Below are 72,089 nucleotides of genomic sequence, written 5' to 3'. Positions count from 1 at the left end.
CCAAGGCCCTGTATAGAATGGCGCCAGTTGAGATGGAGGAACTAGCGAAGCAATTGCAAGAGTTGTTAGAAAAAGGAGTAATCAGACCTAGTGTATCCCCGTGGGGTGCACCGGTATTATTTTTCAAGAAGAAGGATGGAAGCATGAGACTGTGCATCGACTATCAGGAGCTCAACAAGTTTACAATCAAGAACAAGTATCCGTTATCCAGAATTGATGATTTGTTTGACCAATTGAAGGGAGCCAAGTACTTCTCCAAGATCGACTTAAGATCGGGATATCATCAACTAAAGATTAAGCCAGAAGATATACCAAAGACAGCTTTCAAGATGAGGTATGGACATTATGAATTTTTAGTGATGTCTTTTGGATTGACCAATGCCCCGGTAGCGTTTATGGATCTGATGAACAGAATTTTTAGGGAATACTTGGACTAGTTTGTTATTGTGTTTATAGACGATATTTTGATTTATTCAAAGACAGGAGAGGATCATGCAGAACATTTAGGAACAGCTTTGGAGATTTTAAGGAAAAAGAAGTTATATGCTAAATTCTTGAAGTGTGAGTTTTGGTTACAGGAAGTTCAGTTCTTAGGACACATAGTCAGTAATGAAGGGATCAAAGTGGACCCAGCCAAGATTGAAGCAATTACAAATTGGGAAAGACCGAGAACACCAACAGAGGTAAGAAGTTTCTTGAGATTAGCAGGATATTATCGTCGATTCGTTCGAAATTTCTCAAGGATTGCATCACCATTGACAAAGCTTACACGGAAGAATGAAAAGTTTATATGGGACGATAAATGCGAAGAAAGTTTTCAGGAATTGAAGCAAAGATTAATCACGGCACTTGTTTTGTCACTTCCCGACGATCAAGGAGATTTTGTAATTTATAGCGATGCTTCTCATAAAGAACTCGAATGTGTTCTGATGCAGCACGATAAGGTGATTGCGTATGCGTCAAGGCAACTGAAACCACACGAACAGAAATATCATACTCATTATTTGGAGCTAGCAGCAATAGTTTTCGCTTTGAAAATTTGGAGACATTATCTATATGGAGAAAAATGCAAGATTTACACGGATTATAAAAGTTTGAAATACATATTCACACAGAAGGAGCTTAATATGAGACAGAGGAGATGGTTAGAATTGATCAACGATTACGACTGTACAATTAACTATCATCCCGGTAAAGCAAACGTCATAGCAGATGCGTTGAGTCGGAAGGAAAAGTTAAATGTGTTATCAGCACTCGAAGAAATATATAAGGAATTTCAGAAACTGGAATTGGAGATTAGAGTTTGCAAGCCTGATGAAGCAAAAGTGTATAGTATGACTTTCCAGCCGGAGTTGTTAGAGAAGATAAAGAAGTGTCAAGAAGAAGTAATACATCAGGACATAAATCGTTTGGTAGGTGAAGAATTGTGCACGCAAAATGACGATCAAGGTATTCTTAGGTTTTCTTCTAGAATTTGGATTCCATCAGTAACGGAGTTGAAGAATGAAATTTTACAGGTTGCTCATAGTTCAAGGTATTCAATCCATCCAGGGAGTACCAAAATGTACAGGGATTTAAAGGAAAATTATTGGTGGCCAGATATGAAGAGGGAAATTACGGAATGGGTTAGCATATGTTATACATATCAGAGAGTTAAAGCAGAGCATCAGAGACCAAGTGGATTGCTACAGCCATTGGAGATTCTAGAGTGGAAGTAGGAGCATATTGCCATGGATTTCATAGTTGGATTACCAAGGACAAAAGCTAATCATGATGCCATCTGGGTTATAGTGGATAGATTTACCAAGTCAGCTCATTTTCTGCTTATAAATAAAAGATTTTCACTCGACAAGTTAGTCCATATGTACTTGAAAGAAATCGTAGTTCGTTATGGAGTTCCTGTGTCTATCGTATCCGATCGAGATCCAAGATTTAATTCAAGATTTTGGAAGACTTTTCAAGAATGTTTGGGAACGAGACTGAATATGAGTACGGCTTACCATCCACAAACGGACGGCCAGAGTGAAAGAACGATCCAGACAATCGAAGACATGTTACGTGTTTGTGCTATTGATTTCAAAAGAGGTTGGGACGAGCATTTACCCCTCATAGAATTTGTTTACAACAACAGTTATCACACCAGTATTGGGATGCCACCCTATGAAGCTCTTTATGGACGCAAATGCAGATCTTCAGTATATTGGGACGAGGTTGGAGAACACAAAATACTTGGACCTGAATTGGTGCAGCAGGCAAAGGAAGTTGTTGAAGTTATCCAGAAGAGATTGATAGCAGCACAAGACCGTCAAAGGATATATGCAGATCAATCAAGGAAAGACATGGAATTCGAAGAAGGGAATTTGGTATTACTAAAAGCATCACCGTGGAAGGGATTAACGAGATTTGGAAAGAAAGGAAAGATGAGCCCAAGATATGTCAGACCTTTTGAGATTCTAAAACGCGTTGGCAAAGTAGCTTACGAGTTGGTGTTACCTCCGACATGGAGCACATTCACAATGTTTTCACGTATCGATGCTTAAGAAGTATAATCCAGACTCCAGGCATTTAATAGAATATGAGCCAATAGAGCTTCAGGCAGATTTATCATATGTAGAGAGTCCGATAGAAATTTTAGAGGAAAGAGAGAAAGTATTGAGAAATAAAGTGGTAAAGTTAGTAAGAGTATTCTGGAGAAACCCAAAGGTCGAAGAGTCAACCTGGGAGTTAGAAAGTGATATTAAAGAAAAGTACCCTCATTTGTTTTCTTAAGAGATTCTGAGGACAGAATCCTTTTAAGGGGGGAAGGATGTAATATCCGGGATATATCGTGTAATTATTTTTGCTAATAAATAATTATTATGTATGTTCAGTATTTATTCTATGAATTATTTGTTAAGTGTTAAATGTGTTTGGACGATTAAAAATAATATTAATTGAGTATTTTAATTTTTATATGTCCAAAATAAAATATAAATAATTGTCATATCTTCCTAATTATTTTTATGTTGATTTATGATTTTATAGGAAATATATGGATTTTATACAATCAGGAACCAACCGACGTCATCCGTTTTTACATTTCTATAACCCGAAACTCTTCCGAGAACTCCTTCCTAACCTAATTACAATATTTCGAGCATTTTCCATGTTTCGACTTTTTCGATCCGGCGTACGGTTTGTCCTGTGCGGGTCCCGGCGCAACATTTTTGATACATTATTCGTTTCAGGAAATCAATAAAACTCGTATTTTTGATAAACGGGATCTTTTTATTAAACTATCACAATTATCACCTCGTAATACGTGTAACCAGGCGCTGAGACCAAGACCGTAGTATAAATTGTACTGGTTTGGATAATTATCCCGAAAACCGGTACCGTTTGAATCAGTTTTTATAAATAAACGTACCATTTTGTATCTGAAATAATCCAACGGGATACTAATTTTCCGTAATTATAAATAGCTTTTACCGTATTTTATTCCGTATCAAAAATCATTTGCAGACAGTAATTATATAATTTTCCAGAGAAAATACTTATATTCATAAAGCTTTCTGAGAATCAAACAGCAATTTGAAGGTGTTAGTGATCTCTGTTTTCAAAGCTTGAGTAACCAAAACGAAGGTCTCGGAGTGTTCTATCAGTTTCTTCAAGTATCAGAACTGCAGAAATCAAGGTTTATTTTCTATATTTTTATTTATTTTTGAATTAATTTGATTAAAAATATGAATATTTGTTCGAATGATTGTTTGAATGATTTGATGATTGCATATTGTAGAGCTTGTTTTCCTGATGATTTTGATATATTATATGACTGATTTGGAGTTCAATAACATGTTCAAAATTGAGTTTGATTTTCGAATTTTGACATTAGGGTTTATAACCCGTATGAATCTTCTTAATTTAAATATAGGGCTTTTTAATCTAGGGGTTATTAGCTGTTGTATTATAGTGGGTTGTGTTCCTTATAAAATTTGCAATCGATTGGTATATAGCTCGTTAACAGAGGATGTCCGAATCGAAGGGAGTTGTGTTTTGAAGTTTACGTCGAGTTTGCCGGAAACCGGCGAACTTCTCGGCCAAATTCCGGCCAACTCAGGGATGGGTTGAGTGATTTGATGGCATGGTTATGTTCTTGGTATTGTGTAGATGTGATCTCGAGGTGTTGGTGAGGTGAGGACGCCAGAATCGTCTTCTCCGGCGAGACAGAACGTTTTCCGGCGACCTCCCTGCACAATTTCAGTTTAGTACCTTAACTTTTGGGAACGATACAGTTTGGTCCCTGAAGTTTATGGAAAATTGCAGAAATAGGATTCCTGTTTTAAAAATGTTTAAAAATCATATTTTCTATTTATTTTAATTATAAAAATTCATTTTTAATTTCTGAAAAATCCAAAAAAATTTATTTTAATTCCAAAAATTATTTTTAATTCAAAAATAAATCTGAATTAATTAGTTAATTAATTTTTAGTTAATATTTAATTGATTAATTGGTCAATTAATTCGAAAATTAATTGATTAATTGATTTAATTAATTATTATTTAATTTTAATTAATTATTTAATTAGATTTAATTATTTAAAAATGATTTAAAAATTCTGAAAAATAGTTTCGAGCTTTAAAATATTATTTAAATTGTTTTCAAGGCTCGATAATTATTATAAAATTGTTCTGAAGTTAGATTTGGCCAACCGAACCCTGTTTATTACTCTGAAATTGATCCAACGACCCGTTTTAATTCCGAAAAATATTTTAAAAATCATTTTAAATACCCGAAAGCCTGTTTACAACCCGAGACTCCTTTATAAATGATATGTCATTGATTATTTGACGTGTTATGTGCTATATGTGACTTGTCGGTTGACTGTCGGTCTATATGTTCGGTGTTTACTTATTTATAGCGTAACTTTCAATCCGTTAATCGGATTTGGGTAAAACGAAGAGTAGATAGAAGTATGTTTCGAATAGAATCGTATAAGTTGAGTATTGATAGATGCTTATGGTATGTGAGCAGAAGAGGCAAGGCGTAGGAAAGGGAAACAGATAGTCGAGGAGTAGACGGTTGTGATTGGAAGTTAGTGCAAGTTAGCAAGCTAGTACCAGGCAAGTGTTCTAAACTTTCTCGAGATATATTGTAGTTGATTGATAGTCCTGTTTTATATTGCAAGTGCTTTGAAGCACTGAACCCTAAACCCTGATTCCAGTTATTGATCTTGAGCCGTAAACCTTATTCTTTCTAAATCATTGATTATTGTATACTCAAATACAAACCATAAATGTACGATACTACTCCACAAATACATACAAGCTAAATACCAAACACTGAACCAAATTACTTACATATTCTAACCATTGTACCTTATGCTTTGAAAGATCAAATACTTGAAACCTTGAAATGTTGATTTCTTTGTTATCCAATTCTTTCATTACCTAACAGCCAAGCTTTGAAATTGCTATATTGATCCTTTGTGAAGGCTGAAACCATTTTATTATCGAACATCCAATGTTGTTTATGATTCTGTTTATTGCTTTATATTGTTTATTCTATTATTATGTTAGAATTGGATTGTTTTATAAAATTGTGGACCAGATTCGTGGTCAGACCATATAAATGGTCAAGTTAGGCCAATGTGTGTCTTGGATCCAGTAGTTAGAGCAGTGTTGTGTGCTTTGCTCGGGGTTAGTGCGTGACTGATCAGCAGCCTAACCTTGGTTTTTAAAATAAAAATATAATATCCAATTCTAAATCATAATCCATTGTTCACTTGATATCATAACCCTTTTCACTTGATGATCATTATTCTCAGTTTTATCATCGTGACTTGCTGAGCTAGTTAGCTCATTTGTGTGATGTTGTTTATGTTCTTTTCCAGTTAAGAAGGAACCAGTTGGTAGCGAGGATCCCCAGTCTAGCGCGAGAGCTATGGGTTCAGGTTGATCGAGTTAAGCTAGTAGGCATCTTTTGGAATAATTTAAGTTTGTAAAAGTTTGTAATAATGTTTAATACTCAGTTCTGAGTTTGAATAGTTGGGATTTGGATGGTTTGTAATATAAGTGTGTGTTTGGCTTGTGTGCATACTTTAACCTGTTGCGGTCTGTGGTAGTTGGTAAGTAGGGTCACTGCATATTATTATTATCTTTATTATTGTTATAAGCAGGTTATAAATAAGGTGTGTGTGTGTGTGCGTGGACCCCAAACTTCTGACCCGGGTTTGGAGGGTGCCACACTTCCACATCTCAAGACTCTAAAGAAGCATCAGAACCTGACACTGGCTCTTCAAGTTCTGATTCACCTTGTTCTGATGAGCCAAATTCTGATAATTCTGGAAGCTCTGATACTTCAAATCCTGAAGGATCCAAATCAAATTCTGAAGTCTCAAAGAGCATAACTACAGGGGGAGCATCAGAAAATGTTGATGGAGACAGCATGGATCATGGGGGAGGATCCAGTTCTAGAAGTCAACTTCATTCTACAAGGAAGTGGACCAAGTCACATACACCTGACTTAATTATTGGAGATCCTGAAGCAGGTGTCAGAACTAGAACTGCAACATTAAATAAATGTCTCTATCATTCTTTTCTATCTCAGACTGAACCAAAGAAAGTGGAAGAAGGTCTTCAAGATGCTAATTGGGTGCAAGAAATGCAGGAAGAGTTAAATGAATTTGAAAGAAATAAAGTCTGGACCCTAGTACCAAGACCAAAGAACATATCAGTTTTTTGCACAAAATGGGTGTTCAGAAACAAAACTGACAGTGATGGCATAATTACAAGGAATAAAGCAAGGCTGGTTGCTAAAGGCTACTCTCAACAGGAGGGTATTGATTATGATGAAACATTTGCACAGTTGCTAGATTATAAGCCATAAGAATCTTTTTGGCTTATGTTGCTCACAAAAAGTTTAAAGTCTTTCAAATGGATGTGAAAAGTGCCTTTCTTAATGGAGAATTGGAAGAAGAGGTTTATGTTGAACAACCTCCAGGCTTTGTAGATTCAAAATTTCCAAATCATGTCTACAGGCTTGACAAAGCACTTTATGGCCTTAAGCAAGCTCCAAGAGCATGGTATGAGACTTTAGCTCAATTCCTTCTGGAAAGTGGATTTCACAGAGGTACAATTGATAAAATACTATTCTACCTCAACCATGGAAAGGACTTACTTTTGGTACAGATATATGTTGATGATATCATATTTGGTTCTACAAATGCCAAACTCTGTGAGAGGTTTGCAAAGCTAATACAGTCAGGATATCAAATGAGTATGATGGGAGAACTCAGCTATTTTCTAAGACTTCCAGTCAAGCAAAATGAAGAAGGTACTTTTATCTATCAATCCAAGTACACCAGAAATTTACTGAAGAAGTTTGGAATGCAAGATAGTTCAACAACATCCACTCCCATGGCCACTGCAACCAAGTTAGATAAAGATACTGGTTCATCAGTAGATATTACTAACTACAGAGGTATGATTGGATCTTTACTCTATTTAACTGCAAGTAGACCTGATATCATGTATGCTACCTGTCTTTGTGCAAGATTTCAGGCTGATCCAAGAGAACCTCATTTAATAGCTGTGAAGAGAATTTTCAAGTACCTTAAGGGTACAGCTGATCTGGGATTGTGGTATCCTAGAAAATCAGATTTTAAGCTAATAGGTTACTCGAATGCAGATTTTGCAGGATGCAAAATAGACAGGAAAAGCACTAGTGGAAGCTGCCAATTTCTTGGAGGCAGATTGGTTTCTTGGTTTAGCAAGAAATAGAAGTCAATTTCTACATCAACTGCAGAAGCAGAATATATTGCTGCAGGAAGCTGTTGTGCACAAGTTCTTTGGATGAAGAATCAGTTACTAGATTATGGGTTAGAATTTTCTAAGATCCCTATTTACTGTGATAATTAAAGTGCTATTGCTATGACTAGGTAATCCAGTTCAACACTCAATGACAAAGCATATCAGCATTAGGTACCATTTCATAAGGGAACATGTGATGGAAGGTACAGTGGAATTGCATTTTTTTCCAACAGATCAAAAACTAGGAAATATCTTCACCAAACCACTATGTGAAGCTACTTTTACAAGACTGGTAAATGAACTTGGAATGGTTTCAGGTTCTTTCTCTGAATCTGCTTAGTTTTTGTTCTCATGCATCAGACTTTATGATCAGTGTTTACAGATTGTCTTATCTTCATGAAATCTGTTCTTTAATTGAAATACATTAAATGTTGATTTTTATATGATGTGGATCTTTAAACTCTGATAGTGTTTTGAATGTTATGTGACTATTCAATCCAATGAGGATAACCGTGCTAGATGCTGACCTAGTAGTCTTTAACTTACTAGAAATCCCATGTTTGAATTAGTTGTTTATGTGGTAACTCATTAACACAAGCAAATTCTGATTTTGAGCTTAGTCAAGTTTACTTTGTGTATCTTATTACTAAGTCACAAACTAGAATCTTGCTTCTTATCTGTTAAATTCTGATGTCAGTAAATCTTAAGAATGAACTAAATGCTGATAAGCCTCACTTATCGAAAGAAAAGAAAAGAAAAGAAAAGTCAGGTACTCCTTTGAGATCTAGAGTAAATATGTGGAAGGGAAGACCCAAGTGCATTGCTGGTATTAAGTAATATGCATTAGAAAAGCAAATAAATTTTCTTGGTGACTTTTCATATTCTCTGATTACTGGAGAAATACTATGACAACAACATAAATTATGATAAGCAGTTGTGACTCACTTACACTGAGAAGCCACTGTAAAAAGGAATTTTAAAAGATGCATAAAATGAGCACAAATAGTTGAGGTGGACTCTTGCATAAATTTGTTCTATAGTAGACTTCATGATTAATGACATATTTTAAGCACTTTTCTTAGTTATGCCTTATTTCTAAGATGTACTGAAGTTTATCATACTTTAATCTTTATCTGATATTTTGCTGAATGCACACACTTTCACTCCATATGAATGATGAAAATTACTGTGGTGATTAAGTTGTTTTTTACAAACAGTTAAGTGTCATTTGCATAAATTCTGAGGACAAATTCTGATGAAAGTTCTGATGATTAAACTCTGAAGAATAAAGTCAGTATTTGTATGAAGAATCACTGAAAAAGATATTCACTTTTTGAGTACAGAAGCCATATTCTGATGACTGTTAAAATCTGATATAAGTTTAAGTTTTGATATTAAATCCTGATGGAATCCTTGATGCTTACGTGGCATAATTCTTTGGCTTATTTGTGGTAAAAACTGAAACAGTCATATTTAAATAAGAATATATTTGGGTAAGATAAAAACAGTCATAATCATTATGGGTTAGTGATAAACGTGTTTGTCTTGAAAACCTGCATGTGCACAGTAATTATTGTTTATTTCTCGTGCTCATTAACTCTTGCTTTAACTTTTTACTGACTGTTATTATTACACATCGGTCTAAGGAGACGAGGCATCATTATTTTATACTCTTAATCGTTAAACAGTCCTCGCGTCCCTTGGTATTCCATTGGTTATTTAAACCGACTATTCATCCCAGCCAAATCATCTTCCATTTTTCACACAAACTCACTATCTCTTTTAATTCTCATCATTTTTCTTCTTCATAAATAAAAATGGTTCTTTTTAACTTGTTCATGAACTATGAAACCTTCAATATAGAGTTGAGTTGTGATGACTGGCAACAGGAGTGGCATGTCATCGTCATTCCTGAAGAGCTCTGGAACTCTGTTCCACAAGAGGTTCACAAAGACCTCTTGTTCTTTTCGATGGACTACCAGCTCCATCTTGATCGATTGGAGGAAGAAAAGAGAGAGGCTCTCCTTCAGCAAGAACGGATCATCCGTCTTGCAGTGCTCTTTGTCAGCAGCAGAAGGAACTAGTCGATAGGTTTTCTTAGACTAGGACTAAGGCTGTTGATGTTAACCATTTTAGACTAGGACCATCTTGTAATTTTTGCATGTAATCTATAAATTTCATGAAATGTACTCGTTTGATATATTAATGAAATTTCCTTTGATTGCAAGATTTGGTCTCTGTTTCTCTCATATTATGTGACTGTGAATGTTCTAATTGTAATTTATTAATCTTTACTTCATCTATTTGAACTTTATCCTTTGATGAATGTTTTGATTAAAATTATGGTCAATAATAAATTGTGATGATTTGAGAAACAGTTGAAGCACGGGTTCATGCATCAGAACCTGTGATAGTTGAAGATGAGAACTTTACTTCTCAGACAGAAACAGCAACTTAAAGTTCTGATACTTTGAAAAGAAAGAAATCTGTAAGTTTTGTTACTGTTGAAGCAACTCCTTCATTGGCAAGGAGATTGAAGAAAATGAAGGTTGGGAGGTATTTGGCTAAAGCTCCATCAGAAGATACTGAAGAAGCTGAGGAAGGGGATCAGGAATCTCTAATCTCACAAGAACCAATTATCATTGAAGCCCTTCCAGCTCAAGCTAAAGACACTGCTACTGATACAGTTGTAACCCCTCATGTCTCTCCTATTAAAGCTACAGATGATGCTAAAAAACAAACTGAAAATTCTGAGATAGATATTCACAATTTGAATATACCAAATGTTCTTTATCTGGAAGCTCCATCTACAGAAGCTCAACAATCTCCAACTCATTTTCCAATTTTAAATACTGAGATACCATCTACATCAACCACACCAGCTCTGGAGATAAATTCTGATGTTCAAAATTTAAATGAAGTTGTTCCAGAATCTCCAGTTGTTTCACACACTGTTGTGCTGTCAGAACATAATGAGTCTTCCTCAAGTTCTGAAGACAATATTTCTGTTGAGACTCCAGATCCCATTCTGGGAAAGGAAGAATTGGTCTATTCCTTGGGAGGATACTCACAGAGGTGTGGAGTGGACCAAGAAGTGGAATGACACTGATTTCATTCCAAGTTCTAACGTTTTGACAGAGCATATTGCTAAAGCTGATGAGTTGCTCATAAATGTTGATTTAAAGACACAACTCAAGATCACTGCTCTATCTACCAAACATCTTCAAGGTCTACATTCTTCTACTCATGAGAAGGTTGATATACTAAGGGAAAAAGCTGATAAGCTAGATCTACAGCTTAAGCTTGACAAGAATAGATATATCCGACCTACTCTTGAGAAAATTGAAGCCATTGAGAAGATTCAAGAGAAGCAACAGGCCTAAATTGATAAGGTCCTGGCTAACCAAGTTTCTCAGAAAGCTCAATTGGATGAAATCCAATCTTCAGTTAAACTTCTTCTTTCTCTCTTACTTCCCGATGATGCCAAAAAGGGGGAGAAGGTATTTAAGTCCAAATGCTCACCTACTCAAATACTGAAGAAGAAGGATGATAAAGGTAATGACCAGGGAAACTCTGATAAGAGTACAGGTCAAGGAAAAGTTCAAGGAAAATCTTCTACACAGAACAAGTCAAGTTCTGATGCTATGAATGCTAAAAGTCTGAAGTCAAGTTCTGATAAACATAGTATGATGTCAAGTTCTGATATTCTGATTCAGTCAGGATCTAAAGACTCTCAGAAGTTTTTATAAACTCTGAAGCTAAAGGGGAAGCAGACTATTGTTTATTACAAAAATCCTAAAATCCAGACACTTGATGAGGAGATAGCTAGAAGATTATTTTTGAAACAAAATCCAGGAATGGATTTGGAAACTATCAAGGAGGAAGAAGCTAGATTTGCAGCTGAAAAGACAAATCTTAAGTCTAAAGCTTCTGATGCAAAGAAACCTCCAAGGCCTAAGGAAAAAGGCATTGTGATCAGGGAAAAGTCAAATTCTGAGACTTCAAATTCCAAGACTAGATCACAAACTGAGATTGATCCTAAGTCAAAAGGAAAAGAAAAGGTTGGTGAACCTTTAAAGATTGAGAAAAAGATAAGTTCTTCTATTCCAGTCTATCAAACTATAATGCATGATGATGATTTGATAGAAGATGAAACTGTTCAAATTCTGAAGAGAAGAAAGATAATTGAAGAATCTAAAACAACCTCTGACAATGCTCAAGTTGTTCAGAATGAAGAACAGCAAGTTACAAAAGAAACAACAAATTCTGATCAAGTTAATTTGGAAAAGATGACAATTGCTAATAAGAAGAAGCTGTTATGGAAGAAAGCTACTCCAGTTGAACCAAAATCCAATCTTATGATGAATCAATTTACAACATTTGGGTTGAGATCCAAGCAACCTAGAGATAAAGCTGGATTAGGTTCTGATGAAGAAAAGATACAAATAGGAGTAGAAGTTACTCTAAGAGATTCTTTCATGTTGACAGACAAACCATATGAACAAATCAAATAAAAGCACCTTGACAAAGTGCTATCTGCTCAAATCGTGATAGATGCTCATGATAAGGAAAATCTAAAGGAGAAATTGATTTTATTTCTGAATGACAGATTAACTTACAGACTAGCTGATACTGATGTGCTAAAGAAGTCTGTCAGAGAACTTCAACATATTCACTATCTTCTGGAAGTAAAATCTGATGTTACAAGAAGATGGTCAGAATACATTTTGAAGGCTATAAGAGATCTATTTAGAATCTATGGTATAAAGAATTCTCAGTATATACCAATGATTACTGAAGATGATGGAAGAGAAATTCCTATGCTGAAGAATTCTGCTAAGGTGGAAGTCATTCAGAAAGGAAAATGCTTATGTTATAATAAAAACTCTTCACATCCTAGAGTTATCAGACTTGGTGATGGACTTGAAAGAACATCAATTCAAGCTCTCAAAACAGCCATTTATCAAATTGGTGATAGTAAAGATGAAACACTGATGTAGGTCAAAGCACAGTTAGTTGAATTTCTGAGGAAAGCTGAAGACAAGCTGGTAAAAGATTTTTTTAAGAATCATTATGGATTCAGAATGATCCATTGATACTGGTAAAGCTATAAGGGTTGTAAGTTGTAGTTAATAGTCTTATTAAACTCTCATTACATTTGAACTTAAATGTTTTTGACATCATCAAATCTATTAACTTGTATATTTTTGCACAATTTACAAGTTGGGGGAGATTGTTAGATATATTTGAGATGTCATGTCTAATATGTTTCATGTTTAGTTTTCAGATCTTAACAAACAGGAAATATCAGTACTTACTGGAAGTCAGAACTTAAGGATACCAGAACTTATATTATCAGAAGATAAATATCAGAAGATGGATATCAGAACTTAAGTACGAGAGGACTAACAGTTAAGGAAGGGAGCTGATTTACAGGAAAGAAGATCGAGACTAATACAAAGAGAAGAAATGCATGGAAAGAGTTAGAGGACTTAAAAAATTGTATAAGATATCTGATTGATATATTTTAGGAGACAGAATTATATTCCATATTAATTAGAAGTTATCTTGTAACTGTGTACTATATAAACACAGACATAGGTTTACACTATATGTGTTATCATTATCGAGAAGATCATACATTATAACCTAGCAGCTCTCATAATATTTGTTCATCACTGAGAGAGAACAGTTCCTTTGTGTTAGAGTTTATTATATCGAATATATTTGTTTACTGTTACTTGTGTTCAAAATCGATTTGATTGTATTCTACACTGTATTCAACCCCCTTCTACAGTGTTGTATGACCTAACAGGTTCATGTATAATTGTTATGCATGATTCGTAGGTAATTTTAAATGTAATATCTGGGATATTGCGTGTAATTATTTTTATCGATAAATGATTATTATATGATTATTATGTGATTTTTTGGTGAATTATTTGACGATTGGTGTTGTTATGTGGATGTTGATATATGGTAAAGTATAAGTATGTTAATTTTATTATGTCCAGAATAAAATACAGATAATTAAGGTATTTTTCTGGTAATTTTTATAGTATTATTGGATTTTATATTGATTTATGAATTTATTAATTATTTTCAGATTATAAAATTATTTTATAAAGCCGGGAATCGTCCAACTTCAACCGTTTTTACGTTTTTACAACCCGAAACTTTTCCGAAAATTCCTTCCTAACCTAATCTGGTAATTTCGAACATTTTCCGTGTTTTGACTTTTTCGATCCGGATTACGGTTTGACTCGTGCACGGCCCGGCGCAAGATTTTCGATACGATAATCATTTCGGTGAATCAACGAAACCCGTATTCTCAAAGGACGGGATAATATTACGTTATTTTCATATAAAGTATTTTATAAGAAGCCCGGTTTGGATAATTATCCAATACGGGTATCAAATCGGATCATTTTTGCAGTTGCTTAGCGGCTAAGTAACTAATTTATCGATCCGAAAGGATCCAACACGATCCAATATTCCATAAATATATATAGCCCTTTTATTATTTCATTTTATTCATATAATCATAATCAGTCAGTAAAATCCCGTAAAATACAGAGAAAATGTCGAATTCATGTTACGTTCTTGAGAATCAAACGCACGAACGAAGGCGTTATCGAACTCCGATTCGGGTGTGCAATATATCAAAACGAAGCTCTCGAAAATACCTTTCTGAATCAACCATCCATTTTTGTGCAGAAATCAAGGTATTTTTCTGATTTAATTATTTTAATTTGAATTATTTATGGATTAAATTAGGAATTTTTGTTCTTGATGTTTTTGATATGATTTGATGGCATAATCATGTAGATCTTTTCTTCCTGGTCATTTTGGTATATTATATGTCAAAAACCGAATTCAATAACATGCTCAAAATTGGGTTTGATTTTCGAAATTATAAATTAGGGTTTATGTTCTTGAATAATTTCAATTGAAATTTGGGTATTTATTTGTTTAGGGTTATGAGTTAAAATTGATGACACCGTGTTATAGATCGTTTAAAAACCCATCGATTGGTATATCTGAAGTTAACAAACAATTCACGGTTCGTCCTAATCGAATCTCGTCGGAAAACTCGGTGCTTGTTTGCTTCAACTAATTACGGGAAAATGTTTCTGGAAGTGAGGAGACTGTTTCTTGTGATTTTTGTTCGATTCTGATCCGTTTTGAGGCCGCCGGAAAAGCTCCATGGCGGCGGCCATGGAGTTCCGGCCGGCCAGGGCGGGGAATATGGTGGAAGGGGAAAATTACCCTTTCCACCCCAGCAGTTTTCTAAACTTCCAACTTTTGTACTCTGGTTTCCAAAATTTACGAAAACAGGATTTTTGTTTACTTTATTTTAAAAATAATATTTTCATTATTTTAAAAATCGGAAAAATGGAGTATTTATTTGTTTTAAATTCAGAAAATTATTTTAATTATTTATTTATTCAAAAATAAATCGAAATTATTTTATTAATTTTTTTAATTAGTTTTAATTATTTTAATTAATCAATTAATTTATAATTAATTGATTAATTAGTTTAATTAATTATTAATTAATTGTAGTTGATTTAATAATTAGATTTAATTATTTAAAATTGATTTAAAAATTCCAAAAAAGAGTTTCGAGCTTTAAAATATTATTTTAAATTATTTTAAAGGCTCAATAATTATTATAAAGTCATTTTAAAGTTAGATTCGAGTGTTCGAACCCTATTATTTAATTATAAAATGATTTGGAGTCCCATTTTAATTCCGAAAAATGTTCAAAAATTCGTGATAAATACCTGAAAAATCATTTTGACCCCGAATCTTCTTTGAAAAAATATTTTGATCGAATATCTTGTGTGCTATGTGCTACGTGCTATCTGATTGATGTGTTATATGCCCATGTGATTATTGTTTGACTATTTTAGTCATAACTTTCAATCCGTAAATCGGATTTGGGTGAAACGAAGGGTAGATAAAAGCTTATGACGTCTATCTGACGACTAGAATGATATGAGATTGAGTATTGATAGATATATGTGATGCCTAGCAGAGTAAGCAAGGCATAGAAATGAAGGCCAGTGATCAGTAAATAGAACTAAAGTGTAGAAAGAAAAGCAAGTGATTGATGAATAGAGGCAAGGCATAGAAAAAGAAGGAAAGTGATGGAAAAGTATAAATGTTATATGGGTACAAGTAAAGTTGGAAATCATTGGTGATAAGGCAAGTACTTCTGAACCTTCTTCCAAATATATTGCAAATATTTTTGAACTGTCTCATAACATGTCGCTATTATTCAAAATAACTCATGTTTTATATTGCAAGCGCTTTAAACTATTTAACATTGAACCCTGATTCTTATTGATCTTGAGCCATAAGCCTTATTCTTCATAAACCATTGATTGTTGAATTCCCAGATACGAGCCAGACACATACGATACTACTCCACAAATATATATCTACCACATACTGATTTCTGATATTGAATTGCTTGACATACCAACCTTTATTCCTTGTTTAACAGAAGACCAATCCTTGGAACCCTTGAACCCTTGGTCTTCTACTTTCTGATTCTTTCCTTAATTGAAAGCCCATCTTTTTGAATTCCTTTTTATACCTTCATAGTATTGTGAAACACTTTATGCTTCAAAATAAATGTTGTTTATGATTCAGCTTATTGAATTACATTGGTTATCTTATTGAATTGTTTTATAATTGGATGGTTTTATAAATGCGGACCAGATTCATGGTCGGACCAGATTCGTGGTCATAATAGGCCAATGTGTGCCTTGGATCCAGTATATAGAGCAAAGTTGGGAGCCTTGCTCGGGGTTAGTGTGTGACTGATCAGCAGCCTAACCTTGGTTTTTAAAATGAAAAGTGAATATCCAATTCTAATCATTGCTTATTCAGAAACATGATTCTTCTGAATCATTTCAATTGGTTCTTGTTTAACCTCAATTATTGCTATTATGACTTGCTGAGCTAGTTAGCTCACTCTTGCAAATCTTTTTATGTTTTCAACAGTTGAAAAGAAAATTATTGGTAACGAGGATTTCCAGTCCAGTATGCGAGCTAGGATTCCAGGTTAAGTTGGATCGAGCTAGCAGGAGCTTTATATTGTAGATAAGTTATGCAAGATTATAAGAATGATATCATTATCAGATATAAGTTGAACTAGTTGGGTTTTGGTACGATGTAATAAAAGATAAGGTTGTGGATTGTTTTCATACTTGAACCTGTTGCGATCTATGGTTGTCGTTTACTAGTTCCGTGTTATATGATTAGTTTTCATCACTATTGCATGCTAAGGTTAAGAACAATGACTTTACTAGTTCTGTGTTATATGATTAGTTTTCATCACTATTGCATGCTAAGGTTAAGAACAATGACTTTGAATGAAATATTTAATGAAGTTAGAATCTCATATTTGTCTCATATACTTAATTCAATCACTTTTATTCTTAGTTAATTGCATGTTAGTTTAATCTTAGTTATAAACATCTCAACTTGTTATTGTCTTAGCATTGAGTGATAGCCATACCATTGTTGCATAGGTGCATAATCTTAAGTTCACTAAAAAGAGTCTCTGTGGGTACGAATTTGATTTATATCTTATACTACTTGCGAACGCGTATACTTGCGTGTAATTTTAGCGCGTGTTTTCGCCCTAACAGGAACCAACTCCAGGATTATGGTCTGTTGATGTCAAATATTCCAATTATCTTGCGACAATACTAGTGCCACAACAATCTCCAACAACCCCGTTCAGCGCTCAAGAACAAAGCATATTGGTATCAGGTATCACTTTATCAGAGAGCATGTCACAAATAGCACTGTGAAATTATATTTTGTACCCATAAAGGATCAAATTGCAGACATCTCCACAAAACCACTTGATGAAAACACCTTCTCTAAGTTGGTTAGTGAACTTGGGATGTTAAACCTTTATAATTATTTAAATTAGAAGTGAGTAACTGCACTTTGCCTTGGATGAATTCACTTGTTATTTAATTTCAATATTTTAAGGATATGTGAATTTATTTGCCATTATTTATTTCTCGTAATTTAAATATGTGTGTGCTTGTATCTAATTGATAAATATTTCAGCACATTTGTATTGATAAATAGTTTGAAAATAGTTTAATCATAATTGGATAAATTATAAGTATAATAATCCAGCATAATTTTGGTATAAAAGATTGAGGTATTATTAATTCAATGATAAATATTTCAATTTTAATAATCAAAATCGTGATTTATTAATTTTAGTGAACTTTGAATCATTTAATATTTAAAGAGGTTCATTAAAATTAAATCAAAATTAGCAGCATAATTTTATTTCATCAAAAATATGATATTATCAAATTAATGATAATAATTGTATAATTGTGAATAAAAATTGTGAATTATCAATTTTAATGGATTTTAAATAAATTGAAATTTAAAAGAATTCATAAAATTGATATAACAGTATCACATTATTTATTTTGAAATTATTAGTTGTTTTTAATCAATAATTATTAAAAGCAGAATAAATTTTGTGGGAGGTATAATTTTTTTAAAATTTTTGTAGTATAGAGGGGTCGCAACTTAGAATTTCTCTAAGTTGTGACTGGAAGCTAGGTCTCCTACATTGACTTGAAAATTTTGGCATCGCAACTTAAAAAAATGGCTAAGTACTCCCTTGTAGTCGCAAGTTAGCTTCTCCAGGGGGTTGCAAAGGGACACACGCAGTTGCAAATTAGAATATATTCTATGTACAACTACAATTCCCTTCTAGTCGCAACTAAAAGCTCAAATTAGAATATATTTTTTTTGTTGCACTATGGTCGCCACTTACAAGGCACCACAGTAGTCACAAGTTAGACATTTAGCATATTTTTGTGCTGATTTATGTGAGTCACAAACACTACTCTGTTCATTCATAATATATACACACATCAGTTATAGTCGCAAGAAGAGAAAGAGAGACGAATTTTTAAATTGATTCTTACCCTACCGAAACTCTGCCAAATTTTATAAAAGTCATAGATTATTAAAGCCTAGGACTTGAACATTCGTTTGACAATAATATCTTTTGATATCATCAAGGATTAAACGAGATCAAAATATGTGGTTTCTTGGACTTAAGGCTTTGTTTGGTTCATTAATAATTGATTTTAATTGTTTATTCGAGTCATTTACTCTCTAGGGTTTATTACATATTTTTGTTTCTTTTTATTTGTGTATGTTGGATTTAATTTCTACTTTTAATTTAAGTGCACGATTAATGTGTTTTAAGATCAAAATTTTATTCTCATTTTTTAATTAAAATGGCGGATAATATTAAGATACTAAAAACAAATTATGTCTGGGTTATAGAACGTGATCCAGTTAAAATGGGTGATTTTGAAAAATAGATCCATTTTCTGAACAAGCACTCAATTGTGCACTATGCTTTAATTACTAATGTCAAGTTAAATATTGAGCTCCTCAGATACGTGCACACTACAGCTGAAGACACGTCAGATGATAATAACCTAGGTTTCTCTTTCTTGGTTGGTGATGGACAATTAGAATCGCAAGTAAACAAAGAAGCAAGGTAATTTAATTCCCTCTTATCGCCAGTAAACACTTGGTTAATTCTTTGAATTAGGAACAAATGATTTAGTTTTGTGGACAAGAACAATATTCTCGGGGAATTTTTTACTTATGTGCCAAGAACACAATAAATGGGTAGTATTCGGGAGTATATCCGCAATAGCGCTTTCCATGTCTTGATCATGATCAGTAATTATAGTCATTGGAGGCTTATTGCCCATACCTTCAAGCTAAGTACGAAGAATCTACTGAAACGTCGATGTATGTTCATCTCGCATTAGTGCAAACCCAAAAATCACTGATTGATAATGATGGTTCACTCCGGTAAATGGGACAAATGGCATTGCATATCTATTTGTCTGATAAGTAGTATCAAAAGCTACTAACATCCTCAAAATTTTGGTAGGCCACTAAACATCTCGGATCAATCCATACAAGACACTTCAAACGTTTCTCTTCATCAACTTTGGTCCTAATAAAACATTTAGAACCACTTTCTTCATTCAACCTATGTAACAAGTCCAACCCCGCTTGGGCATCACTAATATCAAACCTTTTCTTCCTCTCATCTCTTATTACATTGTTGAACATTGAAACCAACTTGCATTACCTCCATGAATATTACCAATGACATTCATCACTTGACAATTACGAACCCCCGAACCATAAAGAATTTTAATCAAATTACGGGCAGCGGTGTTGATATGTCTTTCGCGTTGTCCCAAATTCATCTTACTAGGGGAAACAAGACCGTGGTTGTGTACCAACTAAAGGCTAGTTATCTTCCAAAGGTGTTTTTTTGTAATATACATACATCCTCGCCTTGCACTCACTTTTAGGAAGAACCTCTCGACGCCGTTTATTTTTACTACTATCGGCGACCACTCTTTTCCCTGAAAGCCTACAAACATATAGACGACCATATATCTCATTTTCTTTATTACGATGGGTCGCTTGAATTTTAATGACAAGTCCATTTCTTAAAGCATAAGCCCAAAAAAAATGACCGGCCTCATCCAAAATTTGGAAAAAATGATTCATATATGGAACTCCATTGCCATCAACATTTTGATACATATTTGCATCCTCTACATTATCATCTTCATCCTCACCCTCAACATAATCATTTTCAAGCTCATTTTCACTTTCATCTTCCTCAACATCAACAAAATCTTCATCTAAATTAATAAATTCTTCATTTTTCTCAATATTATCTACAAACTCATCATCTTCAACATATTGAGGGTATCTAGGTTCTTCAGTAGTACTTAAATCATCAAGATGTAAAACACGACCAACACCCTTTTTTTCATTTTTACGTTTATGATGAAACATACGAGCAAATAAATTATCCGCCATGACAAATTAAAATTGAAGAGAAGGAATATAACTTGAATTGAGAAAGTTGCTTGAATTTCTTCAAAAATGAGCCTCAAAATCGCCTAAATGTTAAAGTTTTTGGAGAGAGTTCTTTGTGTGGTTTAGTAAGCACAAATGAGGGAGGAAAGGGGGACTGTTACAGATAAGGAAACAGTCACCAACCGCGAATATTGTCTGCAGTCCGTCCATACGGACCGCTGACATTGTCCGCGGTCCCTGTGCCTTGGTGTTTTAATCTCAGCCCTTCTCTGCTTGTTCCCACGGCCAGAAAAGCGTTTGTTGGTTTATTGGTATGTGGAAAACGGTTGGCACAGACCGCCCCCTTTAAAATATATGCACAAGTACAAAGAATCGTAAACAAAAAAAATCAATTTTGTCTCAAATATTTTAGTTCTGTTTCAAAAAAATATTATATCTTACGAGTTATATTTTATCAAACACATTATCAAACCTATAAATAACTTATACGTAAAATTAACCAAACACCTAAATAGTACCTCCGTCCCGTTGATTTCTCTACGTTTGCTTTTTGCACGCATTTCAATATTCAAATATCGTATAGTTGCATAATATTATTTTGAATTTTTTTTTCTGAATAAAAATTTAATGTTTAAATTTTATTCAGAAAACAAAAATTCAGAAAAATATTATGTAACTATATGATATTTGAACATTAAAATGCGTGCAAAAAGTAGACGTAGAGAAATTAACGGGAGAGAGTATCTTATAAATTACGTTCTTTGCACGACACTTTTTAATTTTAAATTATATTTTTAAAAAATCCCGATCATGCCCTTTTTATTTGGGACCATTCTTCCCTTGCCATTTAGGGCCAAACACCGGTAGGCTATAGCCGGTGAAATGAAACGTTTACCTGGAATCCTGGACCTCATATCTCCGTCCATCTCCGCCGTTCGGCTAATCCACACCACTTCTCCACCAGAACCAGAACTCATCACCGCTATATGTGGGTCCCTCAGAAAAGGCTCAAACTTTCCCACTCTAACAAAAAAATTCACCAATTTAAACCTCAACAATAACACCCAAATCATCCCAAAAATATTACTCCAACTCAAACAACCTCATGATGCCAATTGGGCTCTAAAGTTTTTCCACTGGACTGCCCATGATTTTGAAATTCACCATAGCCCATTTGATTATTGTATCACAATTCACATTTTAACCCATGCAAAGCTTGTTAAAGATGCTCAAGCATTGCTTGAATCAGTTTTGATCAAAACTAGTTCAGGTACTTTGATTCTTGATTTGTTGTTTGATAGTTATGAGATTAGTGAATCAACCCCTTTTGTGTTTGATTTGTTTGTGCAATGTTGTGCTAAGTTGAAAATGATTAATGATGCTATTAGTGCTTGTGAATTGTTGGATAAAAAAGGGTTTAATTTGAGTGTGATTAGTTATAATTGTTTGATTAATGTGGTGTTGAAATCGGAGAATGCGGGTTTGGTTTGGAAGGTTTATGTGGGGATGATTAGGAGGAGGGTTTGTCCGAATGAGTTTACGATGAGGGTTATGGTTAGTGGGCTGTGTAAGGAAGGGAGGTTGGGTGAGTTTTTGGATGTTGTGGAGAGGATTCGTGGGAAAAAATGTTCGGCTGGTGTGGTTGTTAATACTTGTTTGGTTTACGGGATGATTGATGAGGGGAGGGTTGAAGAGGGGTTGGGGATTTTGAAGTGGTTGTTGCAGAGGAATTTGATTCTTGATAGTGTTTCGTATGGTTTGGTTGTTTTTGCGAGAGTTAAGATTGGGGATATGGCGTCTGCGTTGAAGGTGTATGAAGAGATGATTAGAAGGGGTTTTAGTGAGAATTCATTTGTGCATACATTGTTTGTAGGGAAGTATTGTGAGGAGGGAAAGGTTGATGAAGCGATTGAGTTGTTTGGTGAAATGGAATATTTGGGATTGAAACCGTATGTTGAGACTTTTAATCATCTTATTTTGGGATGTGCTCGAGCTGGTCTGTTAGAAGACAGCTTGAGATTTTGTGAGAGTATGATAGAGGCTGGTTTGGTTTCCAGTTGCGTAGCTTTTAATGAGTTGGTTAAACAGATGTGTGATAATGGATTCACGAAGCGGGCTGATGACATTTTAACTTCTCTTTTGGATACAGGATTTGTACCTAATGAGCAGACATACTCTTGTCTCATTGCAGGCTATCAAAAAGAAGGGAACCTTCAAGGAGTTCTTAAGCTTTACTATGAAATGGAATACAAGTCACTCTCTCCAAGTACGTCGGTGTTTGCTTTGGTAATTGAAGCACTGTGCCATTGTGGAGATTTGAAAGAAGCCGAGAAATTTTTGAAGACAATGAAAGATAAATCGTTGGTTCCATGTTCACACATATATGAGAATATAATTAATGCCCATATTGAGAAGGGTAACAAATTAAGAGGTGACCAACTTTATCAGGAAATGCTTAATAGTGGACATAGGGCTAGTGTTGAAACTCATTTACATGATGTAGCAAAAAGTTAGAGGTTTGGCGATTTTCCAAAAGGCAAAAGATTGGACATTTCTGATGATGAATATAGACATTTGGTGGTTGACATTTTTTTATGAGAATGTAAAATCACTTGCTTCCAAGGATTTAAATCAAATTGGACCTCGTTATCTTGGAGTTGTGAGGCTGAGACCAATGAGACCTCAGATGTTTCGGTTGACATGGAAAAATCTTCACTTGAGATGTGGAGACTTGGGAGCCTTCACTTCATTTAATCAACATGGCTTCTTTCAGGTAATCAAATAAGTAGAATTACCTATCGTTGCTGCACTGTCTCAGTTTTTGATACAATACACAGATTGACTTGTTAATTCTGATGCCAATAACAGTAATTCTATCCTGCAGGCATCCTAGGTAATTGAGAAAACGAAGATAGTGACAGGCATATCTCAAGTTTGTCAACAGCATTTAAGTTTCTTCCAAGGAGAAATACCGTGAGCTAAACACGGATCTTGGTCAAGAGGGACCGTATTTGTGATTTCTTAAAATTGGCACTTGCAGGGATAGTATTATAATCTTTTAAATTTTTCATTCCCATGTTTGTTTTGTAAAAAGTTAGTGAAGAATTATTTAAGGATTATAATCCTTTAAATTATAATATCCTATGTTTGTTTTGTTGGAGTAGAGTATAGGACTATAATCTCCTCTAATGCTTGGTGGGAAGAGTTATTGTTTTATCACCTCCTAAATACCTCATTCCTAAATACCTCATTGTATGTGAAACAAATATAAGATTGAAAAATTTTAAGAACTATATTTCAATCCCAAGTACTATCCCTCAAAACAAACATATGATAAAATTTTAAAGGATTATATTCCAGGGCGGTGGCTCTAAATGTCACATGGAGGTTAAAAATAGACATAAATGTCACTTCAAAACGGTATATCGTGTACCGTTTATGCAAAACACCTAAAACGGAACTTCGTGTAACGTTTTAACATTTTAAATTTTTTTTATGCGCAAAACGGTAGATAAAGTAACGGTTTGGTACAAAACGCTATATGATGTACCGTTTTGAGCCAAAACGCTACTTCAACCACCGTTTTGCACAATTAAAGTACCAAAACGGCACACTATGTACCGTTTTGCATTAAAAATACAAAACGTAAGACGAAGTACCGTTACGAAATGACATTTTGGGCCATTATTTTCAAAAGTGACATTTTGAACCATTTAACACTCAGAAATGACATTTTAGTCGATTGTTCTATATTTCAATCATACACTTAATCCTTCCAAACAAACTTAGGATAGAAAACAAACATGGCCTAAAGGTTTTTATTTTCGATTACAAATGGCCTCCCGGGACAACGTGTTTACAATGTTAATGGCCTAGTTCTCCTTTGATGTTCAAAGTGACCTTAGTTTTTTTCCGAAGGCTTGGCATGTTGGTGATCTTGCAGTTTTTGCAGGGTTAAGTTGCTGGTACGAGGGTCCTGTCCAATTTGGGGGTTTATAAGTGAAAAGTGGAACCCAAAATACCATCCAGACATGCATATTAACTAATTTGGGGGTTTATCCACTTCTTTTTTTGAAAAACACGAGGGCATGCACGTACAAGGTATACGTGTTGAACATCTCTGCTGATTATTTTTTCGCCCCTTACATTTATGAATAAATATATCTTCCTTTCTCAATCTATGTGTTCTTTTACAAGCCGCTCTCGTATGTTAATATGACTAGGAAGGCCCTTACTCCATCACCAGTCCCCCAATACCAACCATAACACTAAAGCATCTGTCATACTTAAAAACATCCAGCTCTATAGGTCCAACGTTTTTCACTACAAAGCAAAGAATCAAATATTCTACATTCCAAAGGTAACATCAGCATTCATGCCTACATATCTACAGAAAAGCAAAAAAATTATAATGGTGGTATAACCCCAACTAAGTCCTCCTTATATAAAACAAGCCACTTTGACAGCCCAACAAACATATGATCAGCAAATGTCTGCAGGAAAACTCTTATCATTAACACATGACAAATCTATAAGGTATCTGCAACCACTTCATTCCATATACCGTGTTACTAGACCCCTTCCTTTACAACATTATACCCTGTGGGCTTTTAACCTAGAACTTTAAATCCTTTCACAAATGTTCCACCTTCCTCTGCACAAAACTGGCAAGAACACAAGAATCCTTCTGTTAGGCCCGGCGAACATCACTAGCAACCACAGTTGTTGATCTGAGGAATGTTAGCCGGTTCTTGGTAAGAGTTAATTTCTCTTCTGCTTCTGATGCTTTTTCTCTAATACCATCAATAATTTCCCCAGGAGCTTTCGCTATGAACTGTAAAGAGTGATTAAAAAACGTCAAATGACATTTAGCAAAAAATTAAAGAAGCAAAAAATGACAAATCTCTTACGGACAGGTTTCGTTAAAAAATTGTAAGGTGATAAGTGGCGGTGTTTACTTGACAAGGGTACAGAACTTACTATATATAATAATTAAAGAATTTAAATAGGGTTGGTGTGCCACCATACTTCTAGTCTCTAGATATCTTAATTATGTCTTCTTAATTCTTATCGTCTATCTATCTTTTTATTTTATATAAATAATCTTACATATCTTGATTCAAGAGGTGAAAGCTGCAAAGGATTCTAACTGTTAAACGTAAGATAAAAAAATAATTTGACACGTGACAAATTCAAGTCCAACGTTAGTTATGGAGGAAGCATGAAGAAAATGATTGATTTTAAGAGGAAGAAATCGGTAAGAGGGATGAGCGCAGAGATTTGTATCACTTCACAAAAATCCAAAACAAATGTGACGAGAAGTGGCCGAGATTGTCTAATTGCCAAAGCATAGCTTCATATAGATAAGTCAGCTAAAGTCTGTCTTCTGTTCATCATGACACATAGATGGGCAAACAGATAATATATATACTTGAGAACTTGGAAAACAGAAGCCAGTAGTAAATTCATGAGATTCTTGATGCAATACATACTTCAGGAGAACTTAAGCGTGCCACAAGCCCATCATACTCTTTTTGCATTTTATTTATGCGCTTCGAAAGACGCTGAACTTCTGCAGTGATATCTACCATATCAGCAAGAGGAAGATATGCCTCCAGCCCCTCCCCAGCAACAAGATGGACAGACTGATTTGCATCATCTGAATCATTACCAACGTATCAGAAGCATTAACAATCTACCATCATTTAGCAACAAAAAAACAATTTAAACATGATATACTACTGGGTTACATCAAGTCTGGAAGACTTGATGAAAGGTACTTAGATCATACAAAAAAGTAGATGTACATATGACATACTTGGAGGAGAGTCAGAAAAGTGAATGCTTTGCAAATCTAGTCTGGAGAGAAGGGCTAGAACTTCCTTTTCTTTCTGCCCAATAAATAGTATATACAAGTGTCAAACAAAGAATATAATAGAAAAGAATCAGTTTACAACAAAAAATCATGCTATCTAAAACCTCCTTCTCTTTCTACCCAATAAAGTATATACAGGTATCAAACAGAGAATATGAATTACAAAAAAAAAACAATTTACAACAAAAAACCATGCTTACAAGTGCTAAAATATAATTTCCTACCAGGGTATATATCACAAGTATAAACACAACACAAGTTAACTGTACAAAGGCAATAAGAAGCATAATGAAAAGATATAAATACAGGGAGAAAGTGGGAACCATATTGGGACTGCTCAAATATTTGCTATTACAACATTAGAATCATCACACAAAGCTGCATGCACTACCTATTAACTTTGGCATAAACATATTTTTCTAGATCACACATTTCATAGGTAGAAGATGTATCATATGGCTTTCTTACAGATAATAAATGCATGCATAAACTGAGGATCATCCTCATATACATACCTGCCTTATTACCTAGGAATGCAGGGGTGTTCACCATTTTAACACACTGTCCTTGTTTCACAACGTTAGCTACAACAAATCGCCAAATTTATTTTTTACGATTCCCAAGTTCAAAGCAAAACTTTATTTCTGCAATTGACCCATGGCTTGCCTTATTACATCGTCACTACAGACGTCGTGAGGGCTTGCCTTATTACCCAGGCATCCAGGGGTGTTTACCATTAACACCATGCCCTTGTTTCACAATGATAGCTACAACGAATCCCCTAATTCATTTTTTCCGATTCCCAAGTTCAAACCACAACTTTATTTCTGCAAAGGACCTATGGCTAAATGACTAACGCTCTGTTGCTTGTGAGGATCCTTTTTAAGTTTGAATTTGTTTATTTGGAATTAGAAAGGAATACTAATCCGAAGGAAATTGAGGAACGGAATGATGAAAAAGGTAGTAGATGCCAGTTTGAGAGAATAAAGATGGATGAAATTTGTTTGGAATTTGAAGCAGGAGTATGAAATAAGAATGACCCACAGGAAATGTGGAAGGATTTAATCATTAGCATAATTTGTAGATTGAACATTATGCTTGAATATCCATATAATACCCTTCAATTGATTGTTGATCTTATTTTAATCCATGTTTCCATTTAACCAAACATAAGGGCAAATATTGCAATGTTATCATTTACCCCGCCTTGCAGAATGAGAAAGGAGAGCCAAGTGTATACCGGAGCATCATACCCTAAGAAGTTCCGAGACCGAAATTGTACACATTGACCTAAGAGTTCAATACCAGGTTCCATGGAAGTTTGCACATTATGAGACACACATATGCACATGTATATCAGTGCAGATATAATATTTGGTATCTGAAGTACATGAAGCAACCATCGGCATTACATCTTTACATTCGTTCACAAGAGAAGTTCAAAGCACTTGAAGTGTACTGTATATCGTATGTACTAATCCTCAAGCAATACATATGATATTACATTGACATCTTGTAGGAATTAGCAGCGGAAAAAATTATAATACTTACAGATATATACTGAGTGACTTCAGAGTTTGCAACTATGGATGCAGATATGCGCTTTGCTGGTTCAACAGAGTATTCGGCTCGAGCATTTCTAATTGCTCTTGTCTGTGTCACATAAAATAATAAGTTAGTGGTCATTTAGCTTCCATAAAGGTGAAGACCAGTTAAGACAAAGTTGTAGATGTGTTGAAGGGACCCAGGCGAACTTACCAATGCTTGGAAGTTTTCAAATCTTTTAATGGAATTGGTATGCCTTGGAAGTGAAGTCAGTGGCCAGTTTGAAATTATAAGAGCTTCCGTCCGATTGGGTAGAGCCTATGCAAAGTTATTTCATACACAGTTAAACCTGGGGTTATATTATATATTGCTTGTTCACTTACAAAATACACAATGTATTTTTAAACCGAAAAACTTCATAAAGTTCTCCAGGTAACAAAGCTATCAATATATATAATGGATCTACTGTATACGTCAATGCATAAAGCTCCAAGCAGGATGTCAAAAATATTCCATTTGACAATCTGCTGATATGTCCACGGTCTAAATGATAAAAATATTCATATTTAGGAAGTTGGAACAGAATCAGATGTTCCAAAATTTATAATTACCCGACTAAGTTGCTAGGCTTCTTTCCCAATATTACTTTTAACTAGTGGAAAAAGAATTATCCGGAAAAATCTCTAAATCTTCAAAAGACGTGCACAGAAAACATATACATTGTATGTTGGAATGGTAATAACTGTCAAACCTTAAAGAGTAAAAGCCAATATAAAGTATAATCTTATATATGTTACAACTGATTTTCCCTCAGAAAGTAAAAAAAACTCCACAATCTTTGCCTCCTTCAGGGTGATTGTAGTGAATGATCTGTTTTAGGAATAAGGTTCATGATCTACATGTGGTAAATTTGTTACAGAACTTAAGTAACTCGAGCTAAATTCCGCACATGCCCTGGACTCTGGAGTGTCTACACTAAATAAATTCAAACCCACAGGCTGATTGGTTGAATGCAATTCACCAAGTCCTGACACTTTATTAAGCTGTAAATCGATGTAATTATGGCACATTTTCTTGTAACTCTTACAGACAAGATGTAATTGATTCTTAGTCTATTGATAAGTCATAATATTGGTGCATAAATACGGTTAGCTTTTGCAAAAACGTGTTGACATAAACATAAGTGAATCAGAAACGAACATACTTCTACTATGCATTGCCGGCAGAATTGCCTACTAAACCAAATAAAGCAATTGTTATATTAAATCAACCCGAGACAACAATTTTTTTACAATGTTTTAATTCAGTTTAACTAAACAATTGATTAAATTAAAGCTATTATTTACAAAATGCCAGTTTTATGGAGAAATCCAGAATTCCTGCCGACGATATTTAGCTTAAGTTACAAACTAGGAGTCTCTATACTGTAGAAATGACATAAACACTCTTTAAACGGAATTTGTACCTGCCACAACTCTTCAGTAACATACGGCATGAACGGGTGTAGCAATTTCAATATGTTCTCAAAAACATATAAGAGAACTGCCTGTGCTACAGAAGACACTGCCCCACCATCAGAATTGTATAAGCGAGCTTTACTTGATTCAATATACCTAAACAAAAACCAGGACAGCACTTAGCCAGCCTAATACAACAGATACATGCTCAAAGCTGATGGAAAGAGGAAGTGGCATATAGGAGAATCTTTAAAGATGTTACTTATTAGTTTATATAATAATGTATGGAGGTAAATTAGAGTATTTATATGCGGGGCTAGTTGTATATTAGGTATGCAGGTTTCTATAGAAAGCCTAACTGTTTTGTGCCTTAATCAAATTACATTATCAAGGTAATCCTATACAGGTCATGTAACCCCTACAGATTATTTTAGATTTGAGCTCTTAAATATTACAAATAATTGAAGTGAGTCCTCTTTGTTTATGGGCTGTGATCCATAGTTTTTCTCCCTTCCACACAGCTGGGAAACCCCAAGGATAGTGATTCTTCCACGGTTAGAACAATAAAACCTAAATCTTAATTAAAACCAAATCTCAAAACCTAAACCTCCACACTCAAATACAAGGAAAGAGATACCAATCTTGGCTATAAATATATAATTTTAAATTATTATTATTATTATTGTACAATTAATATTAAAATTGATGCAGATTCATGTATTACAAATAAATATGGCAACTAAACTAGATATCTTGGCTATAAAAATTTGATCATAATATAGGAAGAGATACCAATCAGCAAAGTCACTCCAAAAGAAATCATAGATTTCCCTTCCAACATCTCCAAAGAAGAACTTGTCATAACTTGCGGTAACCATGTCAACAAGTATATGAAGTTTAGAGACCTAAACAATTTGACCGACTTTATTAATAAATTATATGAGGATGAGAAAGAGTAACTCGCACAAGGCATATAGAAAGAATTAGCTTACCACCCAACACTCTGGCAAGGGTAGACTAAGCAAGCATTCATCATTATTAAACTGAGAAGAAACAAGACAGCTTTTAGTATACATATAGTGAGACAATATGCACCATGTACAATGTTTATGAACTCAACAGTCAAGAGGTTCGATATACAGTGACCAAGACAAGAAGTTAGTTTAGAGCTGTCTTTCTTAAAATTCGAGATATTAGATACTGGAGGAATGAATTTGAGGTTAGTAAAAACAGTAATATGTGTGATTTTATAGGAACATACATTCCATTGTGTATTTGTATATGCCCTCTTAAACAAACTTCAGCATATGTCACATCCTTCGAGTTTGGGTCAAGTTACCAACTCTTCAAAGACCACTGGTGTTGGGAGACGGGCTTCACTAGGTCATAAATCTTTATCACTCCCATTCACTCTGAAGCCTGTCTTTTGGGATTAAAGAGTGGATTACTAGGAACCAATATTTTGAGGTAATACTCAAACCTTATTGCCCAACTTGATTTTGAAAGACTGAAGAAAAAACAGTTCAAACTCGAGACGTCTCCGAACTATTACCATTTTAGATGACCAACTCTCTCGAAACCTTAAGGCTTCGGGAGATGGTAGCTTTAACATGTTGCAATCATATCATGAATGTTATTCTCTCAACTAGATTTATTATGACAAGGCAGAATTACAAGGCAACTAGGTATTAGAAGAGAAATGACATCATTATTTTCAAGGCAACTAGGTCCACATATACAATTATTTATTGACATATGATGCAGCAGACATATAAGATGGTAAGTCATTGAACATCAAATTGAGATCCACCAGATTAAGTAAAGGAACAAACCTCATAGGCCATGATAGTTGTTAGAGCAGATGTATCACTTGGTTTAGGCAAATTTTGCAGTACAAACTTGCCTGCATTCCACAATTTATTTGTGAATGCTTTATTGGAGGTCAATCTCTCAGTTGACAAATTAAGATCCTGCATAACAAGGAAATTGACCAATTATTGTAGGACATGCAAAATACACACAAAACACATGCAAGACAAATGCTGGACTAAGATAAAGAGCATTTGAGAGGATAACAATTAATTACATGAAAATGTAGCATCAAATGGTGATGATTTAGGGCACTATTTCAAGTTATCAACCATCTTGTGTTTAAAATAACAAACCTGACCAGCAGTTCCTAAAGCAAGTGTGAACCTCAGCGCGTCTGTGCCAAATTCTTGCATTGTACCAATGGGGTCCACAACATTGCCCAATGTTTTGGACATTTTTCTCCCCTAAAACAATCACCAACATGTGTTTAATAAGTCCTTAGCATTAAGGACATTCTTTAAAACCAGAAGATGACAGACATAGCATGATCCATTAAGAGACCTTAATTATAAGAACGATACGACAAACAAGGTACTCCACTGAACACTTGCATATACTAGCATAAACCCATGCGATGCACAAATAGTTTTTAAAATTATTTATCTTCACATTATTCATTTTTTATGTATAATCTTTTTAGTAGTAGGAAAAGAAATTACTAAAAATTATAAAATATAATATACTATATGTTTCTGTTTAAACTATGGCCCTTTCCTTGTATCTTGAAAATGGATAATATCGAGTCTAACTATAATATGTGACTGCCAGGACTTGAACTTTATAATTCTGAAAATAGTTCAAAAAATAAATAATATAGATATTTAATTTATAATACGCTGTTGAGTGGATTCAAACCCTGAATTTTTAGAAGTAGATATTTAATTATAATTTGTACCCTGAATTTCTGGGAGTAGCCTAGATATTAAAAATAAAAATATTCTCTTAGTATTACATCTAATGTCTCGTATTTATTTATTTTATTTTAAGATCTAGAGGTTATTATTGAAAAAAGTCCCCAAATGTCATTATTTTAAGACAAATGGCCCTCAATGTCACTCCCTAAAAAATAGCCCCAAATGTCACTCCAAAACGACACTCGTGTAACGCTTTTTTAAAGGCTGAAAACACAACACGTGCTCCGTTTTGCTGCTTTTTAGTTTTTCAAAAAGTCAAAACGCATTTTGAAACAATGTTTTAAGGATTCAAAACGTTAAATCTACTTCCGTTTTGCATTTTTTTATAATTTTTTTAAGCAAAAATGTTAAATAATGTTGTGTTTTCAAGCTTAAAACGATACTATAAGGGGTGGTTTGTTCGTATGTTATACATATATATAAATATTTTAATATTTTTAAACCTCAAATTGAGAATTGGTGAACCCAAAAATATTAAAAAGTGGACCCTAATTTAACAATTTTTAATATTTTAGGGTTCAACAATCTCCCATTTTAGTTTTAGAAACATGTTCAAAAAATAAATAAATAACACAACGATTTAGGGTTTAGTATTTAGGTCTAGGACCCTAGAGCCTGAACCCTAATTTAATCGCCCTAAACCCTACGAACCAAACTCTAATTATTAACGGTTATTAATATTTGAGGAATCAACAATCCCCTATTTGGGTTTTAAATATTTAAATATTTATATATATGAATAAAATACGAACAAAACATCCCTTAGAATAACGTTTCAAGCTTGGAAACATTACATTATCCAGTATTTTGGGTAAAAAAATAAAAGAGAAAAAACATGCAAAACGCTAATCAAAGTAGCGTTACTCCAATAACCTAAGTTGGAGTTGCGTTTTGCATTATAAAAAAAACGTGAAACACAACCGCGTTTTTGATTAATTAGAAAAACTAAAGACGAGACTCTGTTTTTGGGTGACATTTCGGGCCAACTTTTCACAAAGTGACATTGAGGGTCATTCTCCCCCAAATAGTGACATTTGGGGCCAACACCCTTGTTAACAAACAACCAACCGACAACCAACAATTAGAGGGTGTTTTGTTTATAAAAGTATAATATACATATAGACAAAAGTTCAGTGTAGATCACTTAATTGTTAGACCTGTTAGACCTGTTAGACCATTGCAGTATATAGTGCAGAAATATATAATTCTAAATTCTAAAATATTATTGAAAATTGCAGTACGATGGATCCGAAAATTGTAGTAAAATGAACTTGATTTCCAAAACAATTCATTTCACCCTGCAAAATTCTCGGGAGAAAAGATTGTAGAACTCCGGAGAAGAAATTGTAGGTGACCGGATGTATAATACTTAAAATATTATATAGACACACATACACTACACTACAGTTCGTCATTTGAATTTCCAATAATAACTTTTGAATGAAAATATCCATTTGATCCAAGAAAAGATTCTGAAATAAAAAATAATTTCCTTTTCATATTAAAAGACCCCAGTACTGCTTGTTTACCCTTAAAGACGGCCAATAGATGTTCAGTTTACAATACTAGCAACCCAAATTTAGTTTTAGCGAAGGGAAGGCCAACATTTACCAGACAAACTAACAGAAATCCACTAACATCATTAAAGTTAACTACATTGAATAATACTTGGCAACAACATGATTAGAAATAGCAACTTCATTATTAATATGGTCCAGTAGAGATATTAAGGTATGTCATAAGCACACCTATATATATATATATATATTTTACAGCTTTAAAATTAATAACAAAATCACATTCAAATCTATTAAATAGAGTAGCAATCAAATGCAAATTTAATTTATGTTGAGTCAAAACACACACATAAATATTATGCGCTACAGTTGTATAAACAGCATTCTTACGATTGATGACTGATAAATTACTACTTCCTCTATCCAAATTTTAATGTCCTTTTTTCTTGTTGGTATGTCTGAGCATTGATACCTCTTTCTATATTTTATAGTAGTGTCCTCAATATTTTCCAATGATGGACTCTAAAAGGCAGGACTAATATAAATAATAATTTATTTATTGAAATTTGATATCAGTATATATATCCCCCTTTTGTTCTTCATAAAGAACATATAATGAGTTAAAATGTTCATTTATAAGAAAAGTAATGTACTGGGTACACAATTTTAAAATAAGCTTGCAATATATATATATAGGGGAATGATCAAATAGAAACTAAAAATAAAATAAAAACCAGAAACTAATCTAAACCATTAGATCAATCTAATCTAATGGTCCCCCCTAAAAGTATCACACCCAACTAATCTGCATCATCCCACACACAATTTCAGCTTTTTCCCTTCGTTTTTAATTTGATTTTTCCCATCAAACGATATTTTTTTTTAAATTCGACTTCACTATAATTTTCTCCATCTCTCAACGATCGATTTGCATACCATATGTATTATGTTTCGAAGTAATTTTAAAAAAAAAATATTTGATTTCTAATTTCTATTCCAATATTGATTTCTATTAGAGTAGCCTATATATATATACATATAAAGTTCAATATAGGACAGAGAGAGTACAAACTTAATAAATTTTGGAGATCAGCATCAACCTATAAGTTGGATTTCTCAGGGTCACGCACACGTTAGAATTTTATTATTAATTTTCAGTATACTTGCAAATTCATGAAAAGAAAGAAACATGCATTTAATTATATTAAGAATATACGAGCCTCATCATCATCCTTCTTATCTGGTTTGGTTGTTAAAAAATTCGTTGCACCTCTCCAACATCATATGAAATAATGTTTAACAAGACAATAATCATCTTGGGCGAAGTAATCATGAATGACGTATTTTATTAGGCAGAAATAATCAAGTTTCATGTTACTCGGTTACTCTAGTACTCAAAATTTCTACGTTTTACTTTGGTATTCAACATTTATACTTACTTGAGAATCCCTAATAAGTCCATGAAGATAGATATTTGAAAATGGAATCGTCCCTGTTAACTCAATTCCCATCATTACCATGCGAGCCACCCAAAAGAATAATATGTCGTGCCTGATTAAACATTATAGATGAAAATGTAACAGAGTTGACATATTAACTTACAATATACCAGACTGAATAAAAGGGCTGATAGAATAATAAGCTCTTCTCATTTCTTAAGCAACACTTCTATGACACTTCAGGTGACAAAAGTCTCGAACAAATTAATTAAAAGAATTATATTACAGGCAAAGGCATGGATTGCATTGCACATCTAAGAATGTAATGGAACAAGACACTATCAACTAAAAATCATGGGTATGCATATATCATAGAACATAATCCCTTTATCATAAAGCGGTCAAATAACTAGTTTTTGAGGTAAAATTTAGTTGGGTTGAACCTAAAAATAATATGCACCATGGAGCAGGACTTGTTCATAATCCCAAGCAGATTCATAGACCCAATTAAAGGCCAGTTAAGGACTTGTAAAAAGAACTGGAACCAATTTAATGATCTAAAACACAGAAAACTTAATCTAGAAGATTGAGAAAAAGATTAAAAAAAAAAGATAAAAAGATTGGAAGAACACCATAAAATTCTATAACAAAAAGTTGTTACGAACTAAACACTGACAAGCACGAGGGACTTTTCTCTACATACCAATGAATACATAATTACATAAAGAACTTGATTTTTGAGACAAGCTTCTGCTTACTGTGATCTTTGATCAAGTAATTTCTTAAAAACCCACTATTTAATAGACATGAATAGAGCAGCACAATAAATATATATTTACAAAGATGAAGTTTCTAAATATATTCTGTCTAAAAGAAGTTGATGTAGACTTAACTAGTGATTTATTAAGTTGTAAGTTCATTTTGAAGCTTCAGTATTCACACGGTGACACACACACAACCCCCAATTATTCAAGAAAAAACAAGGCATTAAGTGAAATCATATACCCTGTTTCAAGCATTGATGTTGGGTAAAACCGTTTGAAATCCTCAGCTGAAATGTCAGGCCATCCCAAAGTACTAAATGGCCAAAGAGAACTGCAAAGGGCCCAAACATGCAACTAGTCAACAATTTTATATGTAAGTGCAAATTGTGTCCACAGAGCACGATTCATATTTTCTTCCTGTAAGTACTCAAAACATTAATTAAAAATAACATTTTTTTATGATTCACAACTAGACAAGAATCTTTTCCTGTAAACTTTCACCGGGACATATGCAATTAAAACAATCTACAATTGGATATAATTCTGCTAACAAGTAAAAAGTTCTGCTCCATCCTAAATCGACAGTAGTGAAGTATCAGTTTGTAAACTTGAGCAAAGTCATTAATTATTCACACACTAATCCTATTTAGACATATGAGATGGATTTTCTTCAATAAGATAAGTAATTTTTGAATAAAAGCATGTCATGCAATAACTACTAGGTATGTTCAACTTGCATAACTAATAAAGGAAATTTGAACAAGTCCTCTCGAATAATCTTGTGCTAATTTCGACTCGCATGACACTTGAAAGTTGAAAGCTATATTTATCTTTGTAACAATTAATTGACAATCATTATGTATGTGAGTAAAACGCCATCTTGAATTTGGTAACAATCTAATACTTTAGTAACAATTCATATTTGTCAAGTGTTTGAAGACATTAATTTGTCAGATATGTCCATGATTAAGCTACAACCCAAGTACATAATGTAAGTGAGTTGTGTATATTGTACAACAAACCTCGAAAACCAAGTGTCAAGGACATCTGGGTCCTGATATATTTCAACATTTTTCCCATACTTCTCACGAGCTTTAATAATAGCTTCATCTGAACTCCTAGCAACTATATATTCTTCTTCACAATCTTTACCCACAATATACCAAACCGGTATACGATGTCCCCACCACAGCTGCCGACTTATACACCAATCCTTGATATTTGTAAGCCATTGATTATAAATCTGATTTCAGCAAACAGAACACCTGTAAGCTAGAATACAAGTCCAACATGTGCATATGTTACTACCTATGAAGAATGGAAAGCTTATCGGCTGACGCCGCCACTCAAGGGACACAACATTAGACATGTCCTGGTATGATATTATTCTACTGCACGTTCAAGAAAACCATCTTATATATATAAATACGTATCCTCAAAACACAAATACATAATTGTTTGGTAAAATAGACAACAAGGCATGGAGGTTCAATTAGGAAAGCTTGTAAAAGGAAATAAAGCAAGGCATAAACATTACACAAAGCTAAAAATTAGTTAAAAAAAGGTAGAAAGTGAAGGTTATTATGACCAGAAACTCATGTTTCCTTCCAATTTCAGTATGGACTTCTATGGGTGTACTTCGTATGGACTTCTATGCGATTAATCAACTACTTATAATATATAGTAGTTCTACAATAAAAGATGATCTTTCCGAATCTAAAGGGTTGAAATATGATTTAAAAAGTATGGGATTTTAGAAAAAAAAAATATTTATGATAACTCGATCAGGCTAAGATAAAAGATGAACTTTGTAAAACAATTTAGTTAGTATACACCTGGATTAGACATGTACTATTTATTATTCATTTCAAATTATAACTTTTTTCATAGACATTAATACAAAGGCTCGTGCATGCATAAAAGTATACTTGTCAAAATAATTTATTGCACGAATCTATACATATCGAAATAAAATTTTAAGTATAAATGTGGTAGAGAATAAAATTTCGATATTATCTTATATTTGTAGTAATTTTGTACCATTGCATATTGTTTTTATGAATCAAATCCTTTTTTTGAGGTTTCATAAAATTAGAATATATATCTTTGCAATAAAAACAAAATTTAAATTTCTAAAAGTTTTAGTTCAATTTAAATAGCGTGCAATGAAATTTATCAAGTTGAATAATTGAGTATATAATATATAATTAATCATTTTAACATAATTGTTTGTGTACAACTTGGATGCATGTAAACTCTTGTCATTTTAGCGTGTATTAACAATATATTTGCAAAATATAAATTTACCATGTTGCTAAAACTATAACTTGAGACATCACAAAATCTCTTAATTTTATGCCTTTATATTGTCTTGCACCTTCTTTTTCCATAAATACATGTATGTTCATATTTGCATAACTTTATTCATACATGCATACACTTTTTTCAAGTGTTTATTTTTAGTGTATTGTTTACTACACAATATCTGAGATTTTATTTTAAAAAATCAGGCAAATCAAAACGTTTTTTTATATACAATTAATGACTGCTTTGTAACTCAACTTTATATTTTTTTTATCCAAACTCACTTACATTCATGAATAATCTAAAATTTTATCTTAAAGTTTTATATTTTGTTCCAGTAATATAAAATCGCAAAGAGTTTATGAACTATAAAGTGTGTTCAATCGATCAATTTTTTTTTCTAATTATATGCTATGCATCATCCCATTTTAAAAAAATTCACAACTTGTTGACTTAGATCATAACCTTATCAAATTAGTCTTCTATATGATTTGTATCAAAATTTTAATATTTCATTTCGATGCAACCCTATGTATAGGGTTGTACTCAAATGAGAACTTAAAATAAGAACCGTGAGAACCAGTGATTTCTCTAGTTCAAACTGGTGACTTTTTGAAAAGTTGAAATTTCGAATTCGGTAAATTGGTGATTTGGTGCAAATCAGAAGTTTTTAAATTTGTAATATCACCAATTTTAACTACAAAAATCATTGGTTCTCACGGTTCCATTGTAAGGTCTCATTTGAGCAGTAGAAGAAAATAGATATTTACAAAAAAAAAATTGAATTTTGGGTAATTAAACCAACTGTATGTTAAATACTGAAGGTCTGCAGCAGATTTTGGACAACTACATGAGAATTAAATTGCGGGAATCTTGTCAATTGCGCGAGTTACACATGACATACCTTCTCAAATCTATCAGGCATGATGTTTAGTTCACCTTTTTCAACTGCCTTGAGGGCTTTCTCAGCCAAGGGCTCCATGGTTATAAACCATTGCTTGCTTACCAAAGGCTCAATTATCTGATTTAAAATTTACAAATAATTAGGCATCATATCGACGAGCCTCAAGCTAAATATAAAAGATAAATTATCAGTATAAAAACATACCTCTCCGCCACGTTGGGATCTAGGAACTCGTAAAGTATAAGGCTTTTTTTCAACTGCTAAGTCTATCTCCTCCAGATCTTTCCACAGTTTTTCCCTCACTTCAAACCGATCAAGACCACTAATAATGTAGTGCAGGTTCCACAAAATGGTTATCAATTGAACAGCACGTTAGTTCCCACTACTATGCTATACAATCTATATATATATATAAAGCACGAAACTTTTAAGACATTGTATTACCTGTACAACCCAGCAACATCATTCAGTGTCCCATCCTTGTTCATTACATTGAGTATTGGCAGACCAAGTTTTCGAGCAAGAAGGTAGTCGTTGTGATCATGGCCAGGGCTTATCTTTAATACTCCAGTTCCAAATTCTTTATCAACATACTGCCACATCACAAATACCCAGTGTTTGGATCATGTCAATTAGACTTGTAAATAAATGCGGTAATGTCTCAAAAGATGATCAATTACACAATCCATTTAGGACATTAGAATCAGATATAAAATGCAGTGTTCATACAAAAAAGTTAAGCCAAAGCTTCTGCTACATAAGACCAGGCTTGAGTTCTTCTTAAGGTGTCAAATTTATTATAAAGGCTGACAAATAGAACATATATGTTTGAGTTTTACATCTATTAACAAAATCAACGTGGAGTTTGTTTATGAGGCCACCAAGACATCAAGCCTATTCCAATTACAAACTGAATTAGATGCTCGTTTCCTACTGTACCCCTCACCAATTTACATTTAAACTTGAACCTTTTTAATTTATATAGTAGAAAACAAACTAATGGAGGACCCTATATAGCAAAAGTGCACAATTGTGTACAAAATTTGGAAGATATTGTTAATAGAAACCAAGGGAGGAATGTATATGCCAAGCTGACATCACTTAACAAAGAACACAGAGCCTTGTGAGGAATCCGAATGCCAGTTTTGATGCAAACGGCCTTCATCTTCAAAATTAACGAACCCTATTTTCAAGGCCAGCAAGTAATGATAACAAAGATTATAGGACTATAAATTTCCAATTTCAAGGATCACCTAAAATTGCCAAACTTGTAGTTCTTTATCTCATTTTGATTATAGCGGAAAAGAAATCCCTCAAATAAATCAAATCTGCACATATATTTATCACTTATTTAATTGTTGGACCAATGTACTTTTTTCATTAAAAACATGTGTAAAAAATTGGCATGTGGATCATTACCTTGTCAGAGATGATAGGTACATGACGGCCATATGTCTGTGGAACAATAGCATTCATTCCTACGTATTTGGAATAGCGTTCATCCTGTATGAAAAAACAGTATTAGATTCATTATTTATGAAACTGTTGTAAGTGGTTTCCAACAGCCTGTAATTTAGCTTTAAATGTTATGCAACATGTAGCAAGTACATTGTTATTTGGCAACTTGGCAGTTTTGAAATAATAAAAGTTCTCTTATCTTTTCTCCTTCCAAAATTTGACTCTTTCCCTCTAGTTAGAAGTATTCCAGTGACATCTGCAATGTGGATCAGACTGAATTGGAAATGGGAAATTATGAACATACACGTTATTGGCCAGTAATCACCTTATTATTTCTTTTCTACTGCTTTTAATTTCTAAATGTTCAGTACCGAACCATCTTCTTTGCTTCCTTGGTTCCTTAATTATCACTTTTCAGATTCCTCTTCCAAAGTGTCAATTATTTTTTTCTTCACTGCGGACTATGTGATTGCTTGTGTGTCTATTTCTCTTCCCAAATAATACTAGGGGCAGTGGTCACTGAAAATTATCAGAAAGAGCGTTCTCCATATCTAATTTATATGTAGCCCGCAGTTTGTTATGATTATTAAAGAAGTACATGGTTGGAATCTCATAATACTATTGTGAATAATGTATTTTATTAATTGAAATTTCGAAACTGTACATCCAAACGCACTACTTAAAATGAACACCTTATCCTGATGATCCTCATGTACGCTATAGATGGCAAAACAAACCAAATCTCAAAACCATAATATTTTTTCTAGAATACCCTGAAGCCTTTAAACTATGAAGATTGAGGATAGTTAGGCAGTAAAGAAAATTCTAATTTCTTGCTCTAGACGCTAGTATGCTACAGAATATACATGAAAAAGTAAATCATTTTCAGTTATCAATCCTTGGATTAAGAGGGTATTATCTGTTACAGACATAAATCCTAGAAATTTTGATTTTATTAAGACATATCTCTTCCTTTAGCTTATACTTCTCTTTCAGAATATATAAGATTTAAAATTCAATCTTTTTCTCATAGAGTAAAAAAATAGGTGGTCCATCCCTAAGATGCAAGTCTAAATACAATCAAATTTACCTCAGGATTCACTGCCAGAGCAGTATCACCAAATAAAGTCTCTGGCCGCGTTGTTGCAATTGTCAGATAATCGCTCCTAGAGATATCCAGATATAAAAGTTACTCAAAATTTCAGTATAGACTATGGCCATTCAATAAATCCAAAAAAATGCCACTCAAAAAAGGGAAACAATCTAACTTTTCAAGCATTCAACAGAAGCATGGTTTTTAGTTTTAAGTTCTAATTCTAACAAAGCTCTAAATTTATCTTGATCGTACATATATATATAGGCCATTGCTAAATATATTTGTAAATATTTTCAATTACAAAATACTACCAGCTCCAAAAATCCTACCAAATTTACCATAAAAATTTTGTGCTTTGGTATATAATACTGTTACCAGTATGATGATCTTAATCAGTTCAGACCTGATCCTTTTTCAACCCCTCCAAATCCCTTGGAAAACCACCCCTTTATTTCTGAAGTCTTCTCAAACAAGGTTTTGCAGTTCAAAACCTTCCTTAAACCCCAACCCATTCACACTCTATTTGTTGAAAAGGGAGGAGTAGAAATACTGTGACCATTAAGTGTCCCTCTACTAGCAATAAAAAGAAATACATAAATGAGTACATATATCACTGGCTGGGGAAATTTTTAAGAGCTCTTATTATTACTCCCTTTTTTTTGAGAAAAACTCTTATTATTACTTTAACCACAAAATCGAGATAGACACCAAAAATGGTTTGGCTTTTAACTCATTTTACTCCTTTTATAAGCATAAAAATTAAAACATGACTGTTAAGTACCTTGAACCTCCAGCAACACGGTACTTGATATAATACAGAAAGCCTGGTTCTTCTGAATATTCAACTTCCTATGACATTATAAAATGTGAAGACGAAGTAAAACAAAAGAGTAATATTATATGTACATTAAAAAAAGGGGAGCCATATAGGCACTAAACCACTTTGTGCAGATTACCAAATCAGATACAGCAGTCTGCAAGTTAGGAGACCAATTGACCATGTAGGAGCCTGCAAAAAACATTGAATGCCTCAAATTCTATCAAAAATGTATAGCCAGCTCATAATTAATTTTTTTTTTCTTTTGTTCCCTCACCGAAACATAAAATTCTGTGAAATTTGGACGATGTATGAAGTGAACATATAGCTCTAAATCTTGTATATCACAAAAAGTACTAACAGAGAGCTGGTGACAGTATCTCGAGTCTGAAACAGTTATGACCTTTTCCTAGAGGGCATTGGAATTTGAAACTCAATTTGCACATCCAACAAATGACATAGATATTACTGATATGATTTCTTAACTTTGGGCTAAGTGTTGAAATATTATGGTTATGTTGAGAGGATAAATGTTTTTAAATGGAAACCTGAATACCATCAAAATTAAGTTTTAAGTACCTCCACATGTTATTAAAAAGCCAATTCAAACTTTAAACCATAGGAGTAGAAGAACTAACTAAAGAACACTAATAATGAGCAATTGTTCCATCATTGTTTACACAAACAATGCAAGCTTACAGGTGTTCAGTTGAAGTGCTATAAAGTTCCCAAAGACTTGCGATAAACACCAGTCTAGGTGACCTTTTGTATTATAAAGATTAAGACCTATTTGGTCAAAGAAAATATTATAACAGTGCAAGAAGTTTACAAAATCTGAAAGTTACTATATAGTATTAGCATTTCGTTTCCAATCCCCTCCAAGTTTTTAATCCATATTGCACTTTTAGCTCATTACAAGGTGGTATAATAGGCAAAAACTTCGGTTTATTGTCTGATACATATACATACTGCTATAAAAATAATATATTGTGTGGTCTATGGTACATGTATTGTAATATCAAGTAAGGATGCAAGGAAATCATCCTTAAACTAAAATTAGGTATATGTAGTTACAGAATTTCATATTGCCCGCACTAAATTAATACTTCTATTTGAGATGTATACTACATAGACAGACAGACTACATGCTGCTAGGCTCGGTTACCTCCCAACCCTAGGTACACCTACAGCTATATGGAACTTAAAATTGTGTAATATGCTACTTCAGTAGGGAAAAGGTTGAACGAGTAAAGGCTGATAGGGAGAAAGAATTAAAATCCATGAGTGAGTAGTATCATTTCTTCTTCTCGCATATTACTTGTGGAAAAAGACCCCACTTAAGTTTAGAAGATAAATTTAAGTAGTCTGTGTGGTCCATCCATCTACAGTTCTTGACTCTACATTGAAAAAGCCATGGCTAAAGCCACTTAGACAAAAAATACCAGTTCCTTTTGCAAAAAAAAACAAGGATAGCAGTACCAAATAACATTTTAATGTGGGAAAATAAAAAATGGGAAAATATTACTCTTCAATGTACACAGTTCCATCTGGATAACTCATTTTCCATATAAACTAGGCACGCGTAGTCATTAAAGCCTCCCATATATCAAATTACAACTTTAAATTTTTAAAAGGTACATCATTCTTTCCAAGCACGTCTCAAAGTACCAAAATGTTACAACTAATGTGTTCTTCCAAATCATTATGTATTTGCTAGGTCAGCAGAACTCATGAAGACTGTTCCTGTTCTCCACAAATCCCTTCCCTCTTATTCTAATGAATTCCTCTCATAGTTGCAGACAAAAAGCCAAGTGTCTTTCATGCATACTTAATTAATAGGCAATGACCCCATTACTTGCTAATTTGAACAATACTGAATATTATAAGAATTTTTATTCTTTAGTATGTATAATATCAAAGTAAAAAACAATACAAGTAACAGAAAGCTACTAACAATAATTACGCAAAAGTAAAAAAGGTTTTGACCTTGATAGATAAGATCTTTCTCGTGCATCCTAACAAAAGCCTCATTTACAGCTCCTGTGACAATTAAGCTCACCAACTCAAACTATATAACAAAGCCAAAAAAACAAACAAATCTGACCGGAAAAAGATCAGAAACAAAAAACCCTGAAAAGGAAGATATATATATATATATATATATATATATAGCGGTAGCACTTTAACTCTTATAGAAAAGCAGCCTGATACACGACAACAACCGCCTACATAATGCTGATTTAAACTTTACTGTATTGAAATCTATCTTACGGCTTAGCTGCTCGTCAAGAGTGAAACGTTCTCTAGTCCAATCACAAGAAGCACCGAGTCTCTTTATTTGATTTGTGATAGTTCCACCATAACTGTAAAAATTACAAGGATTTAATAAGTATCACAAAAGGAAAATCCAGACGATATACACTGACCTACTATCTTGAACCTACGACCAGAAAATCTTAGCAGCGCTAGTCCAAGGATTTCATTGACAAATCGTGAGCATAATATATGTATTGCAAAAACACATTTTATTATAGCTTTTGTTTCTGCTCTGGTCAGTGCACAAGTTCTAAGAGTAAAGGGTGGTAATGATAGCCAATTATACCACTTGTTGATAAGTATACATGTTACTGAACCAAACTATAAGCCATTTTGTCAAAAAAAAAGTAAGTAATATTTAGCAGTCCCTTGATGTAAACTGTAGTCTCCACACTCTATACTAATGTGGCTGTTTCCCTTTCTTTATCACATCGTGTTTGGCTCTCACAATCAATCATGGCCTTCTAAAGTCTTTAAGATATGCAAATATATGATGATCCGCAAACTATAAATGAGGATTTTGAACTTTTGTAAACATAGAAAATAGTCAGATTTTGAACTTTTGTAAACATAGAAAATAGTCATTAACAGAATATGAGGCAAGAACTTAAGCTCTATAATAAAAAAATATAATTGAAAAATAAAAGGAAAAAAAGAATGTCGGAAACAATATGTATGTATCGAAGTATCTTCTGGTAATTAGACACGGAATGTATACATAAAAGAAATAAATGCCCCGTCATATATTGGAAAACTTGATCGGAACTAGATAAAAAGTGCTATACTTCTCCTTCCACTCCCAAACTCGCTTTGTGAACTCGTCTCTGCCCAGATCAGCTCTTTTTATTCCTTCAGAAGCCAACATTCTTTCCACAACCAACTGAAACAATGTTTTCAATCTAGTGAAGAAGATATTGAGGCGAGCACTAATAGTGGAAAAAATTGGCGATGCTAATAGAACAATAAAATCACCTCAGTAAACATAAACATAACCTATCATATTGCGGAGTATCTGCATCGATGTATAGAATCAAACCTGAGTTGCAATGCCAGCATGATCAGTTCCGGGAAGCCAAAGTGTAGGCTTGCCCTTCATGCGATGGTATCTAACCATGATATCCTGCAACAAAACAACAACCAACATCACAGGAGAAAGTGATATCCTTTTGACCTTATCAGATTTAAAAAAGAAAAAGAATCTAATGGAGAACAATAATGATGCCATAGATAGAGCATCATAGAAAATCATCAGACAGGGATGTCCCAAGTAAAGCATGGCTCTAAAAGGTTCAACAAGCGACAAAAAAAACAGAATGATAGGTCATAACGTAAGTGAGAATGATTAGCTCCTCTAAAACCATAATAAAGCCATTAAATTGACCATATATTATAATACTTTCCCTCACTCTATGAGTGGACAAACAAACAGCAGAGAGAGACATACAATATAACGAGAAATAACTGAAATTGTTGGAGGTAGGAGAGTTCGAACCAGAGATCTCACCGAAAACATAGCTCTGATACAAAATTATGATCAGATCTCTAACACCAAAGGTAACATTAAAAGACATCAAATGGATCATTTATTACATATTATTTCGAGAAAATTAACACATGAATGGTAAACAAGAAAGTGCGAATTGGACCTAAAATATAAAACCTTGGATGTAAAAGCCTGAAGTGATTCCTGAGATGAGAATATTAACATGCAACTTCAAAGTTAGATAAGCAATAAACACTTCCTGAATTTTTAGAGAAACAATAATACTAAAGAAAATTTTCTTTGGAAAAATTGCCGAGGAAGTATATGTTTAATCAACCTAAGTGCAATTAGTGCAACCACATTAAGACAAGACACAAATTCATATATACACCGCAAGTAAAATAGGAAAGTCAATAACATGCAAGCAAAATCCACTTCAGACAGAGCTATATAAACCACTTCTCTAACCTCTAGAGTCACAAACATGGCATGCCCCATGTGCAATGAACCAGTAACATTAGGTGGTGGCATTGGGACAACAAAAGGATCACTTCCTCTGTCAAAGTTTGGCTTAAAATAACCTTGAGATTCCCACCTAAAATCCGGCAAAATATTACCATCATGAAATTAGTATAACGACATGCACTATTCAAGCACAAATGATTTCTCATCATCACATGTTACCAATATAAGAATTGAACTTTGACAAAATTTCACATTGGGAGGCACCACTAAAATATAGCAAGTCAAGCACGTCTGAAAGTTAAGAAGCCAACAAAACAATAGAATGTAATGAAACTACAATAAGGACGGTGGCAAAATATGGGTGCGGATCATATGGGAGGAAAATCTTCTCATGTAGGTTATGGGTCAAGTTAGAAGTCAATTAGCATGTACAGGTGTGTCTATAATTTTTTAACAAAAATAGAATGCAAGGTTAGAATACTAGATATTAACAATTATTAAATATTAGTGGCTGCAACATAAGTGTCTCTTAAATGCTTGTTATCCGCTATATTAGTGGCTAATATTTAGCTCCTGCGTCTCTTGTTATTGGAATGTTGGTTTCGTTGTCTATAACTCTATTTAGTTATATACTCGAGGTCAGGGGATTTTTCAAAAACAACCTCCTTCATTAGGAGTAGTGGAAGGTCTATCATCTATGTACATCTTATTTTATCTCTCCGGACAGCAAAATGCACGGAATATGTTTAGTTTGGTATCTGCACTACAACAATGCACCGGTCTTTAGATATGAAGGAATAAATTTACAAAGGTTCACCCTTAGGCCTTGAGGGTTCACCTTCCCCAAATAAATTATTGACCAATGTAACCATATACACTTAAACCTCTGTAAATGGATAGTCTCGGAACCAGAATTTTTTTTTAGGAGATTATTTACTTTATCAAGGTCAAAAAATACATTATCACAATTATGTCGGATTGAAGAATATTACTCCCTCCATCCCAAATTAGTGGTCATGCTTGACTTTTGCACGTAATTTAAGGTGTCTTGACCGCATATCTCCGTTAATTATATTTCAAATTTTCTTTTTATGAATAAAAATTTAAGATTCAAATTTTTATTCACAAAAGAAAAATTAAAAAATAATTAACGGAGAAATGCGGTCAAGGCACCTTAAAATACGCGTAAAAGTCAAACATGACCACTAATTTGGGATGTAGGGAGTATCATTTTGATGAGGTTATTCCCGCATCGAACATTCATCTAATTACACTTTAAAAAAAGTACACAATATTGAGAATTGAACTTGCAGGCCACTTATGGGGATAAAAGGCAAATCCAACAATGTGCCCTCCATATAATATAACATATATGTGGAAAATCAAAAATTAGTACCATAACCTACTCACATTTCCTACTCACATTTGTCACTTTGTACAATTGAAGGGTATTGAAGTTGCAAGCACAATACAAATGCAACTTAAAATTGTCTGGAAACGCGTATAGCACTTTCATTCACTACAAAATTAGGAATTACAATGTGCGGCTGAATACATTACCAATTGTATATCCGTTCTTCGTTAGTGAAGTCGAACGACTTAGCAACTTCAGGAGAAGTAAATACATCGCTTCTATTAGAAGCAGAAGCTGCAATTTCAAGTTCAATGATGACAAAAACTCAAATGTTAGTCGTGAATAGAAACTACTTGACAAGTTGCTAATAGCTTGAATTCCTAAAATTCTAAATAGAAAAGCTATTCCAAAACATGTATCAATAATTAAAAAACATTTACATGTGCGTGTCTATGAGAGAAAGAGACCGAAATGAGAGAGGGAGAGGGGGGAGAGAGAGACCGAGAGGGAGAGGGGGGGGGAGGGAAGGTGAGAGAGCGAGAGACTGAAATGAGGGAGAGAGAGACAGAGAGACCGAAATGAGAGGGGGAGTGGGGAAGAGAGAGGGGAGAGAGGGAGGGGAGAGATGGGGAGAGAGAGAGAGAGAGAGAGATTGCCTGTGAAAAACCTTGGGGAGAGTGTTAGAGTACGCCTACGTTGAGAGAAGAGGAGAGGATTGAGTCTAAAGAGAGATGAAGAAGAAGAAGATAAAAGGGAGGGGTTTGACAACGCCATGAAATTGGCGCTGTTAACTGAAAACTTAAATTGGAGGACGGAGCCTCTGATATATATACACACACACCTATGATATACTTACAACTTGTGGATAAGACGGTGCGGGGTGCACCATGGCTTGCTCAAGTACACGAGGACTGGGCGCGACCTTGTTGGCTTAACCCGAGCATTAATTTTCCTTTTAGTAATTTTTCTTTTTTTTTCCCTAATTTGGCTTATACATTTTACAATTGAATATATGTCCTAACGACAAAATATAAGTCCTTAATCATTAGAGTTATTTTATCGCTGCTAATTTTTCTTTTACTAATTACTAGTGTTAAAAACTTTTTTTAAATAAATAGTGCAACATACAGTAAAACCTCTATAAATTAATATAGTTGGGACCGGAGAATTCTATTAATTTAGAGAGGTATTAATTAATCGATAAATTAATAATTATTAATTTATAGAGAATTTTCGGTAGCAAACAAAATTAACTTTTGATTAAATTTTTATTCACATAAATTTAAATAAAATGAATTGTACAATTTATATTTTATACTTAATTCAATTAATTCAATGTATATGAATTTAGAAAGTCAATGTAATGTACAATATATTAGATTCAAAGTCCATGTAGTGTATAAGTTAAATTCATTGTATTTTACATAGAAAATATTCAATGTATATTAGGAAAATTCAAAGTACATGAATTAATTTAATTCATTGTATTTTACATAGAAAGTATTCAATGTATGTGTAGTCATAAAATATATTATATATACTGTATATACTAGATTGGGGGGAAAATTATACAAAAAAACAATGGCTTCTCATCTAAAAGGTGTCACAAAATCAACAATGACGGATAAAGCAAGAAAAGCATTATGTGAGTATAGAAGAGATTGCAAACACCATCCTTGAAAATAGTGTTGAAGATGATCTTGAAGACGATACAACACCGTTGGAGCCGGTTACACGTAAAGAAGCACTCAATGCATCAAAAATGTTTAATAACTTTTTGATGCAACATGAAAGCACCACACCCGAGCTTTTGGATGCAATAAGGAAGATTAGGGATGAGTTTCATGTTGATTTAAATTATATGAAAAAGCAAACTACAATTGAATCATATTTTACAAAGATGTAATAGCTATATTTTTATAAATATAAGGGAATTATTAATTTATAATTTTATTGGCACCATATTTTTATACAGGGTTTTCAAAAAAATTATTATCTTATCGAAATTGATCATTTTTTGAACTGGTCCAAGTCGGGACCGGACAAAATTATTAATTTAGAGAGATTATTAATTAATCGAGTATTAATTTACAGAGGTTTCACTGTACACCAATGATTAATTAACTACCATAAAAACACTGGTAAGCATAAATCATCTCTTCTTTTACGAAATCTTACCTATTTTCATGAGTACTGATTATGGAATTTGATCTTTCCGAGACTTGATTCGTCTCTAATCTATCTGGTTCGAATGGCTAATAAGATAGGAATAGAGAGCTAAAGAGAACAAAACTTCTTATGTTCCTATAATAACACACTTAAATTTCGTAAATAATTCTAATAAGACTTTACTTGGTACACCTTGGTCTCGTTTGGTAGCATGTAATCCAGCTCTGTAACCAGAGTTCCCGGGAATATAGGTAAATTACGGTGTTTGGTTCCTTATTGATAAAGAAACTCATACTTAGGGTGAGCAATTGGTCAGAATCGAACCGAACCGGAACCGAAAAAATCGAGAACCGAAATATGAATATTTTAAGAACCGAACTGGACCCGTTTATATGTAAGAACCGAACCGAAACCGAACCGTAAATTTTGATTCCCGAAACAAACGAATTTATATTTTATTTCATATATATTTACTTTTTATATTATTTTATATTCTAACTTTTTAAATTTTGATTAGTTTTTATTATTTATTGAGGGTAATTTAGTAAAAGAAGATTGTTATTAGTGGTGAATCATTTTGAATTTAATTACTTTCTAATATTTATGAAAAAAATATTTATAAAAATATTCAAAATTCCATAACTATTTAAAGAAACGAGTAATACAATAAAAATCTTAGTTTTCTTAAAATTTATTAAAGTATTATAAATAAGAAAACATAATACGTAATATATATAGATATATTTATATATATTTTTGTATTTATTCATTTATATGCGGTTCGGTTCAGTTCTTACGGTTCTAGTATGTTAAGAACCGAATTGAACCAAGAACCGAAATTTCTAGAAAAACAAAAACCGAACCGGACCCGTATTAGTTAAGAATCGAACCGGAACTGCAATTTTTGATCGGTTCGGTTCGGTTCTCGATTACGAACCGGGAAATGCTCCCTCCTACTCATACTTCCTAGATATCATGAGTTACTGCAAAACAGGGAACCTGAACGTGGTTTTTTGAAGTTATGTAGTGGTTATTTATTTTATTTGTATTTATTATTATTGTTCTGTTTTGATTAATATTTTTAAGTTCTATTTTCAAAATATAATATATATGTGTGTGTATAATATTATAATATTTTTTATCGATATTCAAATTATTTGGTAATTAGTTATTTGTGTTTAAAATTTATAATAAATATTTTTCCTCAACAATAATTTTAAATATTATACTCTCAATATTCTATGTACCGTTTTTAAATTAGTTATTAATTAATATATTTAAATTAGTTTTATATTAATATGATCTCTTGTCTCCAATATTTATAATTAATATTTTCGTTATATTTATAATATTTTTAACTAATTTTATTATTCTTATTAAATTAGTTTATAATAGATAATTTATAATAATTTTATATACTTTTAGTTTTAACATCTACTAGATAGGTTTAAATAATGTCTTTATCTATATACAAAAGTAATATTGTTAAAAATATGATAAAAGATTTTGAAAAAATAATTATATAACCTGAAATTGGAAGTTACATAGTGATCAACCAAACACATGTTTTTAGTAAACCTTGGATATCAACCTAGTTCCAAGGAAATGTAACTTCGTGTGTAGCCTTAAAACCTGGCAAACAAACGAGGCTCTTATTTATCTCGTACATCACATTTTATTTTGTACCACTTTATTATTTATTAGTTTGTAATATTAACTTAAAGTTAAATATTATGGATTTTTTTCAAAAATGCCATATTTTTAAAAAATATTTCAAAAACTCTCATTTTAAAAAAAAAATCAAGATTATATTTTTTTAATTTTAATTTTCAAAAATATGGCTTATAACCTCTACAACATTTACGTAATTTTTTTTATTCTTTTCAAAGTTAATTTTCAAGTTGTAGAGGTTGCAAATTTGAAATGCAACAAATAAAACCTTGAAATCAATATTTTCATAATTGAAAATTAATTTGTATAATAGGTTGGAGAGGTTTTAAACCATATTTTTTAAAATGAAATTTAAAAATTGTATTTTTGGAAATAACTTTAAATATATTAGTATTTTTTGTAAATTAAGTTTAAAAACATAGTATTTTGGATAATTTTCATATTATTAGTGTTAATTTATAAATTATTACTATTGAAAATAATCTAATGTTTAATCCACCAAAGTCCAACTATCCACAAATAAAACTCTGTTTGAAATTGTAACTTAACATCATTGTATTGTGAAAAGTATAAAGGTGGAAAAAATATTTGTCAGTTAATTATGATCGCCAATTTTAACGAATCATGGACACGTCGATAAAAATAAAAGTTTTTGATACATTTAAAAATACAAGTCATCAATAAACGTGTAACAAAAATTGTTAAATTTTTCGAATTGAGCCATGGTGAGTTGTAGACTCAGTATATCCGTTGTGAGTTTCAATATTATAAATATAGTATCAGAATTTGTCGAGTCAAAAGTGCATAAAAACTTCCCAGTGCCGTGTGTGTATTTGTGAAATTGACAAATGAGTATTTGTAATATCTCACGTCGATAAAAATAAAAATATTTAAGACAGCTGCTAGGTTATGACATACATTTGATACATTCGGTCGTGGGATTGAAAGCTATAATTAGTCATTAAAGTTCACTTATCTCCGACCTGCAAGCTTTTTTTAGCGGTCCGACCTACGACCTTAGTATGTTATAGCTTATAATATATACCTTAGTATATCCATGTCATCTTGGCTCAATTGATCTTCATTTTCAGCTACCAGCCCTTTACCCTTGTTTTCACAGACCTTTGATGTAGACTCAACAGCTTCTACCTTCATCGCTTTCTCCTTCTCTAACTCAGCAACCAGAGCTATGGACCCTCCTTTCTTTTTTCCTTTCTCCATCCTCTCATCTTACTCTATTTCAAGCTCATAGGTTTTCAGGATGTCATACAGTCTCTCCAAGGTGAACTCCTTGTAATCCTGTGAATTTCTCAATGAGATTGTCATTAGCTTCCACTCATTTGGAAGAGATCTAAGGAACTTGAGGTTAGAGTCTTTTGTTTGATAGACTCTTCCATGCAACTTCAGAGCATTTAGTAGCTTTTGAAATCTACTAAATATATCAGTGAGAGGCTCACTTTCTTCACAGTGGAAATGCTCATATTACTGAATCAGTAGCTGCATCTTGTTCTCCCTTACCTGCTCAGTACCATCACAACTAATCTGGATTGTGTCCCAAACCTCTTTGGTTGTTTTACAGTTAATGATGTTATCAAACATATCACCATCAACTCTATTGAACAATATATTCATGGCCTTCTTATCCTTCCTGACTTGTTCAATATCAAGATCTGACAATTCATGCCTAGGTTTTGGAACAGATGGCCCATTTCCAGTTGCAGCTATCATTGGTACATGAGGACCTCTCTCTATGCAGTCCACATAGGCCTCATCTTGGGAAAGAAGATGTAGGTGCATCTTCACCTTCCAGTGGTGATAATTGTCTTTGTCCATAAATGGAATCTTCACTCCAACATCCTTTTTGTTGATCTTGTTATTTGTTGTGATCTTTATACTCTTTGTTCTTCAAGAGCTTACTCCGATACCAATTGTTATTCCCTAACAATACAACAAGAATTACAGAAGGGGAGTTGAATGTAATTCTGGCTACTTTTTCAAATTTATAAATATAATAGTGTTTGATTAGCAATGGTGCGGAATAAATGAGTGATAGAAATCAAAACACTAAGTAATAAAAATACAAGCTTTTAAAATTTTTTGGTGGATTTGAAAGTACCCACCAGATATATATATATATATATATATATATATCAAATGAGAACCCTGTGAAGCTTTGAATAGCTCACAGCTGTTTTACAAGTTTGAACAAACAAAACTACATAGAAATGCTTACTGAATACAGCTTGATATGTTTCTCTGAAAATAAGCTTTTTTAGTTAATTGCTTAACTTGCTACACTTGTTATATATTACCATATTTACATGATAATAAGACAAGATAATAAAATAAAACATATCCAGTCTAACTCCATGTTGTTTCACTACTCTATTCCAGCATCTTTGAATATCCTCACAATTGCATGGAAATGGTAATATTTTTTTGTTCTCAAATTCCTGCTTAACAGGCTGCCACATTCCTTTTGCAAACACACAACGCATGTGACTGTGTTATCATTGTCAACAGCTATTTGAATTTGATCATCTGTTGGGACTATGTTTGTCATCCGTCAGGAGCTTTATTGATCATCCGTCAGGAGTCTTGTAGATCATCAGTCCGGAGTCTATCTGCCACTTGACTCTATTTCACTTATACATAATTACAAGACACCTCATATTAATAATTAATCAACCTATACTGCATTTCAATCTAGTAGTCAATATGACTTACAGAACCCTAAGCAATCTACTTGACAAATACATGTTGTTTGCAGAAATGTGCTACAGTACTTATTTGTTACATAAGCTACTCACCTGATGGATGTCAATTTGTCATCTATCGGGACTATAAAGTTCATCCGTCAGGACTATATTAGATCATCCGTCGAGTGCTACAAAATTCACTAAGTTAGATCTACTAAGGTGTTTTATTTAACTTATCATCAAGTTCACAACATATTCCTAACAATCTCCCCCAATTTATGTCTACTGGAATTGTAGCCATAAATTAAGAGAAACTTGATGATAACAAAACACCCTAAAAATACAGATTAAAAAGTAGTAGATAAAACAGATAAGTGCTACAAAATTTATTGAAAATTGAACAAAGCAAAGTGTACAAAGAGTTCTCACAATTATTATCAAGGTGTTCCTCTAGTTTGAGCAGATAATTCTATTTCCTTGATTGTCTGAATTTCTTCCCAAGCTTCATGTTGTTTTCCTCTATTTGATTCTGGAGTTGTCTGTGGAATTCAAGTTCATCAGCTTCAGATAGATCCAACATTTCTTGCATTTCTAATTGAGTCTCATTGCTAGAGATACTCAATTGGTCATCCGGTCTGAAAAATCTTATAACTCCCTTATCATCCATGAATTCTATCAGCCAATAAGGCCTCAAATACACTCTCTTCCCTATGAAGGAATTGATAGAGTTTTTGGAAGTGCATCTTTGGCTTTATTACTCCTTAGCTCTTCAATCTTATTTAGAACCAATCTCCTTGCAGTCACATTAAATCCAAAGTTCTTTTTGAAAGATGTGTAGATCTTTATTAGTACAGAACAGCTTTCTTCTAGAATCCTGTGAAGAGGCCATGTGGTTTCTTTCCCTGCCTTGTACTTAAACACCAATCTTTCAGGAAGATGTCTGTGAGCATCAATTCCTCTTACTTCTACCAGTTCATCCAAGTAGAGGTTTAAATCTGAAAACTCCTTTATATCACAGATATATAAAAGATCTTCCTTGCTGACTGTAGATTTAGATTTGGTTAAGGTCTTGGTTCTGAGAGTTACAGGCTTGCTTTTCTTGGTTGCACTTATCTTTGTTTTCTTTGGCTTGTTGAGGATAGGTAAATTTAGTTCAGGAATTGGCAAACTATCCCAGTCCATTGGCTCATCCTTTGGAATTATAGGCTCACCATGAAATTCTTAGTTGGATCCGCCTTAAATTCTTCATGTACCACTGAGGGCTTGGATGTCTAAGTTGAAGTTGTAGACTGTTTGGGAATATAGTCTTCCATTTCCTCATCACTAAAGTCCAATTTTCTTTTAGAATGAAGCTTGTATCTGAATCTTCTTTTCTGTAGTGGTTCCTAATGCATTTTCTGATCTTGAGGTTCAGTAATCACAGATGGTTGTGCAGAAATCTCAGTTGTAGTCTTCACAGCTTGAAGTTTGGCCAAGATAGCAGCTTGCTCCTTCTTTTGTTTGAGCTTCTTAGCATCTAAGACAGCCTGCTTCTTTTCTTGTCTGATTCTTTCCTTCTCTTTCTTTTTAGCTTCTACAAACTGAGGGTGTCCAGCCACCACACAGATTTTCTTACCATTTCTGTAGATTTTGGAAATCCTTCTTTTAAGTGTTGAATCAGTTGGATCTTTGAAAAATGCAATTGACCTAGCCAACAACTTCTTCTCATATGGCCTAGGTGTCTCAAACACAAGATCCACAGGATTTTTGTCTGAGAACTCTGAGTAGTTTCTTTTAGGCTATAAGATTAGATTTGCTTTTGGAGATTAGGGATGGCAATCGGGTCGGATCGGATCGGGTATTGCAGAATCCATATCCAAACCCGAAAATTTTATCTATACCCGAACCCGACCCGAACCCAAAAAATACCCAAAAATGAATACCCGAACCCGATCCATCGGATTTCGGATCGGATTCGGGTATACCCGAAACCCGAAATTGTTTGAATTGGATATTTAATTCAACTTTATAATTAGTTAATTTTTAACATAAATATAAAAATATATGTTCTAAAAATTATATAATAATATGTATAATGTATATTATTAATATATATATATAATAATGTGTAATATATAAAATTCTAATATTATATATATAGTAATTCGGGTTTTTTCGGATTTCAGGTTCGAATAAAGTTTCGGATTTCGGATCGGGTTTCAGATCGGTATACCTAATATCCAAATCCAAATCCAAATCCAAAAAATTTCGGGTTTAAAAATTAAATCCATATCCAAATCCAAATCCAAAAAATCGGGTTCGGTTAATCAAATATTTTGGGTTTCGGATCGGATATCCGTCAGATCGGATTATTTTGTCATCCCTACATGAGGTTTGGCCTTTTTCCAAGTTGCCCAGACCCATTTCATGCACTGAGAGCTATTTGACTTGAGAATGGTGATGAAATGTCATGTCTGGCTTCTATAGCTGACCAAATTTCTCCTGAATAGCTGCATCAATCTTCTTCCATTTCTCATCTAGTTCCTTCTAAACAGCTGAAACATCAAGCATCTTGGGATTTGTCTTTGAATCAAGTTTAACAACTACTATTTGGATCAGATCAATGTGATAAGTGGCATTTTATACCACTTAGAGCGTCTCATAACGGCTTGAATTGGTGTCTTGAACTCAAGTATTTTATGTATTTGACTCGTTTTCGAGTGTTTTTGCATTTCAGGGTATAACTTGCTGAGATAGGTGGATTTCATCAAAATAAGCTTAAGGAAGTGCTTGGATTCAGTCTCGGGTTGATGTGCGAAGAATTCAGCAAAAACAGATGCAAAATAATATTTTTTTTCAGAAGTGTTGCAGGCGCCCGCCTGATGGGAGCAGGCGACCGCCTGGTGGCAGGCGCCCGCCTGGAAGAAGGAGGCGGCCGCCTGGGTGCATATTTTCAGAATCTGGATTTTATAATTCTATTACAATTGGGCTTCTGTTAGCGCTAGTTTTTTTGGTTTATTATATAAACCTTTTTGGGAAGACATTTTCTTCATAGAAGATAATCGGGATCGAAGGCAAGAAGATTGAGAAGACCGTTTTAGCACGCACAACGAAGAAGAGGAAGCATAAGTTTATTTTGTGATTCTTTTAAAAGTGGATGCTAGTTTTCTTTATGCTTTGAACCTTAATACTCTTGTGACGTATTTCATTATTTATTAAGTATTTTTATTAATTTATATCGTTGTGATTTTATCATGCTTTCATATAAACCCATGGTGACGATGAGTTCTATTATGGGCTAATCGTGATCATGGGATCATAGCGGATTTACTATGGATTTATTTAGTTAATTGTTTCATACCTTGGTATGTGGTGATTGTATGATATCTAGCATAGGTTGTGCTTATTCGTCTTATGTGCGTCGCGAACATGTAAGATAGCATGTTAATCTCTTGTGAAGCGACAATGAATCTTGCGCAAAAGTTTCCGGTGAAGTTTTATCCAATGGTCAAGACTGCAGCTATGAGGAATTTTGTCGAGATCTGTAGTACTTTCAAATATAATGGTGTTACTGATGAGGCTTTTCCAATTCTCTCTGAGGGACAAAGCTAAGGACTGGTTATATTCTTTACCAGCTGGGTGCATCACTACTTGGGAAGATCTTGCGCAAAAGTTTCCGGTGAAGTTTTATCCAATGGTCAAGACTGCAGCTATGAGGAGTGCTCTTACTCAGTTTGCGCAGCAACAAGGAGAATCCATGTGCGAGGCTTGTGAGCGCTATAAGGAGATGTTGAGAAAGTGTCCACATCATGGTATAACTGACTGGATGGTGATCATTGGTTTCTACAATGGTTTGGGGGCCCAATCTCGGCCCATGCTCGATGCAGCTTCTGGAGGCGCCTTGTGGGCCAAAAGCTATACTGAGGCCTATAATCTCATTAAAACTATGGCTACAAATGAGTATCAAAACCCAACTCAAAGGATGATGCCTGGGAAGGTAGCAGGTATTCTGGAAGTTGATGCAACTACAACTATTGCAGCGTAGCTTCAAGCGCTGTCTATGAAGGTCGATTCTTTGGCCAACTATGGAGTAAATCAAATAGCTAATGTCTGTGAGGTTTGTGAAGGCTCTCATGCTATGGATCAGTGTTCTCTTGTTAATGAATTTGTTCAGTATGTGAACAATTATCAGCGACCGCAACAGCCTGTGCCAGCTACTTATCATCCTAATAACAGAATTCATCCTAATTTCAGCTGGAGCAATAATCAGAATGTTGTTCAGCAACCATATCAGCAAGCTGCCAGTAAACAGTTTAATCCACCTGGATTCCAGCAACCTCAGTAATTTGCTCAAATGCAATCATATCCTCAACAAGGAGGTGCTGCTCCACCTTCTAATGTTGATTTTGAGGAGTTAAAGCTGTTGTGCAAAAGTCAGGCTGTTTCTATTAAGACCTTGGAAAATCAAATCGGACAAATAGCCAATATCTTGCTCAATCGTCAACCTGGCACACTTCCCAGCGATACTGAAGTGCCAGGCAGGAAGGAAGCTAAAGAGCAAGTCAAAGCTGTCACCTTAAGGTCTGGAAAAGTTGTTGATACTGAAAAAGCAAAAGATGGAGAAGTTGAAGTTATAGATGAAGAAGGAATGCAAAAGGAGAAAGAGGGGGAACCAAGGAAGACTACTGTTGAACACACTCTGCCTGAGGGTAATACAGGGGAGAAACAGCTCTATCCTCCACCACCTTTTCCTAAGAGATTACAAAAACTAAAGCTGGACAAACAATTTGGTAAGTTTCTGGAGGTGTTCAAGAAACTTCACATCAACATACCTTTCGCTGAGGCTCTGGCCATATTCTCTGACATGATTGGAAATAATGTCGAAGTATTCATGGACGACTTCTCCATCTTTGGACATTCGTATGATGAATGCTTGAATAATCTCCGTTTGGTGCTCAAAAGGTGTATTGAGACCAATCTAGTGCTCAATTGGGAAAAATGTCACTTCATGGTGCAACAAGGCATCATTCTTGGGCATAAGGTCTCTATTAAAGGTCTTGAGGTGGATAAAGCCAAGGTGGGCGTCATTGAAAATCTTCTGCCACCTATTTCTGTGAAAGGAATCTGTAGCTTTCTTGGTCATGCGGGTTTTTATCGGCATTTCATCAAGGACTTCTCTAAGATATCTAAGTCGTTATGCAACTTGCTCGAGAAAGATGTGCCTTTCAAATTTGATGATGAATGCTTGGCAGCATTTGAGACTCTCAAGAAGAGTTTAATCACCGCACCAGTTATTACGGCACCTGATTGGAGAGAACCTTTTGAGATGATGTGTGATGCAAGTGATTATGCAGTGAGAGCATTTCTTGGGCAGCGAAAGACTAATATCTTTCATATGGTCTACTATGCTAGTAAGATGCTAAATGGAGCCCAACTGAACTACACCACTACTGAGAAGGAGCTCTTGGCTATAGTTTTTGGTTTCGAAAAATTTTCGATCTTATCTACTTGGGACAAAGGTGACAGTGTTTACTGATCACGCTGTCATCCGCTATCTGGTCTCACAGAAGGATTCGAAGCATATACTTATTCGTTGGGTTCTCTTGCTACATGAATTCGAGTTAGAGATCAAGGATCGAAAAGGTACTAAAAATCAAGTAGCTGTCCATCTCTCTAGATTGGAAAATCCCGATTCTACTTCACATGATAAGACATTGATCAATGAATCTTTTCCGGATGAGCAGTTGTTCATAATTCAAGAGGAAGAGCCATGGTTCGCAGACATTGTGAATTATCTTGTTAGTAATATAATGCCTCCTAATACGAATGCGGCTCAAAAGAAGAAGTTTTTGCATGAGGTGAAGTGGTACATGTGGGATGAACCATATTTGTTTAGACAAGGAGCTGACCAGATCATCAGGAGATGTATCCCATTCTGTGAGACGTAGGGGATATTACGAGACTGTCTTTCCACAGTTTATGGTGGACATTATGGTGGTGAAAAGACAACAGCTCGTATTCTTCAAGCAGGTTTTTCTGGCCTACGTTGTTTAAGGATGCACATCAGTTCGTTTTAAGGTGTGATTGTTGCCAAAGAGTTGGGAATCTTACCAGAAAGGATGAGATGCCTTTAAATGTGATACTTGAAGTTGAGGTCTTCGATGTTTGGGGAATCGATTTCATGGGACCATTTATCTCATCCTGCAATAATCAGTACATCTTGCTGGCAGTCGATTATGTCTCAAAATGGGTAGAAGTCAAAGCTCTACCGACTAATGATGCAAGGTAGTGTTGAGTTTTCTTCATAAGCAGATATTCACAAGGTTTGGAATGCCACGAGTTATCATAAGTGATGAAGGGTCACATTTCTGCAATCGTAAGTTCACTTCTATGATGCAATGCTACAATGTGAATCATCGCATTGCTACTGCCTATCATCCGTAAACTAATGGTCAAGATGAAGTGTCTAATAGAGAGATCAAGCGCATTCTAGAGAAAGTCGTTTGTCCGTCAAGGAAAGATTGGTCTTTGAAGCTCGATGAAGCTGTTTGGGCTTATAGAATAGCATACAAGACTCCACTTGAGATGTACCCGTTTCAACTTATCTATGGTAAGGGATGTCATTTACCTGCAGAGCTTGAGCATAAGGCTTATTGGGCATTGAAGAAGTTAAACCTTGATCTAGATGCAGCTGGAAAGAAGCAAATGCTTTAGTTAAATGAACTTGATGAATTTTGACTTGAAGCGTACGAAAACAACAAAATATACAAAGGTGGCATGACAGGAAGCTATCGCCTAAGTCATTCGTGTCGGGGCAACAAGTTCTTTTATTCAACTCTCGTCTCCGACTTTTTCCTGGAAAATTGAAATCAAGGTGGTCTGGACCATTTATCGTCAAAACTGTGTTTCCACATGGAGCGGTGGAAATTTTTGAGAACGATTCGGGCCAAGCATTCAAAGTAAATGGTCAAAGATTGAAGCACTATTATGGGGATACGACACTCGAATTTTTGGTGCGATTGCCTGGGAACCGTGAAGTGGTTAGTGCCGTTTTATTGTCAACTTGATCATATTACTCTACGTCAAGCTAATGATGTAAAAGAAGCGCTTCTTGGGAGGCAACCCAAGATATGAGACCATAGGACACCTTAGAATTTAGTACTTTATCCAAAAACCCAAAAAATTCAGAAAAATGTTGGCAGAAAAAAAAAATTCCAGAGACCTTGCAGGCGCCCGCCTGCTAGGAGCAGGCGCCCGCCTGCTAGGATCAGGCGGTCGTGCGCTAGCAGCGCCCGCCTGCTGTGCCAGGCGACCGTCTGCGCCCCTGAATTTTGAAAATTTCGTTTTCAGCCTATAAAAAAAACACAAAAACACAAAACAAAAACCACAGCAGCATATCACCACTAACCCACGATTTTACCCCCCCCATACTTAGCCACAATCCTAACTCCTAATCAAATTCAACCCCTAATCTTGCTATATATATACATACAACCTCTCCATACACATCCCATACACTTTCAACTCTACAAAATCTCTCCTACACGCCAAACACAACTCTCTAACCCTTATTTTCAATTCTAATGGCCCAAAGAGATCGCAAACTGTAGGGAGCAGCAGTACCATTCCGACTGCTGATTCTTAGAGGAACATTGTTACGAGGCCCGATTGTTGGATGGGGTTGCTGAAGAAGAGTACACCAAGCTTCTGACTAAACCTATTATGAGGGAGAGGGGGTTCTTGCCATCAAGAAGGGATGGTGATTTGTTACCAATGATTGCTGAGAAGGGATGGATTACATTCTGTGAGTCACCTGAGGCGGTTCCGATGAGTATCGTTCGTGAGTTTTATGCGAACGCCAAGACCAATAAGAATGGGTTTTCTGTTATTCGTGGGCTTACTGTTGATTATCAGCCAGAGGCGATTCGCCGGGTAATTGGACAATGACAAAGAAAACCACAAGAGGAGCATTGGAATGAAAAGTACCCTGAGGACTTTGATATGGACTTGATTATTGCTACTCTCTGTCGATCGGGCACAGTGTGGAAGTTCAAAAGGGGAAACAACGAGAATCGTAATTTCCCTACTGTCGCGATGAACATGTATGCTCGTGCTTGGAATGTATTTATGTATGCTAATATCCTTCCTTCTGTACATGTGCATGAGGTTACAGTAGAGAGGACGAGGTTGTTATGGGGAATTCTGAATGAGAAATATTATGTGGACCTTGGTGAGTACATCTACCAAGGGATTTTGAAGTTTTTGAGGGGAAATCACAGTACTCTATCCCGTATGCCTCTATTGTCACGAAGCTTTGCAAGGCATGTGGAGTCCAGTGGTCGTCTTATGAGCAGCTGCAGATGCCGACCACTCCTATTGATTCATCGACGTTGAATGCGATGCGAGTGTGGACGGGTAGAGAGCCCGAGTCACATGGTTTGGAATATCACCTTCCAGGAGGAGTTCCAACAGCTGGTGCTACCATGGCTAGGCCCAGTCAGGCTCGGGGAGAGGCAGGTCCTTCGAGAGCCCAGGGAGGAGATGGTTCAGGATTGGCTGATGTCCAGTATAGGAGGCTTTCCAGGAGGATGGATGCGATGTATGAGTCGCAGAGTCGGTTTGCGTAGGAGCTCACTCAAGCACTTGGGACTGCATTTAGAGGACTTGGAGCTGACATCCAGTGGCCCGTTTATGGTGAGGATTCTGCTTATCCACCTCCTGACACTCCACCCTCTGAGGGTGATGATGATGATGATTCTTCTAAGTAGGTCTACCATGTGTTCCTTTCTATTAGCTTCACTGGGGATAGTGAAGATTTTAAGTTTGGGGGTGGTAGTTAAGGAACATATTTGTGTGTGTGTCATGTAGTTGCATTTTCATGTTAGTTTAGTTCATATAGTTGCATATTTTTGCCATATAGTTTTTTTTATATAGAGTTTTTTTATTTTTTTTATAGTTTATTTATCATGTCATATAGCTCATGCATATACCATGATCCCTTTGTGTTGCTTTACCGATTAATATGTGATATTGATGCGAGTGTAGTGATAACGTTAGAGTGATGTTGAATCTTGTTAGATTGACATGCATGCTAGAAACACTTGTAATTTCACTAAGTCTTAGAGTATGCTTAAGGACTAGATTGTTGTTATGGTTTGATGGTTTTTTAGGTTAATCTATTGCTTATGCTTAGAATGCATGATAGGCTCTTAATGATAAAAGACATGAAAAGATAAAAATTGGAATTTATTGCTAGTTGTGGCTAGGCGTCAAATGGCTAGTAGTCGGCGCGTATTGTATACGAGTAGTCTAGGGTTGAGCAAGATGGAGCGAAACGCACTTGCTCAGAAATTGAAAAAAAATTGAAAAAAATAGAAAAAAAAATATGGTTTAAAGCACAATTGATCACGAGTGAGCTCTTTCGTATTCGAGTTATTAAGTTCTTAGAGGACTTTGTGCCTAGTGACCTAAGGGTTTTATAGTATGGGATCCGCTAACCTAACGTTCGCTAAATGGGTACCATTGCATAAGTCTTTTGTGGACCTCACTCATTGCACGATTAAATAAGCATTTATTTATGTGTTGAATAAAAGCATGATTCCGTAATAAACTCCAATAATCTTGAAGTGTTATAAGTCATTTTGTGTCTAGAATATATTCTTTGTATAAGCTTGTGATTGCCTTGAGGATAATTAGGTTATGGTGATTGATCTAGTTTCAAAGCATATATGTTAAACATTCGCACACACCACGTTTCTAGTTGTATGTTAGCTTGCGTGATTTGATTGATCTCTAGTCGCCTAATTGCATTTGTTGATATTTCATGTGTTGGTTGGTTTAGTCATTGCGATGGGGATCGCTGCATTCATATAGTTTGCATTCATGCATGTTTGTTTTTTAGTTTGAGTTTGTGACGCTTGAGGACAATCATCGATTCAAGTTTGGGGTGTGATAAGTGACATTTTATACCACTTAGAGCGTCTCATAACGGCTTGAATTGGTGTCTTGAACTCGAGTATTTTGTGTATTTGACGCATTTTCGAGTATTTTTGCATTTCAGGGTATAACTTGCGGAGATAGGTGGATTTCATCAAAATAAGCTTAAGGAAGTGCTTGGAATCAGTCCCGGGTTGATGTGCGAAGAATTCCGCAAAAAAAGATACAAAATAATATTTTTTCCAGAAGTGTTGCAGGCACCCGCCTGATGGGAGCAAGCGACCGCCTGGTAGCAGGCGCCCGCCTGGAAGAAGGAGGCGGCCGCCTGGGTGCGGATTTTCAAAATCTGGATTTTATAATTCTATTATAATTGGGCTTCTGTTAAAGCTGGTTCTTTTGGGTTATTATATAAACCTTTTTGGGAAGACGTTTTCTTCATAGAAGATAATCGAGAGCGAAGACAAGAAGATTGAGAAGACCGTTTTAGCACGCACAACGAAGAAGAGGAAGTATACATTTATCTTGTGATTCTTTTAATTCGTTGTAACAGTGGATGCTAGTTTTCTTTATGCTTTGAACCTTAATACTCTTGTGACGTACTTCATTATTTATTAAGTATTTTTATTAGTTTATATCATTATGTTTTTATCATGCTTTCATATGAACCCATGGTGACGATAAGTTCTATTATGGGCTAATCGTGATCATGGGATCATAGCGGATTTGCTATGGATTTCTTTAGTTAATTATTTCATACCTTGGTATGTGGTGATTGTATGATATCTAGCATAGGTTGTGCTTATCCGTCTTATGTGCGTCGCGAACATGTAAGATAGCCTGTTAATCTCTTGTGAAACGACAGTGAATCTTGAGATTTAGAACTTGCCATGCTAGCATAGGTTCGTGGATTGTATGCATGATTTGTGGGTAAATCTAACCGTTTTACTTGCCCTATGTAATCATAATGAATAACTTACGCTTAAATCATTATGTTGTCAAATTCTGTAGACATATAGGGTCTCAACATAATTGATGCCTATTCAACTTCTATCTTAATTGTGGATGCTTGGTAGAATGGTATTCGTACAATGAAAGTTGGCGTTTATCAGTTTCGTGTTGTTCGATTAATATCATCACCATTACATGTTAAGGGTAATAACAACAACTATTGAATGAAGTAGTAATGAAGTTATGATCTCATGTGTGTTTAATATTGTTAATTTAAGTGTTTAATTCTCGTAGTTAATATTAGTTAATCAACTTTAATTGTTATTATCTTGACATTGAAGAATAATCATACATTGGTGAGTAAGTGTTAATTAAATATAATTAAACAGAGTCTCTGTGAGAACAAACTAGAAATCATTCTATATTACTTGCGAACGCGTATACTTGCGTGAATTAAATAGCGCATGCTTTGTGCCTAACACAATATTGTCCAATACTGGTGGCTTTGACAGAGTAATTTCCGGAACAATTACTTGACTGATTTGAACATTTACCACATGCTCCCCCTCACTGGTTGGCTCTGCTTGATTGACTTGGATAGATGATTCTTTCTCCCCTTTTTTGTTATCATCAAGTAGAGTGGAGGTAGAAGTTTGTGCAGCCACCATCTTTTGCAGCAACTAAGTTTGTTGTGCTTGATATAGCTGTCTATCTGTGAGAGATGCTTCTATTACAGTTAGCCTTATATCCAGGGAATCTACTTTAGTGACAAGATCAGAAATCTTCCTTAGCTGTCTTTTAATGTCAAGCATTGTTGCATCTGGAAGTTTAGCATCCAATCTTTCAGAGACATCCTTCTTTACTTGGTCAATCTTAGTTTTGATAGAAGTGACATCCTGATTGTGTTGAAGAGCTTGGATTTGATGTAATTGTAGAGAATTGAGATGTGCCTGTAAGAGCTTCCTGGTGCTAGTATTTATAGTGGATTGAAGAGCATTATGTGTCTCTTGAATTTGATGGATGAGAGTGGTCTTGAAGTGTTGAACATCACATTCCTTGGAGAATGCCCAGGAAGGCAGACCAGATATGGAGTTGCGGCCTTTTTCTCCCCCTATGTTCATTGATTCTCCTTCATCATCATCATCTTTATCTCCAAAGAACTCTTCAGACCCACCAGCTTCATAGTCAATGTCATCACCAGCTGTAGAAGACATGGAGGTGATATCATCATTGGCTCTCTGCATGGATTCACTTGTATGGACCAAGTTGAGCATCTTTTCTGCAGCCACATTGCCCTGTTCAGCTAGAACTTGATATGCTAACACAGGGTGAGTAAATGCCTCAGCTTCAAAAGAAACAGAGTCTAAAACAGCTTGATATTCTTGCTGAATTAGTTGTTTCTTATCAGCCTCATTGACATCCATTAACTCACTTACAATTGGCTCTTCCTATTCAGATATACCTGCTTTTCTCTCAATTTCTCTCTGTTTTTATATCAAGGACTCCCCTTGGCTTCCCACCCTCACACCCTCACCTTCACTATCTAAGGTGGGACTCCCCTCACTCACTTTTGCCAGACCTGAAGAAATGGTCTGCATTGGTTCACTCCTTTCCTCTCGTTTTGCCTTGGAGCAACCCAGCCTCTCACCCAATTCACTCCTTTCCCTCAGTCCTAAGAGTGATTGTACTACTACTAGGTCATCTACACTTGTGACAATTGTTGGGATTTGAAGTTGTGCAGAGAGTACTGACGGATGAGGAACATTCATCGGGATAGTAGTTTGGCTATCCGACGGATGACTGCTGTTAGGCACATCCGTCGGGGTATAATCACTACTCGACAGATGAACAATATCCACCGGGATAGAAGAAATGAATGAGTTTGGAATGGAGACTATTGTAGACTTTGTGCATATTGATGAAAATTTGGGCACAGATGTCTCAATAAACTCAGAAAGAATTGGCAAGTGAGACAACAAATCATCCAAAAGATGATGCTCACTTGCTTGGATTTTTGTCTTCTCCAATAAAATTAAAGATGGAGAATTTGGAAGTGATGTATGAATCATGTCTACATCCAGTGAATGTGTGGGTGAATTTGGTGTTTCAGATGTTTCAATTATTAATGATTTTGGCTGTGACTCCACATTTATTGGAGTCACATCAAGGTGACTTTGAGATGGTACAGTGATTGAGTCTTTAGCTCCATTTTGCACTGTGTGTGTTCCCGGTGCATCTCCCAGGGTTTTAGATCTTTTCTTTCTGGCATAAGTTTGTGGTGAACTTGTGTCCCTAACCCTCGTGGCTTGTGCTCCTGGTTGGGAGCTTGTTTCAATAGTAACATCCTTTTGGGATGATGAAACTAGAATTGAGCAGATTTCCTTATTAACAACCACAGTTTATTGGAAAACCGTGGTATGGCTAGGCTTGGGTAAACTAATCTCACCAGCCTTATCCTTAGGGTTTCTTTGATTTTCACCATGTCCCTCGCCTAACTCACTCTCCTTCACACTCCCCTCTTTGTGTTTGGTAGTTTTTGTAACTGGGTTTCTTGAAAGAATCCAGAGGGGGCTTTATTTCCTTTGGATTTTGAAGTTGTTGATTTGGTAGCTTGGGTAGGCATCTGTTGGGTCATTGACACAGATGTCATATCTACACTTGAAGGCAAAGAAATTTATGAGGTTGGAAGAGCAGAGACAGTGGTGCTTACTTCACTTACCTGAGGGCCCTCCATGATTGGAAAGTAGAAGAGGGGCACCTCTTTGTGGTGACTTGCTCTGTTGAGATCTACAATGATTCTCCTTTCTTAAACCCAACAATTCAGTTTGTTGGTTGGGTTCTCAACAACAATATTTTCAATAAGATGGTTAGCAAGCATCATAAAGAATCTAGCATAATAAACACTTTTACCTCTCTTATTAAGTTCCCCTAACTTATAACCTAACTCAAACATGATCATGTCACTGAACTTAAAGTACTTATTAGTAACTAGCATATAAAGCATGTTAAGCATGTCAATGTTAACAGAATCAAAATTACTCACTTTACCAGAAAATACCTTAGTTACCACATCACACAGATAGCTCCGTTCCTTTCTAAGACCTATCCTCATAATCTCACTTAACTTAGAAGTAGAAAGTGCATAGCCCATAGAATTAAGCATGGTAACTAAATTAGCATCAGTGTGTGGAACAATAGTAGTGTTATTTGGAATTTTAAAGCATGCTTTGACAATGTCATTATTAATGCAGAACTGCTTACCTTTGAGAGTGAAAGTTATGGTCTTGTCAATAGAATGATACACAACTGTTGTCCATATCTCCTCCACAAACTCACAGTAATTTATGGGTGATTCCAGCATAGCATAACTGAGTTTGCATTCCTTTACAAAGTCCATCATTTTATGAAAATCTCCAGATTGTGGAATCTCCTTGTTCACAAGAGCTACGAAGTTGTTCTTTTCATAGATGAACCCAGACTAGGACATAATTTTGACTACTGATGTCATTGTTAAAGTATGGAAATTTGCAGAGAGAGTATTTGCTTTGGAGAAGAAAGGAGTTAGAGCAATTTATTTGAGAATGATAAAAGAATATAATAAAAATAAATTCTGCTTTTATACTATCTTAGAAATAAACTATCAAAAATAATAAAGTGAAATAAATTAACCAATCACTATAGCCCAAAATAGCCATTTAAAATTAATAAACTGTCAAAATTCTATCAATTATCTGTCGTGTTATACTTACAAACTATAAGTATACCCGATGAATAATGTTCAGAGTTTTAACGACTAAGATTTAGACAATTCGACGGATGAGAATAAAACAATTATCTGTCGGGTTATAAAATAATCCAGAAAAGTAATTGATTTTTATTAATAAATATTATTCCGACGGATGATCAAACTCGATGGATAATGAGCATCCGTCGAGATGTAAATTTTGACTTAGCCAAAATTCCATCCAAAACAGAAAAATCAATTAAGTTTTTGGCTGCATTATAACTTGCAAAAATATCTAAAATGATTCAAGAATAATTAAGCATACCTAACTCACTTACCAACCTTGAAAAGGTGGATTCATCAAGTGGCATGGTAAAGATATCTGCAAGCTGCTTTTCACTTGGAACAAATTAAAGTTCCACAGTACCATTCATCACATGTTCCCTAATGAAGTGGTACTTGATGTCTATGTGCTTTGTTCTTGAATGCTATACTGGATTTTCAGTGATGGCAATTACACCTGTGTTATCACAGAAAATGGGAATTTTGTCCACTTGTAGACCATAGTCCAACAATTTATTTTTCATCCACAAAATATGTGCACAGCAACTACCAGCAGCAATATATTCAGCTTCAGCTGTAGAAGTAGAAACTAAATTTTGCTTTTTACTGAACCAGGACTTAAGCTTGTTCCCTAGAAATTGACAGGTTCCTGTTGTACTTTTTTTGTCTATTTTACAACATGCATAATCTACATCAAAATAACTAGTTAGATCAAAACCAGAATCTCTAGGGTACCAAATGCCAAGTTTTGGTGTTCCCTTGAGATATATGAAAGTTCTCTTTATAGCCACTAAGTGAGATTCTCTGGGATCATCCTGAAATATAGCACAAAGACAAGTAGCAAACATTATATCTGGCCTACTAGCTGTTAAGTACAGAAGTGAGCCAACCATGCCCCTATAGCTTGAAATATCCACAGACTTTTCAGTAGTGTTTAATTCAAGTTTAGTTGCGGTGACCATGGGAGTTTTTGCAGATGTGCAATCCATTAGATCAAACTTCTGTAAAAGATCATAAATATATTTAGTTTGACTAATGAATATTCCATCACTAACTTGCTTAACTTGTAAACCAAGAAAGTAAGTTAGTTCTCCAATCATGCTCATTTTATACTTACTTTGCAACAATGTGGAAAACTTTTTGTAAAGTTTTTCATCTGTAGAGCCAAATATAATATCATCTACATAAATTTGAACAAGTATACTAGAGCCATTAACAGTTCTAAAGAATAAAGTTTTATTAACAGTACCTATTGTGAAGTGATTTTCCAAAAGAAACTTTAATAAAGTGTCTTACCAGGCTCTAGGTGCTTGCTTCAGTCCATAAAGTGCTTTCAAAAGATAGTAGATATATTATGGAAAATTTGGATCTTCAAAACCAGGAGGTTGACTGACATAGACTTCCTCCTCCAAATCTCCATTCAGAAAGGCACTTTTGACATCCATTTGATAGACCTTGAAATTGGCATGAGCTGCATAGGCTAAAAAAATTCTGATGGCTTCAAGTCTTGCAACAGGAGCAAAAGTTTCATCAAAATCTATTCCTTCTTGTTGACAGTAGCCCTTAACAACCAATCTAGCTTTGTTCATGACCATTATGCCATTTTCATCCATCTTGTTTCTGAATACCCACTTGGTGTCAATTGGATTCTTTCCTTTAGGTTTGGGTACCAGCTTCCATACCTTGTTCCTTTCAAATTGGTTTAGCTCCTCCTGCATAGCTAAAATCCAATCAGGATCCAACAAAGCTTCTTCTACCTTATTTGGTTCTTTCTTAGAAAGGAAGCTGCTATATAGACATTCTTCTTGAGTTGCTTTCCTTGTTTGTACTCTAGAAGATGCATCACCAATGATGAGCTCAAAAGGGTGATCTTTAGTCCATTTTCTTTGTTAAGGTAGATTAGCTCTAGATGAAGAGGCCTCATTGTTGTCTTGATGTGTGACTGAGTTTTGATTATGAGAAACTCCCCCGGAGTTTGTGAGTCTTTGATTTGAGAAATGGGTACTTTTTGTAGGTGATCTATTCTGACTCTCAGCTTCTCTCATTGTTCTGACGGATGATGCACTTTGTATCTCGACGGATGAAGCTGATTGTCTCCCGACAGATAAGGCGGATTGTATCCCGATAGATGAAGCATTTTGTAACTCGACAGATGTTGAATTATGTGCTTCATTAGTTGTAGATTTTTCTGCATTATCCTTAGTCACTGTTTCTTGATCACTTTCATCATCACTGTCATCACTAACCATCTCCACATTATCAAACTTGAGGCTTTCATGGTAATCTCCATCTTGCAGTCCTTCAATTTTTTTTATCATCAAACACAACATGTACTGATTCCATAACAATGTTGGTTCTTAGATTGTAGACTCTATATGCTTTTCCCACAGCATATCCAACAAAAATTCCTTCATTTTCTTAGCATCAAACTTTCCATATTGATCAGTTTGATTCCTTAAGATATAACATTTGCATCCAAAGACATGAAGAAAATTTAGAGTTGGCTTCCTATTCTTGAACAATTGGTAGGGTGTCATGCACTTTGCTTGATTAACCAAAGAGATATTCTGAGTGTAGCAGGAAGTGTTGACAGCTTCAGCCC

At 34.5% G+C, this 72,089-nt stretch overlaps 2 protein-coding genes across 2 annotated transcripts; one reads left to right on the top strand and one right to left on the bottom strand.

Annotated features, from left to right (window-relative positions):
• Positions 1–21,528: 21,528 nt before the first annotated feature.
• On the top strand, positions 21,529–23,855 carry LOC141673031 (uncharacterized). Its single transcript, XM_074479765.1, has 2 exons — positions 21,529–23,491; positions 23,603–23,855. Exon 1 carries the CDS (start codon positions 21,601–21,603, stop codon positions 23,230–23,232), a length of 1,632 nt encoding a protein of 543 aa, XP_074335866.1. The 5' UTR covers positions 21,529–21,600; the 3' UTR covers positions 23,233–23,491; positions 23,603–23,855.
• A 1,166-nt stretch (positions 23,856–25,021) lies between these two features.
• Positions 25,022–49,179, bottom strand: LOC141671291 (valine--tRNA ligase, chloroplastic/mitochondrial 2). Its single transcript, XM_074477485.1, has 27 exons — positions 48,955–49,179; positions 48,505–48,592; positions 46,948–47,074; positions 46,033–46,116; positions 45,782–45,876; positions 44,952–45,043; positions 44,667–44,720; positions 42,820–42,872; positions 42,645–42,712; positions 41,858–41,933; positions 40,729–40,812; positions 39,754–39,902; positions 39,514–39,631; positions 39,310–39,426; positions 37,124–37,344; positions 36,343–36,432; positions 35,338–35,449; positions 31,761–31,871; positions 31,428–31,565; positions 30,588–30,638; positions 30,388–30,500; positions 29,604–29,751; positions 28,352–28,456; positions 28,145–28,246; positions 26,537–26,609; positions 26,211–26,377; positions 25,022–25,552 (listed from the first exon to the last, which is right to left on the bottom strand). The coding sequence occupies exons 1-27, from the start codon at positions 49,070–49,072 to the stop codon at positions 25,409–25,411; spliced, it is 2,898 nt and encodes a 965-aa protein (XP_074333586.1). The 5' UTR covers positions 49,073–49,179; the 3' UTR covers positions 25,022–25,408.
• Positions 49,180–72,089: the final 22,910 nt, after the last annotated feature.

The sequence above is a fragment of the Apium graveolens genome, chromosome 7 (genome assembly GCF_009905375.1).
Source record: "Apium graveolens cultivar Ventura chromosome 7, ASM990537v1, whole genome shotgun sequence".
In the NCBI taxonomy this organism is placed as follows: Eukaryota; Viridiplantae; Streptophyta; class Magnoliopsida; order Apiales; family Apiaceae; genus Apium; species Apium graveolens.
This window is presented reverse-complemented; position numbering and strand designations above follow the sequence as displayed.

Coding starts and splice junctions, on each gene's coding strand:
- LOC141673031 (XM_074479765.1), top strand. CDS start 21,601: ATGAAACGTTTACCTGGAATCCTGGACCTCATATCTCCGTCCATCTCC.
- LOC141671291 (XM_074477485.1), bottom strand. CDS start 49,072: ATGGCGTTGTCAAACCCCTCCCTTTTATCTTCTTCTTCTTCATCTCTC. Junction 47,075..48,504: donor GAAGAACGGATATACAATTG/GTAATGTATTCA, acceptor GCCGGATTTTAG/GTGGGAATCTCAAGGTTATT. Junction 26,610..28,144: donor AAGTCACTCAGTATATATCT/GTAAGTATTATA, acceptor TTTATTGGGCAG/AAAGAAAAGGAAGTTCTAGC.